General features: G+C 37.7%; 1 long non-coding RNA gene across 1 annotated transcript; it reads right to left on the reverse strand.

The window, feature by feature from the left end:
• Positions 1 to 19,425: 19,425 nt before the first annotated feature.
• On the reverse strand, positions 19,426 to 23,516 carry LOC112720775 (uncharacterized). The gene is made up of 3 exons (XR_003162365.3): positions 22,870 to 23,516; positions 22,563 to 22,742; positions 19,426 to 19,626 (listed from the first exon to the last, which is right to left on the reverse strand). It is a non-coding gene; the product is annotated as an uncharacterized lncRNA (long non-coding RNA).
• Positions 23,517 to 61,866: the final 38,350 nt, after the last annotated feature.

Here is a 61,866-nt window from a genome sequence, read left to right on the forward strand (position 1 = left end):
ACGCTTCTTTATGGCTTACCAAGGGCATAGGAGGTTGTGCTTCCTCTTCTTTAATCTCCATCTCTTGATCAACCTCTGCAAAGTCTTCAACCATGATATGCCTTGGAGGTTGTACACCTTCCTCAACATCAACATCAAACATCTTGGAAGGAGGCTCTATAACTGAACTTTCCATGGAGGTTCAACATCTCTTAAGTCTTCAACCACTTTGATGCCAAGGCATCTTAGCCTAGTTTTACTAGTCTTTTGCCTTTGTTTTTAATAAGTTTTATACACTTTCTTGAGTTACAAGTAAGCCATTTGGGTAGAAATTCATATGTCTTTAGATTCAATCAACCATGAGTAAATTGATGCATTTTCATGAGATTTTGTGTTATAATTGCTTATATATCAAGAATGATAAGAAGTCTCATGATTTTAGCATAGCTTTGATGCATTTGTTGATTGATAACAGGTGACCAAAAGTGCTGGAGGAAGGTTGAAGAAAGGGGATAGCAGAAGGCAGCAAAACCACCCTAGGAAGAGTTGAAAATTATACCCTGGAGAAGCCCAAGTTTGCACCCAAGTTTGCGCCCAAGTTTGCCGCAAACTTGGAAGCAAACGTTGGAGTAACTTGTATCCCAGGGGAGGCCAAGTTTGCGACCAAGTTTGCCTCAAACTTGGAGGCAAACGTTGGCATAAGCACACGTCCCAGGGGTGGCCACGTTTGTATCCAAGTTTGCCTCAAACTTGGAGGCAAACGTTGGCATATAACACGTCCCAAAGGAGGCCATGTTTTCATCCAAGTTTGCCTCAAACTTGGAGGCAAACGTTGGCACATAAGCATATGCACCAGGGAAGCCAACGTTTGCGACCAAGTTTGCCTCAAACTTGGAGGCAAATGTTGGTGAAAAGTGTACACCCAGGGGAAGCCACGTTTGCGTCCAAGTTTGCCTCAAACTTGGAGGCAAACGTTGGTGCCAAATGAGATCTTGGAAGGAGCACATTTGAGTTCAAGTTTGACCCCAAACTTGAACTCAAACGTGAATGACAGACAAAAACCCTTCTGCATAATTTCAGCAATGCAACATTTGAGTTGAAATTTGCCTCAAACTTTGACTCAAACTTAAGGGCTCAGAGTCCAAATTGCAAAAGGGTTTTCTCTCAAAGTCCAAGAGCAACCAACTAAGGCTATCTTCAATCCAATTCCATCAAGGCCAAGGCCCAAATTCAAGGTTCCAAGACCATTAGAAGAAAGTGTATAAATAGAAGTTAGTTTGATTTAGGAGGGACATCAACTTTTATTTTTAGAATTTTCACTTCTGTTAGAATTTGAAATTGTAATTTGGAGAACTTTGATCTTGGATCTGGGAGGGGAATTGAATTCTCTTCCTCTTTAGCTTTCTTGTTTTCTTTACTGCAATTCTTGCTTGAGTCTTGGGTGCTGAGAATTGAGGAAATTTTGTCTCAATCTCACCTTGAGATCTCTCTTTGTTTCTTTCACTGCATCAGTGGAAAATTGAGATTTAAATTCAAGTTTTCTTACTGTTTTGATCTTTAATTTGTTGCAATTGCTTTTTGAATTGGATCAAGAAAGGTAGTGAGATCTATACTTGGTTTTCTAGCCTCTTGACCCCTGAGATCTGAAATTTCCTTTTAATTCTTCTGTTGAATGCTTCTTCAAGCCAATTTACATTTTCTATTTGAGATCTGCTGCAATTCAATTCATCTTTTACTTCCCTGCTTGTTGCAATTTACTTTTCTCTGTTTAATTTCTGTAATTCCAATTCCCAATTCCTTTTATAATTCAAGCAATTTACATTTCTTGCACTTTAAGATTCAGCTTCTTTAATTTTTCTGCACTTTAAATTCTTGTCAATTATCCCTCTCCCTTTAAATTTCATGCAATTTAGCTTCTGTTGGATACAAATCACTCAACTCAGCTCTTGTTCGCTTGACTAAATCAACCACTAAACTAAAATTGCTCAATCCTTCAATCCCTGTGGGATCGACCTCACTCACGTGAGTTATTATTACTTGATGCGACCCGGTACACTTGCCAGTGAGTTTTGTGTTGGATCGTTTTCCACACATCACACTTCTTCCTCTTCAATAATTACTGCTTTGTCCAGTTGTTTTAGTATAAAATCGTACTCTTCCTTGATGATTTTCTTTCCATGACAGCTCCTTTCAACTATTCTTTCATCTGCAAGGGTCTCTTCCACCTTCACCTTTTGGGCCTCCTCTTGCTCTAAGACAAGATCAGACTCCTCCTTGATGTCTTCCTTCACTAATTCTTCAACCACTCCTTCGACTTCAAGGGTTTCTACTACCTTCATCTGTAGGGCCTACTCTAGCTTCTTATGAAGTATGGATTTGCAAAGATGATTCCTTCTTTCTTGTTCCATATCAATAGCATAACTGGGATCATCTTGCTCTTGGATTGATGGATGTGGGTTCTCTTCCGTGGAGGGTGGTGATGGGATGGGGAGATTATTATGTGGTTGAAAAGAAAGCGCACTGAAGCTTGAGAGTTGAATATTGGAGGTAGATGGTTAGTCCATGCGGGATATAAGATTTTGGAGTGTAGAGGTGAAACCAATGATATTAGAGATGAGTGTGTTGTTATCCAATGGAGGTTGGGGTGGATATGAGGGTTCATTTGTTGGGAGAAAGGGCGCATAATGCGGAGGTGGTTCTTTTTTATAAGGATATGGAGATGGTGAATATTGAGGTGGTGGTTCTGGGTGTGGTTCATGTGGTGGTTGGTTAGATGGATATTGGTTAGGGTCATATGGTGGTTTTTGGTAGTAGGGGGCTTGTGAGTATCGTGGTTCAAAGCTATGTGGAGGAGGGGGTTCATAGGTATTTTGTGGTGGGTGTTGATTGTCACGAAGAGGTCCACCATAACCATTGTCTTAGTACGCATCATAGAATGGTTGTTGATAGTGCCTTGGAGGTGGTTGTCGTCAAGAGGGTTGATCAAATCCTTGTGGCTCCTCCCATCTTTGATTGTCCCATCCATGACCCAAGCTTTCATTGTAATCTCCTCTTCCTGTAACATGATTGTAACCAAACTCATAGCCAAAGGGGCGAGAATTCATAGTAGCAATTAAAGACAAAAATTAATAAAAATTAATGAAAATAAACTCCTAAAACTAGAAACACTAACAACAATATAAGATAAAGATTTGAAAAAGGTTTAAATTTTGAAGAGGTTTGATTTTTAAAATTTTAAATTTAAATTTTGAAATTTGAATTTTTGAATTTTGGAATTTAAATATTGAAATTTGAAATTTGATTTTGAAATAAGATAAGATAAGATTTTGAAAAAGATATGATTTTTGAAAAAGATTTGAATTTTGAAATTTAAAACTAAGATAAGATAGGATAAAAATTTTAAAATAAAAATCTGAATTTTTTTTTTGTAATTTTTGAAAAAAATCAATTAAAATAAAGAGAAAAGATATTTTTGAATTTAATGAGAAAAGAGAAAAATAATAAAATGACACCAAACTTAAAATTTTTAGATAAAAAAAAAAGAAAACAACCAAGAACAACTTGAAGGTCAAGATGAACACGAAGAACAACTTGAAAATCAAGAAAGAACAAGGAACATTATTTTCGAAAATTTTAATAACTAAATAAAAACCAATAACCTCTTAATTTACAAAAAAATAAAAACAAATAAAAACAAATAAACAAGCAAAAAGCAAATATTTACAATAACCAATAATAAGGCACACGTTTGCAATTTCCCGGCAACGGTGCCATTTTGAAGAACGAAACTCTCGTGCGATCGAGAATTTTCACAAATAAATTCCCGTTGTAAGTATAGCTTCTAGACCGACAAGAATTCCTTTCTTACAAAAGTTTTGGTTGTCACAAGTAACAAAACCCAATAAAATTTATAACCGAAGTATTCAAACCTCGGGTCGTCTTCTCAAGGAATTGCAGGGAAGTATGATTTATTATTGGTTATGAAAAAAGGTAGAATTTTGGGTTTTTGAAGTAGAGAACAAGTAATTTAATAACAAGAAAAATAAATTAATAATTAATAAAATCTCTTGGCAAGGTATGAGAAATTGAAGTCCTATCCTAGTTATCCTTATCAGGTGTGACGAGAATTGGATTCTACTCCCACTTTAATTAACCCTTGCTAAACAAAGGAAAGTCAAGTGGACTAATTATTTTGATCCTCAAGTCTTAGTCAACTCCTATGGAAAGACTAGAGTTATTGGAGTATAAATAAACCAGCAGAGAATTCTAATTTCAATCAACAGCTGAGTTTGATAACTCAAGTGTTGCTAATTACTTAACCAAAGCCAAAAGGAAAAATAAATCTAAATTAAATTGAAAGAAATCATAAATAAAATAAAACAATCATAAATCTCAAATACCTCAAATAATATTAAATAGAATATTCAAATCTAACATAGAAAGTTTGTAAATCAAATTGAAAGGATAAATAAAAATTAAAGTAATAGAATAATTAAAACTAGAAAATAAATTAAAGGAACATTGAACCTGGAATGAAGAGAAGTAGCAATCCTAATAGAAATTCTAAATCCTAATCCTAATCCAAAATCCTAAGAGAGAGAAGAGAGCCTCTCTCTCTAGAAAACTACATCTAAAAACCTAAAATTGTGAATTATGAGAATGTGTTCAAGTATCCCCCTGAGTCTCTACATGTTTCCTGACTTTATTCTGCGTTTATGGGCCGAAAACTGGGTCAAAACGCGGCCCGAAATCGCCCCCAGCGATTTCTGTTAATTCTGCAGATCGCGCTTGTCACACGTATGTGTCGGTCACGCGTACGCGTCACTGGCCGAATTCCCTTTCCACGCGTGTGCGTCAGGCGCGGGCTTGCGTTGTTGTGCTGATCTGCTTCCACGCGTACGCGTCAAGCACGCGTACGCGTTGCTGTGATTTTCTCCATTTTGCGTGCACGTGTGAGCCATGCGTGCGCGTCACTTCTCGCTGGTTGTCTCCTTTATGCTCCTTCCATTTTTGCAAGCTTCCTCTCCATTCTCTAAGCCATTCTTGCCCTATAAAGCCTGAAACACTTAACGCACAGATAACAGCATCGAATGGTATAAAGGAGAAATTAAAATACACAATTTGAAGCTTTAGGAAGCAAGTTTTCAATCATAGAATAAATCTAGGAAGGAATTGTAAAACCATGCAAATCATATGACTAAGTGGGTGAAAAGCAGATAGAAACCACTCAAATTAGCACAAAATAAATCATAAAATAGTGGTTTATCACTCTTTATTTTAGAACAGCTTTGGCATCTCATTTTTTTTAAAGCTCAGAAATATTGGCACCCTTTGGAACTAGAATCCAGATGATATTATTAATTCTTCTCTTTTAGTTTTTCTTGATTCTTGAACACAGCTTCTTTTTTGTGCTTTGCACCTTTGAGCCTAGCCGTGACTCTAAGCATTTTGTTTTCATGTATTACGACCGGATACATAAATGCCACAAGCACTTAACTAGGGGAACTCTTTGGATTCGAATTTAGCTTTGCTTAAATTCCCAAACAGTGGTGCTCAGAGTTCTTAAGCGTACCCTTTATTACATTGGATCACGACTTTAAATGCTTAGTCTCAAGATTTTCTTGACACCTTCACACCACAAGCATATAGGTAAGGATAGCAACTCATTTGAGCTTTTTAGGCCAATTTTTTACCCTCCTAACCATTGATGCTCAAAGCCTTGGATCCTTATTCTTTCAATTTTTCTCTTTTTCTTTCATTTTATTCTTCTGTTTCTTTTTGCTATTTTTTTTGCTTCAAGAATCAATCCTTTTGATTTTTTAGAGAATCAATAATACTTTTCTAAATTCACCGTTCCTCAAGAGTCAATATGCTAAACTTCAATGTCAATTATGCACAGTTAATTCATGCATTCAGAGGATAAAGATAGGGCCACCACTTTGAGACAAGTAGAACGACTTGTGGTAGAACTCAAGACCTTTTGTATTTTATTACTTCTTAATCAAAATTTTATTTAAGTCCAATGGGAGATACGTGAGACATCTTAAATTTGAACAAAAAAATTGAAATTAACTACTAAACTAGAAAGTCGGAAATTCTAAAAGTGACCATGTAACTTAGAATTGGAAAACAGAAAACAAAGTGCTAAAGAATAGGGATAGGATAGGGGAGATGGAACTCAATCACCTCACTCATGGTGACCGCCGCTCTCTCCGACGAATTTCTGGCGCTTCAACTCCTTTAATTCTTGACCCTGGCTCTCTTGCCTTTTGGTCAGCTTATAAAGAATTCGAGACTGGTCTTTTTGCTCCTCTTTTAGTTGGTCCATAGTGGATTTCAACTGTTCAATGGATGCTGTCAGTTGAGTCCAATATTCACTTGGAGGGATGCTCTGTTCTTGAGGCCACTCAGACATCTTCCTCTTAGAGGGGAAAACTGGCTTCTAAGTTTTGGCTTGCGCTGGTTTCCTAGTGTGCTCCATGCTTTCCTTGGCGATTAGGTCATTTACTGCATTGAATGTGTCTCTGTCAATTAGGATTCTTGCCTCATCACACAAGCAAGATATGAGGTGTAAAAAAGCCAGCCTGGATTGGGATGAGGTCTTGGCTGCGATTTTGTACATCTCACAAGGAATCAACTAATGAACTTCCACTTCATTGCCAAGCATGATGCAGTGGATCATCACAACCCGCCTCATGGTGACCTCAGAGCGGTTGCTAATGGGAAGGATAGAGCGCCCAATAAAATCCAGCCATCCCCTAGCAACTGTGTTGAGATCCATCCTCCTTAGTTGGAGTGGTTGACCCTTTTTGTCATTTTTCCACTGTGCTCTGGGGAGACATATGTCCTTTAGGACTTAGACTAGCCTTGGATCAGCGTGTACTCTTCTATTAAAGGAGTTAGGGTCATCCTTCAGTGGGGATAATTTCAAAATCTCCCTCATTTTATCTAGATTGAAATGCAGGGTCTTTCCTCGAACCATGGTGTGCCATAGGTTGAACTCTGGTCTTTCTTTCTTTTGTTTGTCCATCATCCATAGATTTGCATAAAACTCTCGAATTTTTAGAGCTCCAACCTTAGTTGTAGGGTTGGCTAGAATTTCCCAACCCCTCATTCGAATTTGTTCTTGAATTTTCGGGTATTCATCATCTTTCAGTTCGAACTTGACTTTCCGAATTACTATCTTCCTGCTTACTACATTATAGTAATGTTCCTCATGAAGCTTGGAATAAAACCGGTATGGTTTATAAGTGGCTGTTGAGGGGGGCTCTTTCTTGTTTCTTGGGATGGATCCTCCAACCTTTGGTGCCATGGGAGATGAAAAAGGTGAGAAAGTGGAGCGTCCTCAACACCAAACTTAAGAGTTTTTCTCGTCCTGAGCAAAGAGAGAAGAAAATAGGGGAAGAAGAAGCAGAGGGTGCATAAGATAGAGGAGTGGGGGCGTGAGAGAGAGGAGGGGCAAATGTGTATTAATAGGAGTGGGAGGGTGGAAATTTTGAAATTGAATGTAGAAATAAGATATCAGTGAAAAGATATGATTTGCAAAGATATGGGATGGAAGGCTATAAAAGATTTGAAAAAGATTGGATAAAAAGAGGAGTTGGTTTTAAAAAGATTTGAAATGGGAAGTTATGGATGGAAAAGATATGATGTGAAAAGGATATGGGTTGACAAGATAAGATTGGAAGACGTTTAGTTTAAAAAGATTTGAATTGAAGAGGTTTAATTTTAAAGAGTAGTTTGGAAAAGATATGAAATGGCAAGATATGTTTGAAAAGATAAGGGTGAAAAGATGTTTAATTTTTTTTTTAGAACTGATGGGGCGTTCAATGCCAAGAATGGGCGTTGAACGCCCAGCTCTCCTTCCCCTTCTGGGCACCAGTTCTGGCGTTCAACGCTAGTAAGGGGTACCTCCAGGGTGGTCTGTTTTCACTCCTAAACATTTCTGCTTCTGTTCTAGGTGTTACACATAATCACAAATGTTAAAAAGAAAGGGAAAACTATGGAAATAAATAGAAAATAAAATAATATGCAATCAAACTAAGATAAACAAAAGGAAGAAAATAAAAGTACTATACGTATGGTTGGGTTGCCTCCCAACAAGCGCTTCTTTATTGTCATCAGCTGGACATCACTGTTGTCATGTCATCAGGAGGGTGGAGTCCCCTTGCTCAATTGGATCCCCTAGATAGTGTTTGACTCTTTGGCCATTGACGGTGAATCTTTTACCAGAATATCTGCTCCGAAGTTCTATATGACCATAGGGTGACACTCCAGTGACCACAAAAGGTCCTGTACATCTCGACTTGAGCTTCCCAAAGAAGAGCTTGAGTTTAGAATTAAAAAGTAAAACCTACTGGCCAGGCTGGAACACTGGAAGATATCTTCCGATCATGCCATTTCTTGGATCTTTCCTTGTAGATTTTAGTATTCTCAAACACAGCATGTCGGAATTCATCCAGTTCAGTTAGTTGAAGTAACCTCTTTTCTCCTACAGCCTTGGCATCAAAGTTGAGGAACCTTGTTGCCCAGTAAGCTCTGTGCTCTAATTCTACAGGTAAGTGACATGCTTTACCATAGACTAGCTGATAGGAGGACATCCTGATAGGGGGTTTTGAATGCAGTCCGGTATGCCCAGAGAACATCATCAAGTTTCCTTGCCCAATCCCTTCTAGAGGTGCTCACTGTCTTCTCCAAGATTCTCTTGAGTTCTCTGTTGGAGACCTCAGCCTATCCATTTGTCTGCGAATGGTAGGTGGTTGCCACTTTGTGATGGGCACCATATCGCTGCAAAATTGAGTCAAGTTGTCGGTTATAGAAGTGGTTGCCTCCGTCACTGAACAATGTCTGTGGGACACCAAATCTGCTGAAGATGTACTTCTAAAGGAATTTCAGTACCACTCGGGTGTCATTAGTGGGTGATGCGATTACCTCAACCCATTTAGACACATTGTCCACTGCCACCAGGATATATGCGTTTGAATATGAAGGTGGAAAAGGTCCCATAAAGCCTAATCCCCATACATCAAATACCTCAATTTCTGGGATTCTTTGTTGTTGCATTTTGTGATTATGAGGGAGGTTTTCAGCTTGTTGACACCTGTCACAATTTCGGACAAACTCTTGGGAGTCCTTGAAGAGGGTTGGCCAGTAGAATCCGCTTTGAAGGACCTTGGTTGCTGTTCGCTCTCCTCCAAAATGTCCTCTATATTCAGAATCATGACAATGCCAAAGAATCTGCTGGGTTTCTTCCTCGGAGACACAACGTTGGATTATACCATCCGAGCATCTCTTAAAGAGATAAGGTTCATCCCACAAATAGTACTTAGCATCATGCAGAAGTTTTTGAACTTGCTGTTTGCTGTACTCCTTGGGAATGAACTTCATAGCCTTATAATTTGCAATGTCTGAAAACCATGGTGCTCTTTGGATTACAAAAAGCTACTCATCCGGAAAGGTCTCAGACACCTCAGTAATGAGAGGGGGCGTCCCTGCTTTAGGTTCAATTCGGGATAGATGATCAACCACCTGGTTTTCTGATCCCTTTTTGTCCCTGATCTCTATGTCAAATTCTTGAAGAACTAGTACCCATCTGATTAACCTTGGTTTAGAATCCTGCTTGGTTAGGAGGTACTTGAGAGCAGCAAGGTCAGTGTAAACAATAACCTTAGAACCAATTAAATAGGATCTGAACTTATCAATTGCATAGATAACTGCTAGTAGTTCCTTCTCGGTTGTGGTGTAGTTCATTTGAGCATCATTTAAAACGCGACTAGCATAATAAATGACGTGCATAAGCCTATCATGTCACTGCCCCATAACTACTCCTATGGCATAATCACTGGCATTGCACATCAGCTTGAATGGTAGGGCCCAGTTGGGTGCAGAAATGATAGGTGCAGCGACAAGCTTTGCTTTTAAAGTTTCGAAGGCATGCAGGCAATCCTCATCAAAAACAAAAGGAGTGTTAGTAACTAGAAGATTGTACAGGGGTTTTGCAATTTTGGAAAAGTCTTTGATAAACCTCTTGTAGAATCCTGCATGTCCTAAGAAACTTCTGATTGCTTTAACATTAGTAGGTGGTGGTAATTTTTCAATTACTTCCACCTTAGCTTAATCGACCTCTGTTTCCTTGTTTGAAATCCTATGCTCAAGAACAATTCCTTCAGTTACCATAAAATGGCATTTTTCCCAGTTTAAAACCAAGTTTATTTCTTGGCATCGTTTCAGCACCAGGGCTAGATGGTTAAGGCAAGAGTCAAAGGAATTGCTAAAAACAGAGAAGTCATACATGAATACCTCCAGGAATTTTTTGACCATATCTGAGAAGATGGAGAGAAAACACCTTTGAAAGGTTGCTGGTGCATTCTAGAGGCCAAACACCATCCTCCTGTAGGCGAACACTCCATATGGGCATGTGAACGTTGTCTTTTCTTGGTCTTGAAGATCTACTGCAATTTGATTGTAGCCCGAGTAGCCATCCAGGAAGCAATAGAATGCATGGCCAGCCAGCCTCTCCAGCATCTGGTCTATGAAAGGTAGGGTAAAGTGATCCTGTGATAGTTCTTGTAGAGATCAGCTCATTCTTTTCACTGTGGATCACTGTCATCCCTCCTTTCTTGGGTCTTACTTGTACCGGGTTTATCCAGGGACTATCTGAAATAAGATATAAGATCCCAGCCTCCCACAGTTTTGTAACCTTCTTTTTGACCATTTCCTTCAAAGCTGGATTCAGTTGCCTCTGTGGTTGCACAACCGGTTTAGCATCATCTTCAAGTCTGATTTTGTGCATACATCGAGTTGGACTGATCCCCTTTAAGTCGCTTATGGTCCATCTGAGAGCTGTCTTGTGGGTCTTGAGTACTTGAATCAGTACTTTTTCTTCCTGTTGCTCTAGGACAGAGCTTATGATCACTGGATAGGTGTCACCATCTCCTAAGAACACGTATTTCAAAGATGGTGACAAAGGCTTGAGCTCGATTTTAAGATGTCCATCTTCCACCCTAGGGGTGCTCAGCATCTCTTCCTACTTTTCTGGCGCATCCAGTTCAGGTAGATCATCTTCAAGAATGTTATCCAGCTCCTCCTCGAGTCTTTCAACCTCATGTACCTCTTCAACCAGGAGTTCTATGACATCAATCCTCATGCATTCCTCTGGGGGGTCAGGGTATTGCATGGCCTTGACAGCGTTTAGCACGAACTCATCCTTATCGACTCTTAGTGTCGCTTCTCTTCTTTGAACGTCAATGATGGTTCTCCTTGTAGCCAGAAAAGGTCTTCCTAGAATGATGGACGCATTCTTGTTCGCTTCCATATCTAGTATCACAAAGTCTGTAGGAAATATAAAGGGTCCCACCTTTACGATCATATCCTTAACTACTCCATATGGAAACTTGACGGAGCGGTCGGCAAGCTGAAGGCAAATGTTGGTAGGTTTACTTCTTGGATCCGGAGCTTCTTCATCAATGATAGTGGCATTAGGTTGATGCTTTCTCCAAGATCACATAAGGCTGTCTTTATACAAGTGTCTTCAATTGTGCATGCTATCAAAAAACTTCTAGGGTCTTGCAGCTTCTCTGGTAGTTTCCTCTGGATGACTGCACTGCATTCCTTGGTGAGGAGAATTATCTCTACCTCCTTCCAATCCCTTTTGTGGCTTAGTATGTCCTTGATAAACTTGGCATAGGATGGTATTTGTTCAAGGGCTTCTGCAAACAGGATCTTGATTTCAAGTGTCTTGAAGATGTCTAAAAACCTGGCAAATTGTTTATCCTTTTCTGCCTTCTGGAGCTTCTGAGGATATGGTAGCTCGGCCTTGTACTCAGGGGTCTTGAGTAGTGCAGGGTGATAATCCATGATGCCTGAGGAAGGGTTGTTAGCCTGCGTAGGTAAGATGTTTCCTGAACTTGCGTGTGTATTGCCATCCCTCTTTAGGCATTGAACGCCCTTGTTGCTCCCTTCTAGGCGTTCAACGCTAGGATTAATAGTCTGGGGTGCTGCGCATTCTTCTTCTGGCGTGACATTGCATTGAGATGGAGTAGTCAATGTTCTGCTACTCCGTAGCTCAATTGCCTAGCATTCCTCAACTGCCTGCTTGGATATTCTTTGATTTGTTTGGCGCATTTTTGTTTCAAACTTTGGAGGGAAGCTTGGGTCTCCTGGACTATGTCGTGCTGGCTCCTTGTGAATTCCTGCATACACTCTAATTGTCTTGTCAGAAGGTCTAACCTTTCAGCCATTGCTTTATTTTGAGCTAGGATTATGTCTATGGCAGATTCCTCCTTGGGCTCCCTTATGGCTTTGGGTCTTTCTATTGTACAAATGTTGATTGTTAGCCACTATTTCAATGAGCTCCTGAGCTTCTTCAAGTGTTTTCAACATGTGTAAGGAGCTGCCTGCAAAATGATCTAGGGACATTTGGGCTATATCAAGGAGTCCGTCATAGAAGATATCCAACTTGATCCAAGGGGTGAACATCTCTACGGGGCATTTCCTGAGCATTGACTTGTATCTCCCCCCAAGCATCATAGAGAGACTCGCCCTCCTCTTGTTTGAAAGCTTGAATATCCTTCCGTAGTTTAGTCAACTTTCTTGGGGGAAAATATATGTTCAAGAACTTGTTGGCTACCTTACTCCAAGTGTTCAGGATCTCTTTAGGTTGATCATCCAACCAGTCCTTGGCCTGATCCCTCACAGCAAACGGGAAGAGCAATAGCCTGTAAAAATCAGGATCCACTCCATTGGTCCTTACAGTATCACAGATTTGCAAGAAGTCATACATGAATTTGGTGGGGTATTCCCGGGGGTGTCCACAGAATTGACAGTTTTTCTGCACTAATGTGATCAATTTTGGGTTGAGCTCAAAATTGTGCGCTCCTATGGGAGGCACACTAGTGCTCCTTCCAGAGAAGTCAGGGGTGGGAGTTGTATATGACCCCAAGGTTCTCTTGGCTTGTGCACTTCCCTTTAGATCCATAGTAATTCTAGTATTTCTGAACAGACAAGAAACAAAGAGAAATGGGAGTCTCTTTGTCACAGTCTAAAGAGCTTCCCATTGAGATATCCACAGAGGAATAAAACAAAATAGAGTTTATTATTTTTTTTGAAAATTTAAGAAAAAGATAGAAAATTAACAAGACACCAAACTTAAAATTTGAAAATAAGATAGCAAGAAAAATTCAAAAATTAAAAAGAGACAGATAACAATATTAATTTAAAAAATTTAAAGGAAAAACACTAAAAAAACACCAAACTTAAAAATTTTGAAATCAAATAATACTAATTTCAAAAAAGAATTAGAGACACACTAAAAGATACCAAACTTAAAAAATTTTAAAATCAAATAAGGGAAAACACCTAAAAAATTCGAACAAAAAGAAAGAAAAAAAATGGTAAACCAAGATAGAAATAAAAAATTCAAGAAAGCAGACAAGGTAAATTTTCGAAAATCAAGAGTACAATGATTAAACAAAAACTAAAAACAGGTACCTAATCTAAGCAACAAGACAACCGGTAGTTGTCAATCTCAAACAATCTCTTGTAACGGCGCCAAAAATTTGGTGCGCGAAATTAAAACTCGCACAACTTCACCAGCAGGTACATCGGGTCGTCCAAGTAATACCTCAGGTGAGTGAGGGTCGATATCACGAGGCTTGTTGGATTGAACAAGCAATGGTTATCCTGCAGGTCTTAGTCAGGCGAATAGAGAAAGGGTTGTTGATGTTGAATTCGCATAAAATAGTATTCAAGAAAGTAGTAAACAATTGGTGTAGAAACAATAATGAGAGAACAGTTGAGGTTTCGGAGATATTTACCTTTTCAAATTAATAATTCTTACCAACTATTTTAATAATGAATGATTCATTCTATGACAAACTGTAAGTGATTAAAACCTATTTTCCTAGCAAATTAATCTCCTCCAATCAAACTCAAAACGCCACCAGACAAGGTCAGATCTTTCGGATCAGAGGGTGAAGATTAGAAAACTAGTTTAGCACCACAGAAACCTCAATTATCCTAAAGCTAACCAGATTATATGTCACATATCTAATTAGCCCGGATAGATTGCGATTTAGGAGGAATGTTTTCAAGCTGTAGCTCAAGTGACCTTATTCCGAGTATCACAGGAACTCATGTAGAAAAAGGGACATATCCAGTCTCATTTGGATTAAGAATGAAAACAAACCTTAGAACTGAATCAAACATATATTAAAATAGAATAGTAATGATATTAATCTATAGAGATAAGCAGAGTTCCTAACCTTAACTAGGAGGTTTAGTTACTCATTCTTTACAAAGAAAACAAAAATAAGATCTGTCTGTGAATGTACTCCCCTAAACCTAAGTGATCTCCTCTTTAAAAAGAAAATACTAACCCTAAAAGATGTTTAATTTAAATTTAAAAAGTACAAAGGTAAGACTAGATAGGCTAAGGGGTGCTAAAATCCACTTTGGGGCCCACTTGGTCATGTGCTTCGTATGCCTGGCGTTCAACTTAGGTTTCTGGCATTGAACGCCCAATAGGGAGGAGAGCGTACTGTTTTCTTGCCCCCTGGTTGGTGTTGAACGCCAGCCTTGGGAGTTCAATGCTGGGCTTGCTCCTCTTTGGGCGTTGGACTCCAGATGTGGACGTTCAACGCCAATTTTGGGGAGTGCTTCTGAAAGAGAAGTATAGACTATTATATATTTCTGGAAAGCTATGAAAGTTAGCTTTCTAACACCATTGAGACAGCATCAATTGGACCTTTGTAACTCAAGATATGCTCATTGGAATGCATGGAGGTAAGGATTGACAGCATCTGCTATGCTTTCTTCGTCTCTGAGCAAGATCATGCCAAAATCACCCAAAAATTTTCTAAAATCAAAAAAATAGCACAGAAACTCAAAGTAGCATCCAAAAGATAAATTTTGAACTAAAACATACTAAAACTTAATGAAATATGACTAAAAACACTCCAAAAATGCTATGACAAAAGGGTATAAAATGCTCATGTATCACTGGCCGTGTTCGGGTTTTGCCAAAATAGGAGAAGTTGAGAGAAAATTTTTAAAATATTTAAATTCGACCTCACACTCCTATGTCCAGGCAAAGTCAACATCTTTTCTCATCAAATTAAAAAATGGTTTGGCCTTAATCGCGGAAGCTCCCAAGAACCTTGACAGTGCGGCCAACCGACCTGTAAGTCTTTGAATCTCTTTGAGATTTTGAGGACTCAACATGTCTAAAATTGCATAGCACTTCTCAGGATTAGCTTTTATCCCCCTTTTGGTAACTATGAATCCTAAAATTGTACCTCCCCAAACTCCAAAGGCACACTTTATTGGATTCAACCTCACACTTTGTTAACCATGAAAGCTATTTTTTCTTCGTCAGCTTTATGCATCAGGATTTGGTTATATACACTATAAGCATCTAGGAAGCTTAGTATTCGATATCCCGAGGAGGAGTCAATCATATTGTCTATGTTAGGTAAAGGAAAACAATCTTTTGGGTAGGCTTTGTTTAAATCCGTATAGTCTACGCACTTTTTCCATTTCCCATTAGATTTTTTTTACCATTACCAAATTTGACAACCATGTTGAATAAGTTAACTCACGGATAAACCCAACATCTAATAACCCCTAAACTTGGCTTTTAACCTCGGCTGTCTGGTCGGGCGACATCTTCTGACATCACTATGCAACCGGCTTGAACTCAGGGTTAATAGCCAGTTGATGGGACATGAATGCTGGATCAATTCTGGGCATGTCGGTAGGTTCCCAAACAAATAAATCTACATTACCTCTCAAGAAATTTTAAAGTTCTAATTTCAGGGTATAAGGTAATTCCTTATTATTCATGGTGTACTTTTCTGGCTTGTCCTCGAATTGAAATCTCTCTAACTCTCCATTGGGTTCCAGCCTCGGCTTTTCCTGGATTCGGGAGTCTAGGTCAACAAGGAACACTCCTGTGGATTCTTTAGCTTTATCCCAGAGTGTAAGGATAGCCTTATTGTATTTAACTGTAGACACCCAATCTCCTCGATCCGTTGCAACTTGATTTTCCGTCGTCAAGAACTTCATGACCAAAAATTTTGTTGAGCCATTGAGCGTCTTCCTCCCCAAGATTACATTGTAAGCTGTAGAATCTTGAAGAATGACGAACTCGGCCTGTACTGCCCTTATATTGACATCTTCTCCTATAGTGAAAAGGAGGTCCACCGCCCCATCAAGTTTGATATAGTGATCTCTAAGCCCAACAAAACCTGGGAGATGCGGCTTCAAATGTTGATCCTTCAATCCCAGGGCATCAAATGTGTTTCTAAAGAGAAGGTTTGAATCTGCACGCGTGTCAATGAGGATCCTCTTCATGATGTCATTACCCAACCTGGCAATATTAACCAAGGGCTCATCATCATCCAAAATGGCAATCTAGAAATCCTCTGCCGAAAGTTGTACTGCTGGAATGCTAGTTACTTTGAGAACTTCAGAGGTCATGGCTTTGATGTCCCTTTTTATAGCAATGTTAGATCTCGGTAACCCATTCCTTCCAACAACCACATTGACCACAACCTGAGCTATGTCTTCCGTATTTTCTGGAGGTCTGGAGTTTCTTGGGTTTCTGGTTTCCCAATCTTCGTCCTCGTTACGCTGCCTAGGCAGCCGTACGTGCTGAACGAATTTAGGAAGCTTTCCATCTTGAATTGCTTGTTCTAAAGCATCTTGCAAATCAATGCAATTCTCAGTCTTGTGACCATAGGATTTATGGTAATCACAATACTGAGACTTGTTTAATGAGGCTCTGGGTCAAATCTATCTTGTTTTTGGTAATATACCTCAATGAAAAACTTGCTGATATACCTCAGCAAGTGAGGCCACTAAAGAAGTGTAGGAAGAGAAATTTCTGACTCACGGAGTTGGTGGTTTTGGTAATGAGGTTTGCCCTGAGCTTCCACTTTTTTAGGGATACAGCACTGGGTTCTTCCTTTTTGTGGAGACCACCTTTGAAACATCTTCATCTCGCATGTACTCCAAAGCGATCTAATAAATTTCGTCCATGGGCTTTACATCTTTGGAAGCCAGGTGCCTACGGAAGTCTCCTTCCAGCAATCTAGTAATCAATCATAGGCACACGACCTCTAGGGTTCGAGTGTTTACCTCCAAGAGTGCTTTGTTGAATCAGTCCAGGTAATCTTGGATGCTCTCGCCTACCCTTTGTTCCACCTCCAATAGGGAAATTGGGTGCTTTGCTTGGGTCCTTCTGATGGTAAACTAGGCCAAAAACTTGACGTTGATGCAACAAAGGAGGAGATCGATCCGAAGGAAAGCGTGTTAAACTACGCCATAGCTGGTCCTGACAAAGTGACTGGGAAAGCTTTGCATCAGATTGCGTCTTTGACTTCTTCTAAGTTCATCCTTGCCTCAAAGGCATCAATGTGCTCCTGAGGATCCGTTTTTCCGTCATACCTCAAATCAGTACGCTTGTCAAAACATTTTGGCAATCGTACCGAAAGGACGTGGAAAGCGAATGGGGTTTGACCCATTATCACGTGTTCTCGAGACTCCATGTGCCTTTTAGGGCTAGGACTCCTCTGCGGAGTCCATCTCCTTTTAGACTAGGCACATTGGGATTCTTCCTGTGCCCGAGAATTGCCACGCCATCATGGTGACCTCCTCTCGTCTCTTTGATGCTAGGGTGAGCATGAGTCCTGCCGGTGGTATCGCCCTTGTTCAGGGTTTCTGGGATTGTGCTCTTTGCATTCCATGGCTGGACGACTTCGAGAATGAGACTGTCTAGATAATGAGCGTTCGGCCAACCTTCGTTCAAGTTCCAATTAGTAGCGCTCCAACTCTTGTACCCGATATCGCATTTCCTGCATGGCGTGGTGATAGTCATCTCCAAGGCCAGTGAAATGATGAACTTCTGGGTGACGGATTTCCGGTTTGGGCCTCTTGGATTTTCATAGCCGGGGAGAACTTCTTCTTGACTTGGTGTAATGTCAGTCTCGTGTCCGCCTCCCGATGTTGGCCCTTCAATGGAGTTTTTAAATTGATTGTGGAGTGAATTCGATGTTCAGCCATGATTCTTGGCAAAGTAAGATTTTTCCACAGACGGCGCCAAATGTTTGTACTAGAAGTGAGTGTACGAACTAATGAGGTGAGAAGGTCGGAAATCCTGACTTCAGCATGTACAGAACCAAACCGGGTGAACAACCTACAAAACATTCTTCGATACTAAAGTCAGTAGTGCTTTTTGGTGATATGGAACAAGTGTCTTTACCTACTGGGTATCCTTCCTTTATATCTATTCTATGGAGCTGCCATTTTTTCAGCCTCTAATGCTTTTATCTTGCGTTACTATTGTTAGGATTTGACGGTTTTGACTTTAGTAATACAACCATTATGACGATTTCAACATTATCTCATAACGTCCAATTTTTATTTAATTATTAGTCTGTTATGATCTTATTTGGCCAAAATATTTATATACATAAATTTATAACTAGTTTTAAGAAATCAAATAACTCATCAAACTAAACGAAACAATAATATATAGCAATTAATTAATTTCGATTCAGTAGGGAGAAGGAAACAAACAAGAAGATATTAACCGGAGGCAAGTGATGTGATTGAATTAAGTTGCCATCATTTATTTATTCTCTACCAATTCATATCTGATGACTGATATGGACTATGACCGCCTATCCCATTATCTTCAAAAGCTTTGAAAAGATAATGTTAATGTTTGTCGAGTCTCATTACGTGCTAAGCTTTTATTTATTTATTTATTTATTTATTTATTATTATTATTATTATTGATTTGTCCGTGTAGGGGTGGCCGAGCTATAGCAATTCCGAGTAATGTATCGTTGAGGAGAGAGAGTTATACATCGGCCTGAATTAAACACCGCGGCGGGAATACCTGCAAAAGATACTTCGACACTCAAGTCAATAAGGAGGTTTAATGAATATGTTAAGCTAATATAAAACTGAAAGCAGAACTTGATCCTTAGCCGAGGTTGTATACTCGGCTTTATAGATGATGTTTTGCCCGTTGTGCGAATAGGTCCGAGATTCTGGGTCAGTTATTGAGTCTGTTTAAGGTGATCAAGTTGTGTTGACCACGTCTCTTTTTTCAAATTACCGGGCCCGACTTTATTGTTTTAGTCTGAGCTTTTTGGTGGCCGAGGTATAGGTTACATATCATAGCCCCCAAGCTTTCCTTGGTTTGGATAGAACAAAGGCGAGCTTTTAGTGGTCATATCGTATACTGTAACATCCCTTCCAGCAAAATACCTTGCTTAAGTCAGGGTATTTCTACTAGAAAGAACATTACGTAACCTTTTCTAGTATTAACTACTTAATTATCGAGCCTTTGTATCGATATCGCGATTCAGTTTTAAGAAAAATGCCAGAAAATTTTGTTTTTATTCATTAAAGACATGTATCGAGGATAAACATTGCAAATAATAATAACAATCACATAAGTATTATTAATAGTAATTCTTATACATAAGAAGTCATATAAACCCAAGTACAATACCTATCCCTCTGTTAAAATAAAATATCAAGGGATAATGGCAAGGGGACTCTATGAAAGCAATTAAAACCATAAAGAAAGCCTACTAATCGCTCGCAGCTTCAAATTGCGTCTTCAAACCTGTGTCACTGAAAGGGTGGAAAATTTGGGGGTGAGAACCAAACTACATGTTCTCAGTAGAGGTCGAGAATGCCGTGAAAGTAAAGAATAAAGCGCAAATAGTTAATTTCATTTAGAGACATTGAAAAGAAAACTACTTTCATTCGCAGTACTCATCGCTCGCCTTATATAAACTTCTTTTGAAAACCAATGGCTCAACATTCAAAAATCTAAAACCTTCTTTAGAAGCATCAATTAATTATCCAAAATCCTAAACCCATATTTTCCTTTATATACGTCTTAAAAGTTTTCCTAGACTGTATGAATGACTAATTTGTTCCAAGCATAGGTTCATTAAGTCTATGCTGAACTAGCTTAATCTTTCACACTTTACTAAACCTCAAACACAAACCAATCACGGCCTTAGGCCCAAGCAATTCAATCAACACCCAATTCACTACAACCCAGCCAATCAGATACAAACACAAGTAAAGAGATTCAAACACAATCAAGAGCAATTACATCAAGTATAGCAATTAGCAGTTAAACAAAATTATTCACATAGGCAAACCAATTACAATATACACACCCAAACAATGTCACATAGATGCATATGATGAATGTCTAGTCCTAGTACATGCCATGAGCTCATGTGTCGGTTGGGTGCCTGCAATCCCGACATTTATCCGGTCACGAGTAATCCCGATTTTCCGAATACGATTTTCCGTTCCTAAATAAATGCGCATATGATAATAGCCGCTCATTTGAGACAGCCTCTGCTTACTGCAGGAAAATATATATATATATATACTCTGCTCTGCTCTGGGGAAGCGGAAAATGGCTGTAGGTAACTTAGTTTCCCTACAGAGGCTCTGGGTTGCATTAAGCAACTAATATATATTAAATATAGCTCTGGGTTGCATCAAGCAATATATATATATATATATATATATATATATATATATATATATATATATATATATCTCTTTACTCTGCTCTGGTTTCTCTTTTCTCTGCATCTCTTTACTCTACTCTAGTTGTTCTGTTCTCTATATCTCTTTACTTTTCTCTGAATACTCTTTCATATGTATCTATATTACTCTTTTTCTCTTTATCTCTTTACTCTTTTGTAATTGTAAATATGCAAGCGGGACAAAATCCACGTCCTTGCTAACAACTTTATAAACTAAATATATTTTCTCAAAAGAATCAGTAAAGTTATTATCGTTAAACAAGTCTCAAGTATTCATTTTGATTAAGTCCTTTTACTTTTATAAAAATTTCGACATAATCTCCTTTAAAAATAGGACTTAGCCACCCTTACGGGTTCCATCTTTCTCAACATTTCATCCGCCTCTTTCAGCAGTTTCCACAACAATATATATTCTAAAAAAAAACATTTGATAATAGTATAGAAAATCTATTTCTTAAATTCCATATCCAAAATAATTACCAACACAACTTGGCAGCCTGATTTCCATTTTATTTTTTAAAAATATCAAATGAATTCGGAATCACGCAAACTTTATATCCATACGACCGTCTCGGATTAAGCTTTCTATTAAACTAAAAATCATAATTTTTTGCTGACTCTAGGTTCAGGAATATAAGCAAAACCGTGACTATTCTGCAGTGTTTTAAAACCAGAAGACAGCAGCAGCATACAACATTCGAAATTTCATATAAAATCCAAATTAAATCCAACTACCTTCAAAATTAATATGGTTAAACATAACTTATCCAAATTTCTTTCTAAATTGGTTCCAGGGTCATACCATTTTTAATGAAGAAGTAACATAGCTTCGAAGTTAGGTAATTCTCTGCAGAATTCTGTTTTACAAATCATTGAACACAACCTCTTCCAAGTCCCATAACTCACTTATTAAAACATGGAAAACCCTGAAATTTAAATCACATATGCTCAACATACTTAATTTTCACCTCCAATTAGTTTCATCTCAATATCTATCCAGGATCAAAAGTTATAAACTCTCAAAATTACTAATTTAAGAAAACAGAATCTGACTTTTTCTGCATAATGCATCATCTTTCAAAAATTCATATCTTTAAAACTACAAGTTCAATTGTTCTGAAATTTTACGGTATTAAAATAATAGGAATAAAGTTTTATTTAAAATTAGTTCCATTTCAAAATTCAAACTGAAAAATTTACAATAGAAGAAACAAGTTGCTGCTGTGTTAAACGTTCTGCAGAAAAACCAGATTTGACATCCATAATTCAAAAATTTACCATAAATCATAAACTTAATGAAAAAGTCTCAAATTCACCAGTACAACTCCCTATATTCCCAAGCTTAATCCAGACTTAGTCCCACGCAAATCCATTCATCATAGAATTAGTTATAGATTTTCAAAGTTTCTAATTTCATTTAAGATAGTGCAGAAAATCAGATTCACGATTTAACCTTGAAAAATCATAACTAATGTTCCAGTTAATACGAAACCTTCAAAATTGAATCTCAACAATCACACTTAATATAATTTACTTAACATTTAAATTCTCATCATTTCAGTCACTATAGAGCCACTGATTCACTTTCAAAGTTGCCGTTTAATTTCAAGAGAACCTGATTTTCAGTAAACCATTTTGTATTCAAAATCCAACCCTTCAATACCCCTCAAAACCAATTCCAAATCAACCACCAACCAAGTTCATTAACATTACAATATACCAAATAACAACTTAGCGACCACAAATCCAACATTACCCATTAAAATTCAGAAATTCTCAACAATTAGTCATCAAACAATTCTCAATCCACATAATCAATCAATATCACTAATCAACAATTCCAAATCACAATCTCAACCATTCCAATCACAATTTCAGCCACAATTCAATATTCACATAATCAATCAATTACTCACAGCTATTAAATCTATTTGCAGTTACTCAATAAACCTTGTAGGCATTCTTAAATTAAAATTGTTTTAAACCCCCTACCTCAATTAGTCGAAACCGTCGAATTTAAATGTGGCGATCCCCTTCTTTTTCCAGTTTACAATAGCTAGTTCGGCCGGAACAGTATCAGTAACCTCAGTTCTTCTGGGGAAGCAACAACAATGACATCGGTGGTTCCGGATAAGGACAGCAATACCGAACAAAGACAGTAATGATTGGCAGCTAAGGAAGATAAAGAAAACGAGGCATGTTATAGTCAAGGCAATAGCAAACCAAATAATGGCAACAGAACACAACTCAATGCTACCAGGGAAAAGCAGAATAGAACAGCAACGGCAGAGTAACCTACGATGAACATGAAGCATGGAGGCGATGGAAACAATGGCGGCGGACCTTCGGTGGCGGCGACGCGGTGATAACAGAGATCAGACACGACAGAGCGGGTGGCACAGGCAGCCTCTTCTTTCTCCCCTGCGAGCTTCCTTCCTCACGCATCTCTTCTCCCTCGCGACAGTAATGACATCGCAACAGCAGCAGTGTGACAGGCTCGGTGGAGGCACAACGATGGTGACGCGAAAGTGCAGCTTCGACAGTGATGAAGGCGCGACAGAGACACAGCGGCGCTACCCTTCGCGCACAAGCTCTCCTCGTGTTTGTCCTCTCTCTCGCGAGCGTTCAGCTCCTCAACGGCTTCAAATCTGACGGCGATGTGACCTTGCTTCAGCGGCGGTGATGGCAAGGCGAGTTAGCAATGGCTGCACGGTGATGGGCATGAATAACGGCGCAGGCGAGGTGCTGCGGCGGCGAGCTGGACGGCGCAGAGTGCAGCTCCCTCTTCTCTGATTCCAAGCTCTCTATTCTCCCTTTCCATTTCTTTGTTTCTTTCTTTTGTTTGGGTGTTGGTGTTTTGGAAGAAAGGTGGGGTGGGGCTGCGTTCTGAGGCTGGGGAAAAGGGAAAAATTATGATTAGGGTTTCTGATTTCCAATTTGGAATTTAGGGTTAGAAATTAGGATTTTATAAAAGTATAAGGATAGATATGAATAGATATTTTGATAAAATTAAAGGGTAAAATCAAATATACTTTCTTAAAATATTTATCAACATATTACTAAGTTAAATTAATTATTTTTAATTTAAATTATAAAATAAGCATATTAATCACATTTGTATTAAATATAGTTTAAACTCAATATTAATTATTTAAATTAAATGATATAATTTTTTTTTTATTATTTTTTTATCACCGAAACTTTAATTTCAATTTACAAAATATCTAATTATAATAAAATTACTTAAACTTAAAGTATTTATAAAAAATCAATTTAATCATCCCTAATAAATTAATCTCTAAAGCTCAAACTAATAAAATAAACCATAATTTAATCATAATACAATTTTTTTAAATTAAATTATATAACACTTCCATTACTGAATTCTAATTTGAAATTATATAAAATAACCAATTATAAAAATTTACACAAAAATATTAATTAACTTAACTCCAAATATTAATAAAACTAATTTAATTACTCTTAATTGATTGATTTATAAAATAAGATATCAAATTAATAAAATAAATCGTAACTTTTTTAAAATAAAAGTTACTTAAATTAAATTGTACAATTCTTTCTTATTTTTCAATTACTAAAATTATACAAAATATTCTATTATAATAAAATTACTTAAAAATATTAATTGATTCAAAATAAAACTATCTTCGAATCTATTTAATTATTTCTAATAAAATAATTTCTAAAATTACAAAATTTAAACTTAACAAGATAAAATCACAATTTATTTATATTTAGATTTTCAAAAATGCGGGATGTTACATATACCTCGGCCATGAATTTGTTGTTGTGTCTATACCTTGTAGCCCCCAAACTCGGCTTGGTTCTGTGCAAAGATTTGAAACATTTTCTGCATTTAATTCCTGCCTTGTTCTTTGCGCCTTAAATGACTAATTAATTTGATATGTGTTGCGTGCTTCTAGGTTCCCCTGACCGTGTGATTGAGAGAAGTGTGAACGTGGTTTTCTTCAATGGTTAAGATTAAAAAACGTTTCATATGTAACTGCTTAGCCATTTGTTGTAATAACTGTGCCTGCAACCTTTGTTTTTTTTTGTTGAATAATTTTGCTTTCCTGAAAACTTTGTGTGTCTGGTCACAGAATGTCTAAAAAAAGTGAGTGTTAATTTTTTATCTCTTTTGTTACTCCCTACTTTTTTTTGTTTCTTCTGGTTGATGGAGAAAGAAAAGGTTGTGGTTGATGCGAATGATCCTTGTAGTTGGGTTAACCCAAGGGTTAGAAGTTATGTTTCTCAGTTTAATGATGATGAGTCTGTTAAACTTCTTGGCTCGGGTCTCTGGGTTAGGGAGGGAAGTGGTATTAATATAGAGATATTACCTTGTGGGAAGGGTGACCATGTTTGTGGCCGCTTGTCTGATTGGTCTTTCTTCTATATGTATAGTTGTTTGTTTACTGATTTGGGTGTTAGACTTCCTTTTACCGAGTTTGAGTGTGGTGTGTTGTATTGGTTGAACTGTGCTCCTACCCAACTTCATCCGAATTCATGGGTTTTGTGAGGGATTTTCAAGTTTTAATGGAGTTGCTAGGGCAGCCTCCTTCTCTTAGGCTCTTCTTTTCTCTCTTTCAAGCTAAGGGGGTTGGACGCAGGTTATGGGTTAATTTGAGTAGTCATCCCCGTCGTGCAATTTTCGGCTTGTATAAGTCGTCCTTCAAAGATTTCAAAACCATGTTTGTTAAGGTCAGGAGTGTTCTACAAGAGTTTCTTTTTTATCTAAATGAACATCTTGTGGAAAGGTTTCCCTTATTTTGGTGTCCCAAACCCTACCAGGTGTTAGATGTAGATGATAGGTTGCATGATGATAACATTGTCATGGAATTTCTTTTTGAGGCATTGGGCTCAAAGGGATTATTATCAATCGCTGAATTGTTGAAGTGAGACACTGATAGGCATGCTGTATTGGATTATATAGGTAATCCGATTTTCCTATGTTATTGCTTACATTTGTCTTGGTTTTGATTTTGTGTTGTATTTTTTACGTAGCCGAGAAAGCCCCCACGACCACTACTGCTGGGTTGAAGTCTTTCTTCAATCAGTAAAGAAAGAATGAGATGGAGGGTTCAACGACCAATGCGGAGAAGGTAGTAGGAGCTGCTGTGGCACAACCTGTGCAAAAGCCGAAACGAAAAAGGGGCCAGGTAAAGGAAAAAATTGATGAGGGTTTTGAGGGTAAATGGGACTCTTCCTTGAACCTTGAGATGGTCGAGTCTGCTTACGAGTCCCAGAAGAGGCTTCATAGGTATGTTGAGGATGAACATGCTAGGTCATTGTGGGGGCAGCTCTTCCCCTTCGCGACTTTGGCTGATGAGCTCTGTCGGTTTCCTGATGATGTGAGGATGATAAATAAGGTTGGCCGCGCTGGAACAAACCGATTTCTTCAGGTTGGTATAATTGCTTTTGAGTTTTTGGTTTTGATTCTGGTTCCTCTTCTGATGTTGCTATTTGTTTAGGTGATTGGTGCCCAAATTGTGGCTATTAGGAGGGCTCAAGAGCTTGCTTTTGACAAGGAGCAAAAAAAAAGCTCAGGACATTGCCGAGCTTTCTTCGGCCATACAGAAGAAGGAGAACTATTAACGAGCTCTCTTCCTCTTTGAGGCAGAAAGAATCAGAGTTTGCCGAGGAGAAACGTCTTCAGCTGTCCTCTGCTGAACAAGCAAAGAATGTAAAAGTTAAAAATGAATGATTGGAGTTTAGAATCAAAGAAGCCTTTGTGCAAGGTTTTGATCGGGCTATATCCCAGGTTAGGGTGTTGTTCCCTGAATCTGATGTGTCAAAACTTGATGCGACTAAGGTTGTTGTGAATAATCATCTTATGGACGATGAGGCTGCGGTGGAAAATGAGAGCGAAGAATCAAGCATTGGCGACAAAGTGGAGTAGATCGTTTGTGTTTATGTTTTGTTTTGTAAACTTGTGTATGGCCTTTTGCCAAGGATATTTGCTTGACCGTTTTGCTTTTTGGATATTTCCTTGACTGTTTTGCTTTTTGGATATTTCCGAGTATGATGCTCGGGATTATGTTTGTTGATCTCCGAGTATGAAGCTCTGTTTATTTTGACTAGTAGTATTTGGATGTTTGTTTTTGAAATATAAGATATGTTAGTTACCAGAATTATGATAACTTAGATATTTAGATTGATGGAAATAGTAACGATTGTTGTACAATGACTTGTGGTGTTCGGCCTCGTTAAAACCCACCTCGAGTAAAACCCATGTTTTTTGGGAAAAAACCTTCGAAGCGGAAAAAAGAGTACCATCATCTGCTGATTACAGTAGATGCTATGATTGGTATTTCCTTAGGGAGGACACATTCCATGTTCCTGGAATTGGATCTCCCTTAAGTGTTTCTAGCTTGTAAGCCCCCTTGCCGAGGTTTTTGATTACTCGGAATGGCCCTTCCCAATTTGATGCTAACTTCTCATGTGCTGGAGGTTTCCGCGATTCCTCTGTTCACCGCAGTACGAGGTCTCCTTCATTGAAAGTTCTTCAAAGGACTTTTTTATTGTGTCTTTCTTCTATAAATTTTTTCATCGCTCGTTGTCTTATTGCTGAAGTATCTCTTTCTTCCTCTACAAGGTCTAGTTCGGCCATTCTAGCTTGTAGGTTATTTTGTTGGTTGTATAGCTCGGTCCTTAATGTGGGGATGCCGACTTCTACTGGGATTAGTGCTTCTACTTCATATACTAGTTTGAAAGGAGTTTCTCCTGTAACAAACTGGATTGTTGTATTGTAACTCCACAGGATTTCCGAAATAAGGTCGGCCCACTCGCCTTTTGCATCGCGAGCTTTTTCCTTAAACCCTGCAAGATTACTCTGTTAGCGGACTCAACCTGTCCATTAGTTTGTGAATGTTCAACCGAGCTGAAATGGTGTTTAATGTTGAAATTTGTTAGGAAAGAAGCGAGTTTATGATCTGTAAATTGTCTCCCATTATCAGAGACTATTTCTCTAGGGATGCCATACCTACATATGATATTTTTTTACAGGAAAGATCTCACCTTGTTTGCTGTTATGTGTGCTAGTGGCTGTGCTTCTATCCACTTAGAGAAGTAGTTTATTGATACTAAAAGAAATTTTACCTGTCCTGGTGATGAGCGGATATTTTAAAAGCTTTTTGACATCATTTTCATATAGTTTTTAGTAGTTTTTATTTAGTTTTTATTAAGTTTTTATAGGTTTTAGTGTTAAATTCACGTTTTTGGATTCTACTATGAGTTTTTGTATTTTTAGGTAATTTCAGGTATTTTCTGGCTGAAATTGAGGAGTTGGGGCAGAAGTTTGATTTAGAGACAGAGAAAACACTGCAAATGCTATCCAGATCTGACCTGCCTGCATTCGGAAGAGCTTTTCTGGAGTTACAGAAGTCCAAATGGAGCGTTCTCAATGGCTATGGAAAGCTGACTTCCAGAGCTTTCCAAAACTGGCATCCAACGCCAGCTTCCTACCCTTTTCTGGTGTCCAGCCCCCAAAGAGCAGAGCTCAGCGTCCAAAGGCCTAGAGATGACTCCCTAGCTGGCATTCCACATACAGAAGACCTCATAGCATGTGGATCTCATCAAGCTCAGCCCAAACACTTACCAACTGGGCCCTAGAAGTAGATTTTAGTACTAAAAAGACTGTTGCATCCTTACTAGTCATTAGTTTAGTATTTAAGTGATTATGTTTATGTAATTCGGACCTTTCATCAGAACTTTTACTTCACTTTTCTCATTATACACGTTTATTACTGTATTTTACCTTAGTATGAGTTTCTAAACCTCCTAGGTTGAGGGGAGGAGCCCTGCTGAGTCCTATGAATTAATAAAAGTACTATTTCTTCTTCTTCGATCCGTATTTGATCTATCTCTAAGATGTATATCCGATCTTCATCGTGATGAACAGGATGATCTGACAAATTATCTCTGTTATTCACACTAAGATGAACATGCCTGAAAAACACCCATGTCTATTTGGATTCGTGTGAGTACCTGGAAGAAAAGTACGAGCCAACAGCTATGTTTATACATCTCTCAGACGGTTAATCCACAATTTTAATGGGGACTTCTCGAGACACCAGTTCAGCCGATCTCCGGGGAGATTAAGGTCTCCGTGGTATAGGCTAGATCCAAGGAAGCAGCATTCTCTGATCCGAAAGATTCGACCTTATCTGTGGCATTTTGAATAGGATCGCCAAGAGGATGACTTACTAGAGCTTTACCCTACAGCAGATTGAATGACCAAGGGCCCTGGCGTTCATTCTGTAACAGAGGAGATCAATGACCATGGGCAATAACTTTGATCACTTACAGCCTGCCATAGAAGAAGATCATTCACAAGCAAAGAAGATAATAGTACCAGAGTTACTTCCGAAAGACAAAGAAACTCCAACTCTCAACTCTATTCCCATTATTGCTTTCCAAGTAGAATAACAAGTACTTATACAAAATTCTAAACATAATCACATCTACAACCTTCTGATTCCACCTGACTAAGACGTGCAAGACAACCATAAGCTTGCTTCAAGCCACAATCCTCGTGGGATCGACCCTGACTCGCTCAGGTATTACTTGAGTGACCCAGTGCACTTGCTGGTACTGCTACTGTTGTATGAAATAGTGTGGGTTTTGCGTACACGCACACCAAGTTTTTGGCGCCATTGCCGAGGATTGTTGAGTTTGGACAAACTGTCGGATTGTCTTACTCCATAGATCAGGTAATTTTTATTTTCGTTAAGTCCTTGATTTTGATTTTCTTCTTCTTCCTAATTTTTGAAAATTCTAAAAATCTTTTCAAAATATTTTTAGTTTCTTTGTTCAATTTTTGTTCTTGGTTTGAGTCTTTGAATCTTTTAATTTTTTATTTTATTTTATTTTATTTTCTAAAATTTTCGAAAATTCATTAAAAGCTTTTTCAAAAATATTTTTGTTTTCTTTGTTTAATCCTTGCATTTTTTTAATGTGTCTATGTTCTTGGTAATTTCATGTTCTTTGGGTCTTTCTTTCTAAAAATTTTCAAAAATAATTTTTCTTTGGTTTAATCTTGTGTCAAGTATTTAAGTTTGGTGTTTTCTTTTTATTTTTCTTGCAATTTTCAAAAATTTTATTTTGGTTTTCAAAAAGATTTTTAAGTTTGCTGTTCTTTTTATGTTCCTGTGTCCTTTGAGTCTTCTTCTTTGCATTCTTGTTAACATTCAAAGTTTTCTTGAGTCTTGTATGTATTTTTATCTTAAAATTTTTAAGTTTGGTATCCCCTTATATTTTCCTCCAAATTTTCGAAAATTTGGGTGCACTAGATCTAAAAATTTTAAGTCTTGTGTCTTTTTTTGTATTTTTCTCTTTCATCATAAAATTCAAAAATAAAAATATCTTTTCTAACTAATTTTCACCTTAATTTTCGAAATTTTTCAAAAAAAATTCAGATTTTGATTTTAAAATTTTATCTTATCATATCTTAGTTGTCAAGTTTTCCAAAATCAAATCTTTTCAAAAATACAAAAATCTTATCTTTTTCATATCTTTTTCACAAGTTTTCAAAAATCAAAATTTTCAAAATTCAAAAATCATATCTTTTTCAAAACTTATCATATCTTTTTTAAAATTTAAAAATCTTATCTTATCTTTTTCAAATTTCAAATTTTCAAAATCATATCTTTTTCAAAATCAAATTTCAAAATCTTATCTTTTTAAAATCAATTTCAAATCTTTTTAATTTCATATCTTATCTTTCTCTAATTTCAATTTTAAAATTCAAGTCTTTTCTTATCTTATCTTTTATTTTTATTTTTATCTTTTCTTATTTAATATCTTATCTTCTCTCTCATCTTTTTCAAGACCACCTAATTAACTCACTTCTCTCTCAACTTTCGAAAATCTCTTCTTCTTTTCCTTCCTCTATTTTTGAAAATTTAACAATTAAAATTCAAATCTTTTTAAATTAATTTAACTTAATTTTCACAAAAATTAATTAATTAATTAATTAAAAAATAAAAATATTTTAATTCTTATTCACCCCTTTTACTTCTATCTTTTCTTCTACTCATTCTATTTTCTTCCTTCTTCATCTTCTACCTTTCTTAATCATGAACGCAAGTGGGAATGAAGAGTTCAAGAGAACTCTGGGATATTATACAACTCCCACTGCTGACTTCTATGGAAGAAGTATCATCATACCTCAAATTAAAGCTAGTAGCTTTGAATTAAACCCTCTACTTATTACTCTGTTGCAGCAGAACTGCTAGTATTCTGGACTTCCTCAGGAAGAACCTACAGAATTCCTTGCAGATTTCTTAAGAATTGCTAACACAGTACACGGAGAGGGAGTAGACCAAGAGGTCTACAGGTTACTGCTTTTTTCTTTTACTTTAAAGGATCAAGCAAAAAGGTGGTTGGATAACCAGTCTAAAGATAGTTTAAAAACTTGGAAACAGTTAGTTGACAAGTTTTTAAATCATTACTTTTCCCCTAGAAAGATGACTCAGTTGAGACTGGACATCCAAGGATTCAAATAAGGAGATAGTAAGTCTCTTTATGATGCCTAGGGAAGGTATAAGAGGATGCTAAAGAAATGTCCTACTGAAATATTTTCAGAATGGGTTCAGTTAGACATCTTCTACTATGGGCTTTCAGACATGGCTAGAATAGCCTTGGACCACTCTGCTGGTGGTTCTATACACATGAAAAAGACCATAGGAGAGGCTCAAGAGCTTATTGAGACAGTTGCCACTAATAAGTAACTGTACTAATCTCCTGAGACCTCTACAAAAGGAGAGGTTAAGGTAGTAGCTGCTGAATCTAACCCTCTAGAGCAGGATGGCCCATTGACTCAGCAACTACACACCCTTGCCCAGCAAATACTGAAACTACAAGAGGCTCTGTGAGAAACTCAGGCTTCTAATAGGAATATAGAAGCCCAGTTGAGTCAAATAAGGCATCAGTTAACTAAGCAGATAACAGATGAATGTCAGGCTGTCCAACTGAGGAGTGGAAAAACCTTAAACACCCAACCTCAGTATAATAAAAATGAAAAGCCCATAGAGGATAACCCTACTGGCGTTGAACGCCAAGAAAAGGGAGAGAATAGGCGTCCAAATGCTCAAGGGGACAACAGCATGGGCGTTCAATGCCCATGCAAGGGAGGTCAATTGTTCATTGATGACAACCCTTCTAAGCAAGCTAGTAACCCCTCTTCCAACTCACATGGCATTCGGCCTCCTTCAACCAAGGTTGATGAGTACAAGGCTAAAATGCCATTTCCTCAGAAACTCTGTCAAGAGAAAAGGATAAACAGTTTGCCCGCTTTGCGGAGTATCTCAAAACATTAGAGATAAAGATCCCTTTCGTAGAAGCTCTTGAACAGATACCTTCTTATGTAAAGTTTATGAAGGACATTCTAAGTCATAAGAAGGATTGAAAAGAGACACAAATAGTCCTCCTCATTGAGGAATGCAGTGCAATCATTCATAGCAGTTTGCCAGAGAAGCTTAAAGATCTTGGAAGCTTTATGATACCATGCACTCTAGGTGATGCTTGTACAAGGATAGCTCTATGTGACCTTGGAGCAACCATCAACCTACTACCAACTTCACTAATATAGAAGCTCTGCTTGACTAATGAAGTCAAACCAACCCGCATGTGCCTTCAACTTGCTGATGGGCCTATTAAGATACTGATAAACCACTATTTTATGGTTTATCTTATGCTCAATTGAGTAGATTTTATCAATCTTTCATACACTTATCCATACAAAATGCATGGTTTTACATTTTCCTTCCTGGTTCTGTGCTTTGATTGAAAACATGTTTCCTGAGCCTTTAAATTACTATGTTTAATCATCTCTTATTACCATTCGATGCCTTGATATGTGTGTTAAGTGATTTCAGGATTTATAGGGCAGGAATGACTTGGAGGATGGAAAGTAAGCATGCAAAAATGGAAGGAATACAAGAAGTTGAAGAAATTACTAAGCTGTCCAGCCTGACCTCTTTGCACTCAAACGGTCATAACTTGAGCTAAAAAGGTCCAAATGATGCGGTTCCAGTTGCGTTGGAAAGCTAACGTCCGGGGCTTTGATTTGATATATAATTTTCCATAGTGCCCGTACATCTAGAAGACACGAACGCGTGCTCCGCGCGGACGCGTCGCAGTGACGAAAATCAACGTGGCAGATTTCACCCCCAGCGATTTCTGGGCTGTTTCTGGCCCAGTTTTTGGCCCAGAAAACACAGATTAGAGGCTATAAAGTGGGAGAATCCATTCATTCATCAAGGAAGCTTTAATATTCATAATTTTAGGATTAGATGTAGTTTTAGAGAGAGAGGTTCTCTCCTCTCTCTTAGGATTAGGATTTAAGATTTCTATTATGTTTAGGCTACTTCTTTTCAATTTCAGGTTCAATGTTCCTTTTATTTATTTTTCCAATTTAATTTATGAATCCTCATGTTAGATTTGATTTCTTTATTTAATATAATTTGAGGTATTTCAGATTTAAGATTTCTTTCTTATATTTATGTTACTGTTGCTTCCCATCTGAAGGCATTTTTATTCAAGTAGATTTTCTCCCTTTTTGCTTTGGTTAAGTAATTGGAGACACTTGAGTTATCAAACTCCTTGTGATTGATGATTGTTATCTTTGCTAATTAATTTGAATTCCAATAACTCTAGTCTTTTCTTAGGAAATGACTAGGATCTGAGGAATTAAATTGATTCATCCACTTAACTTACCTTCATAGTTAGAGGTTAATAAGGTGGGAGCAAAATCTAATTCTCATCACAATTGATAAGGATAACTAGGATAGGACATCAAATTCTTACACCTTGCCAAGAGATTTTATTATTATTAATTTATTTTTCTTGCCATTTAAATTACTTATTCCTTATTTTAAAAACCCAAAAATATACAATTTCATAACCAATAATAAATCATACTTCTCTGCAATTCCTTAAGAGACGACCCGAAATTTAAGTACTTCGGTTATAAATTTTATTGGGTTTTGTTACTTGTGACAACCAAAACTTTTGTAAGAAAGAAATTCTTGTCGGTCTAGAAGCTATACTTACAACGGGAATTTAATTGTGAAAATTCTAGATCACGCGAGAGTTTTGTTCTTCAGATACCATCAGGAGTAATAGAGGACATGATTGTCAAGGTTGGAACTTTTGCCTTTCCCACTGACTTTGTGGTATTGGACATAGAGGGGGCACAAAGTGTATCTCTCATCCTAGGAAGACCTTTTCTAGTCACAGGACGAACCTTCATTGATGTTGAAAAAGGGAAAGTAACCCTAAGAGTCAATGAGGAGAAGTTCGTACTGAATGCTGTGAAGGCTATGCAGCATCCAGACATTCCTGAGGAATTCCTGAGCATTGACTTCATTGATTCCCTGGTGGAAGAAGTCAATATGGCCGAAATCTCCAAGGATAGACTTGATGATATCCTCAATGATACTCAGCCTAATTCAGAGGAACTTCTAGAAACCTCTGAGGAAAAGGAGAAGCCTCCTAAACTTGAGCTTAAGCCATTAATCCCCTTCTTGAAATATGCATTTCTAAGAGAGGGAGAGACCTATCTTGTGATCATAAGCTCTACACTAGAGCCACAGGAAGAAGAAGCACTAATCCAAGTGCTTTAAACACATAGGACCGCCCTTGGGTGGACTATAAGTGACCTTAAGGGTATTAGCCCTGCCCGATGCATGCATAAAATCCTGCTGGAGGATAATGCCAAATCAGTGGTACAATTACAGAGGCGATTGAATCCAGCCATGAAGGAAGTAACACAGAAGGAAGTCACTAAACTCTATGAGGCTGGGATTATTTATCCCATTTCTGACAGCCCATGGGTGAGCCCTGTCCAGGTTATTCCTAAGAAGGGAAGAATGACAGTGGTTCACAATGAAAAAATGAACTGATCCTGAAAAGGACAGTTACATGGTGGCGTATGTGCATTGATTACAAAAAACTCAATGACGCCACTAGGAAAGATCACTTTCCTTTACCCTTCATTGACCAAATGCTAGAAAGACTAGCAGATCATGCTTTTTATTATTTCCTAGATGGATATTCTGGGTACAATCAAATAGCAGTAGATCCACAAGATCCAGAGAAGACGGCATTCACATGTCCTTCGGGCGTATTCGCCTATAGACGAATGCCATTTGGCTTATGTAATGCACCTGGAACCTTTCAGAGATGTATGTTATCCATCTTCTCTGACATAGTAGAGAAGTTCTTTGAAGTATTCATGGATGACTTCTCTGTTTATGGAGACTCATTTGACTCCTGTCTTGATCATCTGACCCTAGTCCTAAAAAGATGCCAAGAAACAAACCTAGTTCTAAACTAGGAGAAATGCCACTTCATGGTGACTGAAGGCATTATTCTTGGGCATCGAATCTCAAACAAAGGGATAGAAATGGATCAAGCTAAGGTGGAAGTGATCGAACGCTTGCCTCCACCTACTAGTGTTAAGTCTATCAAAAGCTTCCTAGGACATGCGAGATTCTACAAGCGGTTCATAAAAGATTTTTCTAAAATCCCCCAAACACTTATGCAATCTCTTGGCCACTGATGTTCCATTCGTCTTTGACCAAGAATGCCTGCATGCCTTTGAAACTCTAAAGGCCAAGCTTGTCAGTGCTCCTATCATCTCTGCATCCAACTGGGACTTGCCATTTGAGCTAAGTGTGATGCAAGTGATCATGCAATTGGCGCAGTCCTAGGTCAGAGACATGACAAGCTTTTGCATGTCATTTACTATGCTAGTCGTGTACTAAATAATGCATAGAAAAACTATACTACTACAGAAAAGGAGCTACTTGTAGTGGTCTATGCCATTGACAAGTTTAGATCCTACAAGGTCATTATTTATACTGACCATGCTACTCTAAAGTATCTACTCATTAAGCAGGATTCTAAACCCAGACTTATAAGATGGGTATTACTCCTGCAAGAGTTTGATATAGAAATTAGAGACAGAAAAGAGACAGAAAATCAAGTGGCTGATCACTTGTCCCGGATTGAGCCAGTAACAGGGACTTCTTCTCCCTCCACTGATATATCTGAATCCTTTCCAAATGAGCAACTCTATGCCATCCAGACAGTACCTTGATTTGCAGACATTGCAAACTACAAGGCTATACGGTTCATTTCCAAAGAGTTTACTAAGCAGCAAGCCCGGAAACTCATGCAAGATGCAAAATATTACCTATGGGATGAGCCATATCTCTTTAAAAGATGCTCGGATGGAATAATTCGACGCTGTGTGTCTGAAGAAGAGGCACAGAGAATTCTATGGCATTGCCATAGCTCTGACTATGGAGGACACTTTGGAAGTGAGCGGACAGCCACTAAGGTACTCCAAAGTGGCTTTTACTGGCCGACTCTCTTCAAGGACTCTAGAGAGTGAGTCCGTAACTATGATAGTTGCCAGAGGGCTGGCAACCTTACTTATGGTCACAGAATACCTCAACAAGGAATCTTACATCTTGAGTTGTTTGACTATGGGGCATAGATTTCATGGGACCATTTCCGCCCTCATACTCAAACACCTACATCCTTGTGGCAGTAGATTACGTGTCTAAATGGGTTGAAGCAATAAAAACACCCACTAATGACACTAAAGTAGTAATGAAGTTCCTCCAAAAGAATATTTTCAGCAGGTTTGGTGTCCTCAGGACACTAATCAGTGATGGAGGAACTCATTTCTGCAACAGACAGCTGGATTCTGTCTTAAGCCAATACGGAGTTCACCATAAAATAGTAACACCGTATCATCCCCAAACTAATGGGCAAGCTAAAGTCTCAAATAGAGAACTAAAGTGAATCCTTGAGAGAACAGTAAGTGCCTCTAGAAAGGATTGGGCTATAAAGCTTGATGATGCTCTGTGGGCATACAGAACAGCTTTCAAAACCCCATTGGAACATCACCATATCAGTTAGTATATAAGAAGTCCTGTCATTTGCCAGTGGAACTAGAACACAAAGCCTATTGGGCTACTAGATTCCTCAACCTTGATGCTAAAGCAATAGGTGAGAAACGGCTGCTCCAACTGAATGAGTTGGATGAATTCTAGTTAGATGCATTTGAAAATGTAAAAAATCTATAAGGAAAAGGCAAAGAGGTGGCATGACAGGAAGTTAGCTACCAGAGTCTTTGAACCAGGACAGAAGGTCCTGCTTTTCAACTCAAGACTCAAATTGTTCCCTGGGAAACTCAAATCCCGTTGGACAGGACTATTTGTGATTACTAAGGTATCACCTTACGGACATATAGAACTTCAAGGTAAAGAAACCAGGTTCACTGTCAATGGACAGAGGGTTAAGCATTACCTTGAAGGAGATATAGAGCCAAGAGGCTCAACACTGCTACTAAGTTAAGTATAGTGAAGTCCAGCTAAAGACATTAAAGAAGCGCTTGTTGGGAAGCAACCCAACTTTACTCAACCATTTATTTTCTTTTTGTTTTTCCTTTCAGTTGTTAGAGTCATGATCATATGCATCAGCCAAGAGACAAAATTCACAGCAGTGAAAACAGAACACTCTGAAAAGAGTGTTAAAGTTGAACGCCAATGAGGAAGCCCTCCTGGGCATTCAACGCCCCGAGAGAGGAGCATTGCTGGCGTTGAACGCCAGCCAGGGAGTAGCCCCTGGGCGTTCAAACGCCAGTGCATAGAAGCAAGGAATCTAGAATTCCCCAGTCTCTCAGGACCAAGAGGTTCCACAGAAGCTCCACCCACCCCACCTTCTTCCCCAGTCTCTAGAAAAGCTGAGTCACAATCTGAAAAGGTTCACCCAGTTAAAGTGTCTGTGGTATGAATGTATTCAGTGGTAATACTTGAAAATAAAGTGTTTAGGGTCACGGCCAAGACTCTGAAAGTTGTGTTCAAGAATCAAAATAAACTTAACCAGGAAAGTCAATAATATCATCTGGACTCTAATTTCCTAAAGATGCCAATATCTTTGAGTTTCAATAGATAGTGAGATGCCAAAACTATTCAAAAGCAAAAAGCTACTAAGTCCCGCTCATATAATCTTTAACAAAGCTTTATTTGAAACTTAGAAATTTATTGTATCTTAATTTTCTTTTTATCCTACTGTATTTTTAGTTGCTTGGAGACAAGCAACAGTTTAATTTGCTGTTGTGATGAGCGGATATTTTATACGCTTTTTGACATCATTTTCATATAGTTTTTATTTAGTTTTTATTAAGTTTTTGTAGGTTTTAGTGTTAAATTCATATTTTTAGATTCTACTATGACTTTTTGTATTTTTGGGCAATTTCAGGTATTTTCTGGCTAAAATTGAGGAGCTGGAGCAGAAGTCTGATTCAGAGACAGAGAAAGTACTGCAGATGCTGTCCAGATCTAACCTGCCTATATTCGGAAGAGCTTTTCTGGAGCTACAAAAGTCTAAATGGATCGGCCTCAATGGCTATGGAAAGCTGACTTCTAGAGCTTTCCAACAATGTATAATAGTCTATATGTTGTTTCAGATTAGAGGGCCCAAAACTGGCGTCCAATGCCAGCTTCTTGTCCTTTTTCTGGTGTCCAGCGCTCAAAGAGCAGAGCCCAGCATCCAAAGGCACAGAGATGAATCCCTAGCTGGCATTCCACATCCAGAAGATCTCATAGCACATGGATCTCATCAAGCTCAGCCCAAACACTTACCAAGTGGGCCCTAGAAGTGGATTTTAGTACTAAAAAGACTGTTGCATCCTTACTAGTCATTAGTTTAGTATTTAAGGGATTATGTTTATGTAATTCGGACCTTCCATCAGAACTTTTACTTCACTTTTCTCATTATACACGTTTATCATTGTATTTTACCTCAGTATGAGTTTCTAAACCTCCTTGGTTGAGGGGAGGGACCCTGCTGAGTCCTATGAATTAATAAAAGTACTATTTCTTCTTCTTTGATCTGTGTTTGATCTATCTCTAAGATGTATATCTGATCTTCATCGTGATGAACAGGATAATCTGACAAATTATCTCTGTTCATCACACTAAGATGAATGTGCCTGACAAACACCCGTGTCTATTTGGGTTCCTGTAAGTACCTGGAAGAAAAGTACGAGCCAACAGCTATGTTTATACATCTCTCAGACGGTTAATCCACGATTTCAATGGGGACTTCTCGAGACACCAGTTCAGCCGATCTCTGAGGAGATTAAGGTCTTTGTGGTATAGGCTAGATCCAAGGAAGCAGCGTTCTCTGATCCAAAAGATTCGATCTTGTCTGTGGCGTTTTGAGTAGGATCGCCAAGAGGATGACTTGCTAAAGCTTCACCCTCCATTGGATTGAATGACCAAGGGCCCTGGCGTTCATTCTGTAGCAGAGGAGATCAATGACCATGAACAATGGCTTTGATCACTTACAGCCTGCCATAAAAGAAGATCATTCACAAGCAAAGAAGATAATAGTACCAGAGTTACTTCAGAAAGACAAAGCAACTCCAACTCTCAACTCTATTCCCATTATTGCTTTCCAAGTAGAATAACAAGTACTTATACAAAATTCTAAACATAATCACATCTACAACCTCCTGATTCCGCCTGACTAAGACTTGCAAGACAACTGTAAGCTTTCTTCAAGCCACAATCCTTGTGGGATTGACCCTGACTCGCTCAGGTATTACTTGGACGACCCAGTGCACTTGTTGGTACTGCTGCTGTTGTATGAAATAGTGTGGGTTTTGCGTACACGCGCACCACCTGGCACTTTCGGGAAGGGTCTGAGAATATCTAGTCCCCATCTATCGAAAGACCAACTTACCTATAAGGTGTGGAGCTTTTCGGCTGGAATTTCTGAGACTGTGGCGTGCTTTTGACAATTATGGCATGCTTTGACTTTTGAAATACAGTCTCTTTTGATTTTTGGCCAGTAATACCCTGTCCGTAATATTTTGGCAGCCAGTGCTCGGCCTCTAATGTGGTTCCCACAGACCCCTTCATGCGTTTCTGCCATGTCTTCTTCGGCCTCATCTTTGTTGATGCATCTGAGGAGTGGTTGTGAGTATCCTCGCCTGTATAGGGTGCTTCCTATTACAGTGTAAAAGCTTTCTCTTCTTTGGAAGAGCGGTAAGTTTGATTCCTCCTTTGGCACGGTACCTGCATTGATGTATTCGAGGAAGGGTGTTCTTTAATCCTGTGCCTGTGTGATACTGCTGGTGTGTGTGCTGTCTATCTAGTAGTGGATAATTTGGATAATACATCAACCCTAGTATTTTGTTCTCGGTTGACATGAATAATATTAAACTCATTGAACTTTGAAATAAGATCCTTTGTTATGAGCCAATATTTCTCCAACAAAGAATCTTTTACCTGGTAGTCGCCTTTGATTTGATGTACTACTAGAAAGGAGTCGCAATAAATTGTTATCCAAGGTATTTTGAGTTATTGGGTGAGCTTTAGTCCTGCCAGTAGAGCCTCATATTCTACCTGGTTATTGCTTGCAGTAAAGCAGAACTGTAGTGATTGCTCAACTATTACTTTGTCTCCTTCCTTTAGTAGTACCCTTGCTCCGCTTCCTTCTCTGTTTGATGCTCCATCTACGTGTATACTCCAACTTCTTTCTACGGGTTGTGTCTCGACAGTCATTTCCGAGATGAAGTCGGCCAATATTTGAGATTTTAGTATTTTTCTTGAATGGTATTGAATGTCGAACTCGGAGAGCTCGATGGACCACTTGATTAATCGTCCAGCAAGCTCGGGTTTGGTTAATATTTGCCTCAGAGGTTAGTCAGTTCATACTATTATTGTGTGACTCTGAAAATAGTGCCTTAGTCTCCTTGCTGTGGTGACTAGTGCTAGCGCTAGGTATTCTATTTTCGGGTATCTTGTCTTCATTGGCTGTAAAACCCTACTGATGAAGTATACTGGCCTTTGGATTTTCCCTGTTTCCACAACTAGAACCAAGCTTATAGCATGGTTAGATACGGATAAGTATAAATGCAATGGTTTACCTGTTTCTGGTCTCTAGAGTATTGGAGGTGATGTTAAGAGCTGCTTAAGCTCCACAAAAGATTCTTCACATTCCTTGTTCTTAGAGATTGTTTGGAAGAAGTGATATGACCGTTTTACCACTGTAGGTATGAAACATGACAGAGCGGCTACTCTTCCTACAAGTTGTTGAACCTCTTTTATTGTTTTCGGGCTTGCCATGTTCAATATTGCATCACATTTTTCTGGGTTTGCTTCAATCCCTCGTGACGTCAACATGAAGCCGATGAATTTTCCTCCTTGGACTCCGAAGGCGCACTTTTCTGGATTGAGCCTCATGTTGTATGCTCGGACTTGATTGAAAACTTCCAACAAGTCGTCACAATATGAACCTCGTGCAGGTGTCTTTGCTACCATGTCATCCAAGTAAATTTTCATATTCCGACCTAATTGTTGTCGGAATACCTTGTCCGTTAGTCTTTAGTATGTTGCACTTGCATTCTTTAGACCAAAGGGCATTACCTTACAACAAAAATTTCCATGTTCCGTAATGAAGGTTGTTTTGCTTTGGTCTTCTGGGTGCATTAGGATCTGGTTGTAGCCAGAGTATGCATCCATAAAGCTTAAGGTTTTGAAACCGGAAGTATTATCTACTAATTTGTCAATGCAAGGTAATGGATAAGCATCTTTGGGACAAACTTTATTCGAATATGTAAAGTCGACGCACATGCGCCATTTACCTGAGCTTTTCCTTACCATTACGACATTGGAGAGCCATGTGGTAAAGTGGATTTCCTTAATGAAACCTGTGTTGAGGAGCTTCTTGGTTTCCTCTAATGCTGCTTGTTTTTTTCTTCCCCTATGTTTCTTTTCTTCTGTGCCATAGGTCAGACTGCATTGTCAATAGCTAGTTTGTGGCAGATGACCTCTGGATCTATTCCAGGCATGTCGTCAGGAGTCCATGCGAATAGATCAGTGTTGCTTCGAAGTATCGATATTAGTTTTAATCGTTCTTCCCCTTCCAGAGCCTCTCCGATGTGTGTGAATTGCTTCTCATTCTCGGTTAATGTTACCCGCTGGAGGTTGTCGAATGGTTGAGGTCGTTCATTGAAATCATCCTTTGGATCAAGCTCGGATAATGTCAAGATCTCGGCCGTATTATGGATGGCTAGCTTGCACCTGTGGCCGAGTTGTCTATTTTGTCGAGTTTTGCTTTAGGCTGGCATTATAGCACTACCGAGCTTCTTGGTGATCCGCATACACTGTTGCTATCCTGTTTTCCTGTACAGAGAACTTAACACACAAATGTAAAGTAGACACTACTGTCCTGACAGCATTCAGAGCAGGTCTTCCGATGATGATATTATAAGGGCTATAACAGTCTACTATCAGGTATTGGATATCAATTGATTTTGACACAGGGTCCTCCCCCATTGTTGTCTTTAACCATATATGTCCCATGATAGGGACCCTCTCTCGGGAGAAACCGACCAGCTCTCTAGAGGAGGGTTGCATTATTTTTTCTGATAATTTTATTTTTTTGAAAGTAGAATAAAATAAAACGTCGTCGCTGCTACCTGGATCTAGTAGTGTTTTCCTTACCAAAAGATTTCCAGCTTGGATGGAGATTACCACCGGATCGTCGAGATTAGGGCTTGTCGATTTGAAGTCTGATTGATTGAATGTTATTGTGACGTCTGGATCTTTTTCTCTTCTGAGGTGTGGTATTCCTTCAATTGCCAGCATTGCCCGATAACTTCGTTTTCTGGCCGAAGTTGTTTCACCCCCACCCGCGTAGCCTCCTGAAATGTAGTTGATAATGCCTCTTGGTAGGTTGGGTGATGTCCTTTTCCCTTTGTCCTTGTCTGTCGATGCTCATGGATGCTCATCTCGGTCTGAGCTAATTTCTTTGGTTTTATGCCCTTCGACGTATTTGTCTAGGAGCCCCTGGCAGGCTAGCCTTTCAAGTAGGTCCTTGGCTACTATGCACTCGTCCGCAGTGTGTCCGAACTTTTAATGAAAAGCGCAATGCTTGCTTCTATCTACGAACCTTTGATCTTGATAACTTCCCGCTGGGGCAGGGGGTTTTACTATTTTGGCATTGAGGATCTCCTTGATGATGTTCTCCCTCTTTGTGTTGAATTTAGTGTAGGTATTGAATTTTGGTGTGAGCTTGAAAGGCTTCTTTGGTTCCTTGTTACTCGGTGGTCTGGAAATGTTTTCCTCATCCTTTCTGTGTGGTTGTTTATCTATTTTCTGGGCTTCACAAATCTCTTCAATCTCTATTTGACATGCGGCCCTTTCTCGAAACTCTTCCAGCATCTTTGGTTTAGTTACCACGATCATCTCCCGAAACTTGCCAGGTCTGAGGCCGGTTTTAAGGGCGTGTAGGTGGACTGCCGGGTCTAAGTCCAGAATCTCCATTGTTGCCTCAGTGAACCAAGTCATGTAGTCCTTTAGGCTTTCGTACTGTCCTTGTCTAATTGTGCCTAGGTAGTCTGATCCGTGCACATATATTCTTGATGCGGTAAAGTAATCGATGAAAGATCTCGCCAGCTCCTCAAAAGAAGAAATTGAACCTGCAGACAACTTTGAAAACCAGAGTAATACAGCACTGATAAACCACTATTTTATGGTTTATCTTGTGCAAATTTGAGTGGTTTTTATCAACTCTCTACTTACTTATTCATATAATCTGCATGGTTTTACAATTCCTTCCTAAATCTATGGTATAGTTGAAAACATGTTTCCTGGGCACTTAAACTGTCAAATTTAATTATCCTTTATTATCATTCGATGCCGTGATCTGTGCATTAAGTGTTTTCAGGCTTTATAGGGTAGGAATGGCTTAGAGGATGGAAAGGAAACATGCAAAAGTGAAAGGAACGCAAAAAATGAAGTTTTGAGAAGCTAGCAGCGACACGCACGCATGGGCGACGCGTACGTGTGCCTAGCGCAGAAGACAAGCGATGTGTACGTGTGACTGACGCGTACGCGTGACAAGGAATTTTACCAAATGACGCGTATGCGTGACCTACGCGTATGCGTGACATGCGCCACGTGCAGAAATTGCAGAAAGCGCTGGAAGCGATTTCTGGGCTCCTTTTTGGCCCAGTTCCAAGCCCGAAAAATACATAATAGAAGCTACAGAATGAGGAAATCAAAAATTAATTCAATCATTCATTCATACAACTTTGATATACACAATTTTAGGTTTTAGATGTAGTTTTTTAGAGAGAGAGGGGCTCTCTCCTCTCTCTAGGTTTTAGAATCTTAGGTTTAGCTATTTTTAAATTCAGATTTCTACTTAGTTTAATTTAGTTTCTCTTCTACTCTTAATTATTCTAGTGCTCTAGTTTATTTAATTGCTTTGTTGATTACTTTATGTTGTCACTTTGGTTCATGAATTCTCTTGTTAGATTTGATTTCTCTATTTAATGCAATTTGAGGTATTTCATATTTATGATTGCTTTCTTTATTTGTTATCATTGATGCTTACAATTGGTTGTTTAGATTTAATATTCCTTGCTAGTTTCCTATGTTTTTATGTTATGCCTTCCAAGTGTTTGATAAAATGCTTGGGAGGGTTTTAAGTTAGATTTTTATGTTCTTAGCTTTGGTAGAGTAATTGGAGACTCTTGAGTTATCAAACTCCTTTGTTGATTGATAATTGAAAGTTGCTAGTTGATTTGGATCACTCTAAAGCTAGTCTTTCCTTAGGTGTTGACTAGGACTTGAGGAATCAAATTGATTTATCCACTTGACTTTCCTTCATAGTTAGAGGTTAACTAAGTAGGAGCAATCAATAATTCTCATCACAATTGATAAGGGTAACTAGGATAGGACTTCTAATTCTCATACCTTGCCAAGAGTTTTCTTAATTGTTAGTTTATTTTCTTGCCATTTTATTTCCTTGTTCAACATTTAAAAACCCAAAAAGATACTTTTCCATAACCAATAATAACTACACCTCCCTGTAATTCCTTGAGAGACGATTCGAGCTTTAAATACTTCGGTTTATATTTTTATTGGGTTTGCTTAAGTGACAACCAAATTTTTGTAAGAAAGGACTCTTTGTTGGTTTAGAAACTATACTTACAACGCGACTAATTTTGTGAAATTCTTTACTAGCAAAAATCTGTTCATCAAGCACCGTCAAGATAAGTAGGAAAAGCTTGATAGAGCACAGGTTCATTGTTAGCACCGTTAAAAAATATCATGGATTGGAATTTCTTAATATGGGCGCGGGAATCACCAAACCCCTTGTATAGCTCAAGGGCAGTAGGAAGCACAAAAGAGAGTAAGAAGCTAGGAGCTCTGCTTGCGTGGATTGTGGAATCCCATTATTGGCCATGCTTGAGGATCGAGAATCCTCCAAAAGAGAGTAAGAAGCTAGGCAAAGAAAATAGTGGGGTTAGATAAATTCCGGTCCCACGGTGGGCGCCAAGTGATTCGTCCGTGTAGGAGTGGCTGAGCTATAACAATTCCAAGCAATGTATCGTTGAGGAGAGAGAGCTATATGTCGGCCTGGACTGAACACCACGGCGGGAATACTTGCAAAAGATACTCTGACGCTCAAGTCAATAAGGAGGTTTAATGAATATGTAAGCTAATATAAAACTGAAAGCAGAACCTGATCCTTAGCCGGGGTTGTATACTCGGCTTTATAGATGATGTTTTGCCCGTTATGCGGATAGGTCTGAGATTCTGGGTCGGTTATTGAGTTCCGTTTAAGGTGATCAAGTTGTGTTGACCACGTCTCTTTTTTCAAATTATCGGGTCTGACTTTATTGTTTTAGTCTGAGCTTTTTGGTGGCCGAGGTATAGGTTACATATCAATTATTATTATTATTATTATTATTATTATTATTGTATATATATATATATATACTCTTTTGCAATGTACGACTGCGAACGTACCAAGTCGATTCCTAACTTAATTTAAGTTAAATTTGTTAACAGCACAAGAAGATGAATTTACGATGAACTCGTAAACCAAGTTTGAAGTTATATGTTAGTAGGGTTGGTAATGGGTAGGGTAGGGTATGGTTTGGACTCTACCCTAATCCTACTCGCGGGTTGAAAATTTTATTAAAACTTTATCCTATTCTATTTGCAGGTTGAGAATCTCTCAATCCTAATCCTACCCGCACCTTAAAGTTCTAAACCCTACCATACCCTATCCTACCCGCAAATATATCAAAATTTTTCAAAGTAAATATAAAATTCAATCATTTTGAATTTCATACATATTAATAAAATAAAAAATAAAAAATTAATGTTCTAAATAAACAAATTAACTAATTAGTTTAGTGGTTGCTCACTTATTGTAAGTTATAACATGAGGGAGGTTATGGGTTCAACTCTCACCTCCTTCACTATATACCTAATTTTTATAAAATATATGTTATATATGGGGTGCCGGTAGCGTAGGGTAGGATACACCCTAAACCCGTACCCTACCCTACCTACAGGTATACCCAGACCGATCTCTACCCTACTCGCAGCGGGTCGGATAGCCTATCCTATCTGAATGGGTTGGACCTGGTTGGGTACCCGCAGATAGAGTATGAATATCTCATTTACTAAAACTTATTTGATTGTATACTTATTTTAACTATTTTATAAGTTTTAACTTATTATTAGGGGTGAGCACGGGTAGCGGGTATCTGATTACCCGTCTGAATCCGAACCGAACCAATTAAATTGGTAATTGGTTCTGAAACCAACGGGTAATCAGGTCCAACCGAAATCAAACCAATGGTTTTTGTTAGTGATTGGTTCGGGTATCGGTTTTGGGAGTACGGAACCCGAACCAACCCGCGAACCCGATCATATATTAATTAAATAAAAAATAAAAATATATATGATTTTTTCATTAGACAATGATTATTCATTATTTATTATGTTTGGATTTTAATGAGTTTAGTTTCTAATTTATTTGGTGTTTAACATGTTTGGATTGTTTTTATTGATGTTACATGTTTATTGTACTTGTTGAATTTTTAAGATAAAAATTTGGTTTTTTTTTATGAATTTCAAAATCATCGGGTACCCAATTACCCGAACCGAACTAATCCGTTCTTAATCGGTTTGGTTTGGTTCGGGTGCATATACAAAAAAATGCAAATCCGAACTAATTATATTTTGATCGATTCGGTTCTAATTTTACCATAAACCCGAACCAAACCGACCCGTGCTCAACCCTACTTATTATATATAATTATATCTATAATAAACTAAAATACCAGGTATAATATATATGCATATACAAAATAATAAAGAAATACTTTTGAGATATACAATTTATATAGTATTGTTATATATATATATATATATATATATATATATATATATATATATATATATATATATATATATATATATATATATATATATGTATATATAGGGTTAGTTACTAATTCGATACTTGAAACATTTAGCTGTTGATGTTGATGAGAATTGTTCATTGCTCCCACTTGGTTATCCTCTAACTATGAAGGGAGGTCAAGTGGATGAATCAATATGAATCCTCAAGTCCTAGTCAACTCTCAAGGAAAGACTAGAGTTAGTGGAATTCAAGTCAATTAGCAACTCAATTATCAATCAACAAATGAGTTTGATAACTCAAGCATCTCCAATTAATCAATCAAAGCTAAGAATATAAAAAGCTAAATTTAAAATCATAAATCTGAAATACCTCAAATTGCATTAAATAAAGAAATCAAATCTAACATGGAGTTCATAAACCAAATTAGGAAAATAAACAAACTAAAGTAATAGAATAAATAAAAGTAGAAGAGAAACTAAATTAAAGGAACATTGAACCTGGAATGGAGAAGAAGTAAACCTGACCTAAGAAAAATCATAAATCCTAAAACCAAGAGAGAGGAGAGAGCCTCTCTCTCTCTAGAAACTACATCTAAAACCTAAAATTGTGAATTATGAGAAGTTGTATGAATTGAGTTGATTCCCCACTCTGTAGCCTCTAATCTATTTTTCTGGGCTAAAAACTAGGTCAAAAACAGCTCAGAAATCGCCCCCAATAATTTCTGATATGTCCAGCACGTCGCTCTGTCACGCGTACGCGTCGTCCACGCGTGCACATCACTTAGCAGTATGGCAAATATGGCAAATTATATATAATTTTGAAGCCCCAGATGTTAGCTTTTCAACGCAAATGGAACCGCTTCATTTGGACCTATGTAGCTCAAGTTATGGTCGATTTAGTACGAAGAGGTCAGGTTGGACAGCTTTAGCAATTCCTTCAATTTCTTGTATTCCTTCCACTTTTGCATGCTTCTTTTTCATCCTCTAAGCCATTCCTGCTCTATAAACCTTGAAAACACTTAACACACATATCAAGGCATCGAATGGTAATAAGAGAGGATTAAACATAGAAAAATTAAGGCCAAAGAAGCATGTTTTCAACCATAGCACAAAACCAGGAAGAAAAATGTAAAACATGCTATTTCTATGAATAAGTATGAGTTTAGTGGATAAAATCCACTCAATTAAGTACAAAATATACCACAAAATAGTGGTGCATCAAATCTCCCCACACTTAAACATTAGCATGTCCTCATGCTAAGCTCAAGAGAAGCTATAAGAGTGAAGAGGAATGGTAGAAAGTATGTGATGCAACCTATAAATGCAACTATATGCTAAGATGTTTCTGTCTACTTGGTTAAAAGTAAATAAGCTCTTCAAGACAAACATAAATCAGATTTCACTAATTCAAATTATACAATAAAAGACAAGTAAACTTGTAAGAAGATAGCTCATGAAAGCAGGGAACATAGAATCAAGCATTGAACCCTCACAGGAAGTGTATATGCACTCTAATCTCTCAAGTGTCTAGGGTCAATCACTCTACTCTTCTCTAATCATGCTTTCTAAAACTTTGTTCTTCATCTAACCAATCAACAAGTATTTAGTATACTAATGCAAACATCATGAGGTCTTTTCAAGGTTGTAATGGGGCTAAGGTAAGGGTGAGGATATATGTATGGCCAAGTGAGCTAAAATATGAATCTTTGACTAGCCTAAGTTCACCTAAACACACACACACTCTATGTAATTTCAAAATCATGCATAGCTACCCAGAGTTCCCACTTTTGCATCACATACTCATGTACCAAATTATCTTTAATTTGACCACATATGCATTGATTATTAAACTTAGCATTGGGGTAATTTTGTCCCCTTATTTAATTACTTATTTATTTATTTTTTTGAATATTTTTTATTTTTTATTTTTTTATTTTTTTATTTTTTTATTAAATATAAAAGTAAACATAACTTATCAATGCACATGGATTTTTAATTTTTTCTGGTTTCACATGAGTAGGTACCCAAATTTCTAATATTTTATCATTTAAACACTGTACACTTTCATTAACCCAAGTTTCCACAGTTCTCCACACTTGATTGATACACAATCTCTATCTTAAGCTAACCAAAGATTCAATTGGGGTAATTAATTTATTTTTCTGCTCAAGACTAGTGATGTGGTAAGATATAAAACAAAGGGGGATTAAAAGGCTCGAGGTGGCTAACAAAGGTGATTGAAAGGGTAGGCTATTTGAGATACGTGAGCTAATGACAAATGATGGACTCAATCATATGCAAGCATGTAAATACACTAAACAATGGACATATAGAATGGAACAAAGTAAAGTCTGCAATCATAGTGAAGAAACACACAAGAATAAAATATTATGGTTAAATGGTGTAACCATGTAATCAAGCTCAAAAACTCACGGTTTGTGTGTTCTTTAGCTCAAAAACCATGTTCCAATTTACAATCTTCAAACAAGCTTAACAAAAAAGTTTTTTAATTTAAATTAGTCAAATGCTATAAAATAGGGTCTTGAAAAAGAACTTATCACTCAAACTAAGTAGTGGTAGAATATGCACAAAATCAACAAATATGCAATCAAACATGCAAATGCAACAATGAACTACAAAGAAAGTTAAACAATGGTGTTGAAAAGAAGGTAACTAACCCACGGAAGTCGGTATCGACCTCCCCACACTTAAAGATTGCACCGTCATCGGTGCATGCTAAGATGTGCAAGTTGATGGGCTGTTACAACTGATGCTTTTTTCCAAAGATTGTGCAGATGGACTTGTCTGTTGCCCCATATAGAAGTTCTTTTCCTTTCCTTTCCCGGTGGCCATCTTGAAAGAAGAGGAAAAGAAGAAAAGTAACCCAGAAACAAAGATAGAAAACAAATAAAATATGGGTGTTAATGCCAAATAATAAGGGTCTCAATTACATGGTAGCTACAACATGCAAGTGAGAAAACAGTAGAAGCAAATGGCATATCAATAGTGCAAAAGTTGCAACAATGGAGAAAAGGCAGTATAAATTCATGTCAATGCAAAAGGAACACAAGTATCATAAAAATTGGCATTTGACAAATAAATAATATCACCCAATAATATAAAACAAGTCACTAATCACCAAATTAATACCAGAAAAGATACAACAGTTGAATAAGAACATGTGACACCAATGTAAAAAGAATAACTTTAGAAAAGAAAATAAAAATATGCGCAAAATTAAAATGCAATGAATGAAAGTATGCAAATAAATTAAGTAAAATAGAATGAAAGTGAAGAAGGATGAGAAGTTAAAAAGATGAAGAAGAAGAAAGAAAGAAAGGAGGAGGAAAGAAGGAGAAATGATAGAAGAAAGAAGTAAGAATTTAAGAACAGGGCGTGACGCGTACGCGTGCATCACGCATACGCATGAAAACTGAGTTGGTCGTTCGACGAGTAAGCGTCGCCTACGCGTACGCGTGGAAGGTCTGAAAGTGAAATGGCGCACACGCGTCAGGGACGCGTACGTGTGGGTGATTTTGTGCCTCTAGCACAGTTCCATCGCAAGGACAGCACAACTCTCGGGTCAGAACGCTTTTACGCCGATTTTCATGCCCACGCGTACGCGTCGCTGACGCTTACGCGTGGGTTGAACTTTCTACAGGGGATGCGTACGCGTGTAGTACGCGTACGCGTGATGTGGCTTGTGCGCTACGCACCCCTCTCGCGCGTCTCTCGCGCAACTCTCTGTTCCATTGCGCATACACATACTACGCGTGCGCGCCATAGACGCTTCCGCGTTGATCCCCTATTTTTTTATGCAGTATGCAGAATGCAAAAATGCAGAATGTATGAATGAACACTGATAAAAAATAAAATAAAATAAAACTAAGAATAAAAATGAAAGATCATACCATGGTGGGTTGTCTCCCACCTAGCACTTTTGGTTAAAGTCCTTAAGTTGGACATTTGGTGAGCTCCTTGTCATGGAGGCTTGTGCTTGAACTCATCCAGGAATCCCCACCAGTGTTTGTAATTCCAGTAGCCTCCGGGATCCCACACTAGTTGCATAAAGCCTTCAAGCAAGTTAAAGCAAGTGACAAAGCCCCAAGAGTGTTGATTGCTGGAATGAATTCTGGGGTCCCAAACCTTGCTTTTGCATTCGTCTTTTTGTTGACCATCATTTTTCTACTTGGGTGGTGAGCAATCGGAATTCTCACTGAGACATCTAAACAACCACCTAGACCCATTCAATTGAAAATGATACCAACCCTTGTACTTCAATTTGGAGCATGCAACCATATTGAACCTTGCATGACAATTCTTCCCACTAACCATCTCCCTCTTACTCTTATAGCTACAAAGAGCTCTAAGTTGCCCATCCGTCTCAAGCAAAGCATATTCAAGTGGGCTAATTAAGCTTAGAGATGAAAGATTTACCCACTTAAATGAAGGAATGGATGGCGATGGCTTTGGGGGAGAGGTCTCTAACAACCTTGGCAAGGTGATTTCCAGCTCCATTCCCTTGAGCTCTTCCTTGACAACTTCCATCTCTTTGCAAGCTTCTTCAATTTCAACCTCTTCCTCCTGGTAGCTTTCTTCCAATTCAATCTCTTCTTCATTACTTACCAAGGGCATGGGAGGTTGTGCTTCTTCTTCTTTAATCTCCATGTCTTCAACCACGTCTTCTTCTGTGATGATTCCGGCTTTCTCCACTTGCTCTAATACACAATCCAGCTCCTCCTTATTTGTAAGATCCGGTTAATTAACGGCTAATTAACCCATAAATGAGAATTTATTCTAGAAAGCCAAAAATGTTATTTTTATAGCTTAATATGATAGAGGAAATTGAGACGAGAATTTTGGTACCAATTTTATAGAAATCGGACCAAGATTGGACCGAACGGGCCAAACCGGGCCAATCGGACCCAAAGTGGGCCCTTGGCCCAACTAAACTAAACCAAAACCCTAGTTTTCAGCACTCTCTCTCCTCATTTGAGACACTAAACACGCTGAAATGGAGGCCATGGAGGGAAGAACACTCTCTCAAGTTCTATCTCTCACTTGATCTTCAAACCACCATAACTTTTGATCTAGAGCTCCGATTGCCGCTCCATTTGTGGCCACGCGTTCACCGCGAAGAGCTCTACAAAACCCATACAATTAATCTTGAGGTAAGCCACGTTTTACTGTTCGAAATTCCAGCCCTTGATTTCGAGTTTCATGAGTAAAAATGTTGAGATTTTGGGTTCTTTGATGTTATAGGACCCAACTCTCTTGAAGGAGAAGGTTAATCTTGTCTCTTTGGACCTTGGGTGTGGTAAGATTCTCAACCCTAGTGTAATTTGTTATTCTATGAGGTTTGGGCATTGAGATGTTGTGTATGGGTATGATGATTGTGGCTTAGGTTGTGTATATGTGAATATTGGAGCTTGATTGGTGATTTTAGAAAGCTTGGAAGAGGGTTTTGTGTGATAAAATCTGTTCTTGGAGGTGTTGAGACCTTGAGAGCTTGAGGAAAAGTGGTTTGGAAGTGCTCCGGTTGAGCTTGGAAAATCGGCTAAGGTATGGTTTCGGTTTCTCGTATCTAATATGTAATGTGGTAGGAAATACTTAGGCTAGAGGCCCTAAGATAGGCATTGAATTGATGATGTTGTGGAATGGTTGAGATATATGATGTGATCATATGTGTGATTATGAATATTGATGCCTTGATTGTGTGATATGTGAGAAAATGCATCTTGTGATATATGCTTGATGAATGATTGAGGTTGAATTGATGGGTGGTACCATATTGTTGGTGAGTATGATGATTATGTATAATGATGGTTGATTGAAAATTGATATTGTTAGAAATTGGGATGAGAAGGATGTATGACATAATATTGTGTTTATCCTTTGGCCTTTTGATTGAGAAGTGTTAAAATGGTTGGAGGTAGTTTTGAGAATTTTGGTAAAATTTCAATGCGTGAGTTGAGGATGGCTTGTTGTTGAATTTGGTACACTTTGATTGATTTCAAAGAAAAGGGATGAAATTGGCATGTTTTAATTGATTTTGAAAAGAGTTGAAAGTGGCTTGTTTTGAAAATGGCACTTTGTGGTTTTGAATAAAAATATGGTTTTTGGGCATACTTTGACGGGACATAACTTGGACTACGGATCTTTGATTTGTGCCAATTCCATTTAGAAATGAAATTGGATCCGGGATGTCCATGCCGTTCGAAGAACGGGTGAAAAATGATTTAAAATGAGAGAGTTATGACCGTCGGAAGATTGGGGGTTGAATATGTGAATTTTGCAGTTTTTAACTTAGAAAATTTTTAGCAGAATGACCCCTCGCGCGTAGGCGCACTTGGCGCGTATGCGCCGTTCTTCGAGAAAGCATCATTCACGCGTGCGCGTGGAGTGCGCGTACGCGTGGCCCTGTTTTCATCACAAAGTTGATTTTTGAGTTTTAAAAGCCAAACTTCATACTTCTAAGCCTCTAATCTCACCACTTATGTCTTAAATCATTATGATATGCCTAGCATAAGGAAAAGGGCTAGTGAATGTGGTAACTTGCGAGTGAATCAAGGGAAAAATGAATGATCCATGAGGATCAAAGATGATTATGTGAGATGTGGAGGATGGCGGTGGAAGTGCTTGTTATGCCATGGGCCGAATGGCCGTAATTGTTAATGAATTGGCTGGTTATGGATTTAACCGTGAGCCGGATGGCTGGATTATGCCGTGTGGCGGCGGAGCCATGTTTATGGCTAAGTATAAATGCATATATGCTGTTGAATGAATTGTGAATGTTGGCACTTCCACTATTGGAGATGAGGGTTTCCCTGGGTAGTAGCAATGGCTAGCCACCATGTGCTCTAGGTTGAGACTCGAAGCTCTGTTAACCCAATGTCGTAAGTGTGGCCGGGCACTGTGAAAGGCCCGGATGAGCTCGCCCCCATAAATATTCACCAGTGATGGTGATGGATAAATATTCACCAGTGAGGGTGATGGATATGGATCATGATTATGATCAAGTTTATGATGAGTATAACTCGAGTTGGGGATGAACGACAGAGGGACAGTCCAATGGCTAGCTACCAGGACTTGTCGGGTTGGCTCTATAACCGACAGATGATATCATCAGCCACTAGGGACAGGCATGCATCATAAGCATACTACATGAATTGTTTGAGATTGCCTATTTGACTGCATATTACTTGCTAATTGCCTAAATGCCTTATCTATTCCTATTTGTAAATCTCTTGTCTGATATAACTGTGTTTGCTATATTATACTCCTGCTGGTGGTTGGGAGGTCTGAAGGAATTGGAAAGGGAAGTATTAGTTAGACTGAAGAATCTTTAGTCAGTTGCCACTTACGGTTTAGCTTGTTTATAAGCTTTGATATTATCTAAAGGAAGTTCTAGGATTGCCTTCGGCTTTCCTCTATTATTATGTATTATATATGTGGAAGCTGTTACCGTGCTGGGGACCTCTGGTTCTCACCCATGCGGATTTTGTGGTTTTCAGATGCAGGACGCGAGGCTTCTCGTTGAGGCATGCTGGAGACTTCTGGATTAGCGAAGATCCTTTGTTCTCGGGACTCTGTTTTGGGTTATATATCTTGTTTAGATATTTTTATCTCCATTAAATAATACAAACTGTGACGACTCCTTCTAGAGGGGATTTTTGGAGAATAGGTTTTCTGTATTTGTGTCCCTTTGGGTTTCCTTTGGGGTTTCCTTATTTTATCATATGTATATATTGCTATGCTCGGACCGGTTCTCTTCGCAGCCGGGTTTTGAGTCTTGATATTCTTGTTTTTGACACTCTTTATATATATGATCTCGCGTTAGCTTATCCCGGTTCGTTACATTGTCGATCGGAGTGTTGCCCGTTCGAGTCGCGGTTTTTGTTTACCCCCTTTTTCTACAAAGGCTCCTAGTTATAATCAATTATTCATACTACTATACGTACTAAATTTTTGTTTTAGAGGTCGTAATACCTTGCCATCTCTGAATTATGACTTAAGCATAAGACTTTGTATGGTAGGGTGTTAAATTATTGACTTCCACCTCTTGACAACTTCCTTCAAGGGTCTCTCCTACCTCCACCTTTAGGGCCTCCTCTAGCTTCTTGTGAAGTATGAATTTGCGAAACCGATCCCTCCTCTCTTGTTTTGGGTCAGTAGCATCATTGGGATCATGTTGCTCTTGGATTGATGAATGTTGGTGCTCTTCCATGGAGGGCAGTGATGGGATGGAGAGATCATTATGTGGTTGAAAAGGAGGTGCACTAGATCTTGAGGGTTGATTGTTGGGAGTATTCAATGATCCAATCTGTGAGGCGAGAGCTTATAAAGCAGAGGTCAGACCGTTTAAGGTAGAGTTAAGTGTGTTCTCCATGGTCTTTTGTCCTTGTGTAAGAGATTGAAGCATCTCGTCATAGGAAGATGAAGGGGGTAATTGTTTTGGAATTGGGGTGGTTCTATGTATGGTTCATATGGTGGTTGGTAGGGTGGAGAAGGATTAGGGTCATATGGGGTGTTTGGTGGTAAGGGGCTTGTGAGTATGGTGGTTCAAAATTATGGTGAGGAGGTGGTTCATAAGCATATGGTGGGGCTTGTTGCTAACTACAAGGGGTCCACCATATTCATCATCTTGGTACGCACCCTGGAATGGCTCTTGACCATAGTAATTTGGTGGAGGTTGGTTGTCACGAAGAGGTCTACCATAACTATTGTCTTGGTATGCATCATAGAATGGTTGTTGGTTATAGCACATTGGAGGGGGTTGTTGCCAAGAGGATTGATCAAATCCTTGTGGCTCCTCCCATCTTTGATTGTTCCAACCTTGATGCATGTTCCCATATAGCTTCCATTCCCTACAACAACATTGGAACCAAACTCATAGTGACAGGGGTGAGAATTCATAGTAGCTAATAAAAATTAAAAACAAAAACAAATAAACAAGCAAAAGCAAATATTTACAATAACCAATAATAAGGCACACGTTTGCAATTCCCCAGCAACGGCGCCATTTTGACGAACGGATTTTCGTTGGTAAAGAATTTTACAAATAAATTCTCGTTGCAAGTATAGTTTCTAAACCAACAAAGAATCCTTTCGTACAAAAACTTGTTTGTCACTAAAGCAAACCCAATAAAAATAATAACCGAAGTATTTAAACCTTGGGTCGTCTCTCAAGAAATTGCAGGGAGGTGTATTTTATTATTGGTTATGAAAAAGTGTATTTTTGGGGTTTTTAAATAAGGACCAGAAAAATAAATTGCAAGAAAGTAAATTAATAATTAAGAAAACTCTTAGCAAGGTATGAAAACTGGACGTCCTATCCTAGTTATCCTTATCAATTATGATGAGAATTGTTCATTGCTCCCACTTGGTTATCCTCTAACTATGAAGGGAGGTCAAGTGGATGAATCAATATGAATCCTCAAGTCCTAGTCAACTCCCAAGGAAAGACTAGAGTTAGTGAAATTCAAGTCAATTAGCAACTCTCAATTATCAATCAACAAAGGAGTTTGATAACTCAAGCGTCTCCAATTAATCAATCAAAACTAAGAATGTAAAAAGCTAAATTTAAAATCATAAATCTGAAATACCTCAAATTGCATTAAATAAAGAAATTAAATCTAACATGGAGTTCATAAACCAAATTAGAAAAATAAACAAACTAAAGTAATAGAATAAATAAAAGTAGAAGAGAAACTAAATTAAAGGAACATTGAACCTGGAATGGAGAAGAAGTAAACCTGACCTAAGAGAAATCCTAAATCCTAAAACCTAGAGAGAGGAGAGAGCCTCTCTCTCTAGAAACTATATCTAAAACCTAAAATTGTGAATTATGAGAAGTTGTATGAATTGAGTTGATTCCCCCACTATGTAGCCTCTAATATGTGTTTTCTGGGCCAAAAACTGGTTCAAAAATAGTCCAGAAATCGCTGGGGACGATTTCTGATACGTCCAGCACGTCGCTCTGTCACGCGTACGCGTTGTCCACGCGTACACGTGGATTGAACTTTCGCCAGGTCACGCATGCGCCTCGCCTAACAGCGTTGCAACTATGGCAAATTATATATCATTTCGAAGCCCCGGATGTTAGCTTTCCAACGCAACTGAAACCGCCTCATTTGGACCTCTGTAGCTCAAGTTATGGTCAATTTAGTACAAAGAGGTCAGGCTGGACAGCTTTAGCAATTCCTTCAATTTCTTGTATTTCTTCTACTTTTGCATGCATCCTTTTCATCCTCTAAGCCATTTCTACCCTATAAACCTTGAAAACACTTAACACACATATCAAGGCATCGAATGTTAATAAGAGAGGATTAAACATAGCAAAATTAAGGCCAAAGAAGCATGTTTTCAATCATAGCAAAAAATCAGGAAGGAAAATATAAAACATGCGATTTCTATGAACAAGTGTGAGTTTGATGGATAAAATCCACTCAATTAAATACAAAATGTATCACGAAATAGTGGTGCATCACTAGGTTGTTACATGAAAAGTTACCATCAGATTTGTATTTTTCACAGAAAACCTGATGGTAACAAATGACGTGTAATATATTTAAATTGGCTCACCTTTAGCATTGGATTTTACGATAGTAATTTTTAACGATAATCCATTTTAATAATGTACCATTTCATTTGATGAAACAACGTTATCGTCAGATTTTTCCGTTTGAAAATCCGATGGTAATTTGAATACTTAGAGTTCTAGGTGAACCCCTTGCCCCTATTCTTCAAAACTCTTCTATCTCTCTTCTCTCTCTCTCTCTTTCCTCTCCTCCTCTCCTCCCATACTCACACTTGTAACCACCGTCACTGCCGCTCCAACCTTCACGGTCGTTGCTGCACTTATTGTTGCCTTTCTCATCGTCATATGTGTCATTGTGAGTAAATTCGGTCACTATTGTAACTACACCCCCCCCCCCGGCAGCTACCCTCTGTTGATACCACTTTCACCCATTACGTCTCCTTCAGGTAAGAACCCCTAACCTAACATTGAGTTTTTATTTTATTTTTATTTTATATTATTTATTGAAAACCCTAACCCTTGTTAGCCACCGGACTTACTACCGCCGCCACCCCTGTTCCATCACCATCACCGTGATTGAACCACTACCACTACATCTATGTTATTTTTATATATACATTTCTACAAATTTAATTAATTTATTTCTTCAATGGTATTAATTAAAATTATTTTTAAATGTGTGTGTATTCTCTTATTTTGATTACATTGCAATTATATTTTATTTCATCTGATAAAATTTTATTTACTTTAGAATATGTTATTTTAAGATTTTTAATAAAATTTAAGGTAATAACTATTGTTTATGTTTAATATGTTAATTTTAATCAAAATTTAAAATAATTTTTATGTATATTTATGTTTTGAATTTTTACATAGTCATTACAGTTGTGATTTTGTTTCATTTAATAAAAATTTAGTTATTTTAGATTATGCTATTTTATGGGGTTATAATAAAATTTAAGGTAATTAAGATTATTTAGGTTCAATGTTACTTTATATAATTTAGTGAAGTTATTAACTTAATTTTTTTTTAATTTTTTTTATGTAGTTTTAGTTATGGGTTGTTCATGCAGTTATATTTAATTTTGTGGGTTTATTTGTGCAGTACTCAAATTAGTTCTCCATCTCTGAAGATATTAAATTGTTTAAATTTTATATTGGATTTAATTTTTTTAGGATAGAGTTTTAGGATGAAAGTGAGAGAATGTTATCTAATGGTGCCTTCTTAAAATTCTTGTTTGCTAAAAAATTATAGAATAATAAAGGAATGCATACTATAATGGCTAGAATTTGGTATTTGTTTGAATGCATCCTTGTTTTATTTATGCTTGCAATTATTTACTTTATGAAAATTGAGATTTTTAAATTTGGTGGAGTCCTCTGAATTAAGGAAAAATTCTACTGAGTTTTGATTAACATTGCTTAAAGACATTTGTTGAATTACGTATATGTTGTTGAATTTGTTTGGTTTATAAAAATTGAAAGTTATATTTGATCGATGTGTCTAATTATAGTTAAAATTTTACCAATTCTTTTTTAAAAATTAATAATTTAAGTGATGTTATTGGTTGAATTCTAAGTTGTTTGTGACAAAATAATTTTGAGTCATCATTTTATGGATGTATGATAAGGATAACAGTAAACGGGGAGATTAAGAGCCTGTTTGGGAAGTTTCAAAAGTAACTTTTTTGAACTTTTGAGTTATGAAAAGTAGTAGTATTAATGTCTAGTGCAATTTTCAAAACCAAATCAGCTTTCTAAAAAGCTATTTAAAAGCTTATAGAGAATTTAAAAAAAATGACTTCTCTTATAATTCTACTATTTTTTTATCACATTTCTATAAAATAAGTACTTTTAGAACTAAAAATTCAAACATAAAATAACTTATTTATAAGCTACTTTTAATATAACCATTTATTGTTTAAGCTATTTTTTCAAAAGTAACTTAATTAAGTTGTTTATCCAAACTGGGCCTAAAACATGAGTTCTTTAAGGGTGTTGATCAATTTGTTGCATATGTGTTCAACATAGAACCTTTTAAGTCTCAACGGGTATCTAGGTGTCCATGCTATAAGTGTCAACTAACTAAACGGTTAGGAGCTTCAAATATAATCCTTCACCCGTATTGTAACAAGTTCAAGGATGGGTATTGGTGTAAATTGAATACAGAGAAGTTGATGAGTAGGAAATCAATTGGTCTACACCAATTGCCAATAAGTTTGAGGGTCGGTCAAAGAGGGTGAACTTGGTTAGAGAAGTGAACATAGAAGAGGTGAATTTGGAGGGTAACCAAGAACGATACAATGAGATGGTATTTGATGCAGTCAGTGTTAATTTTATGAAAAAAGTTGAAGAAGAGTCTAACCCATAGCAAAGAGATTTTATGATTTGTTAGAATCTGTTGCACAACCACTATTTGAGGGGTATATTCACTCTAAATTATGTGCCTGTGTTAGAATGATGAGTATTAAGTCTACGTCAGATCACACCAAGCATTATTGTCAAACTCGTGAGTTAACTTGTAAACTCGTAGGTTGTGGAATCAAGTTAACTCGAATACAAACTCGGTCTTGAGTAAACTCGACTCAAACTCGTGAGCCCAGGTGCGAGTTAACGAGTCTGAATTGTTGCCCAGTTTTGGCTAAAAATGACATCATTTAGCCCAAGAAAAAGAGAGGAAAGCGTTTTCCCTAGGGTTTTTATCTAGAACACTGACTCATTTCCCCTCTCACTCTATGCATTGTTTTTAAGTCTCTTTAGTCACAAATATCATGCTTTCTATGTTCTTCTATCGTCTATCATTCACCATCGTGCTGCTATCTGACATGCTATTATTGTTCGCCTGCTTCTCCTAGCATTGTTCTGCCTCCATTCTTTATCACAACTGCCTACTTGACCATCATTCACTTCAACTACGTTGTTCGGTCGCTACATTCAAGCTTCTAATTTGTAGCAGCTGCCACTGCCACTATCTAGTAAGTCTACAAGTTGGTGAAGCACTAGAAAGTTTGTTACAGGTATTTTTTTTTTAAATATTATTGCTTTTAGCTTTATTGGGTTAGGCTATTGAAGATTTGCAGATTTAGATTTTACAAGTATTACAACTTATAATTTATTATAGTATTAAATGTTAATAGTATTAAATATTAGTATTAGTAATTGGATTATTTGATTTTGTTTATTTAGGGATAGAATGATTGAGAATGTTGGTTCAAGACATCATTATGAATTGCTAGTATTTCTTCTATTTCTATGTTGTACTTACTTAAGGATTTGAATTGCTATTTATTATAATTTGTACTTCTATTTTAGTTTATTATGTGTTTTGCGGTTGAAATTATTAATTTGAATGTCTAAATTTGATATATATATATATATATATATATATATATAAGTGAAGGCCTACTACCTACTTTTTTCATTATTCGGATTTCGTACTTTTCTAGTCTCTGACCGAACTCGATTTCTTTCAACAGATCTTGGTTCGAGTGCTCTTTCTTCTTTTGAGTGAGGTCTTAGGACCAATGACCAGTACTGCAACTGAAAGCCAGGGTATCTTACCTTTGATGGGGCTTTCACTTTATGTCTTGCAGTAAGAAGCTAGCAGAAGAGCGCCCAGACAACTTCCTAGGCGTCGGGGAGATCGGATATATATATATATTAAAAGAATTTATAACATGTAAACTCATACGAATTTATGAGTTGAGTCCACGAGTCAAGTCTAAGTTAGCTCCACGAGTTTGCTTAGACTTGCGAGTTTGACAACCTTGCACACAAGAGTCTTTTGATAAATGGGCCACCCTTCATAATGAATTAGTACCATTCAAAACTACTGGCATCCCTCAGAGTCATTATGAGATAAAGAAACTAGTTTTAAAACTAAATCTAAATTTGATGAAAATTGATTGTTGCATGAATGGTTGCATGTTGTATTACAAGAGAGATGTAGACCTCACTGCTTGCAAATTTTTCACGATACACTGATATATCAAGCAGAGAGAGAAAGGATTAGTAAATAGAGGTTACAGAAAATTCTAGTCAAAAGGATGCACTACTTGCCCTAAATCCCTAGGCTAAAAAGATTGTATGCCTCGATGAGTTTGGCCTCTCAAATGACATGGCATAGTAACAACAAAAGACCATAACTTAGACTGCCGACACAGTAGGACCAGGAAGATGACAACAACGATGACGATTATTAGGATCCACAATGATTAGGTTTTCTTTTAATTTGTTTAACAATAATTATCATTTTTCTCTTTGTTATTTTATATTATAATTGACTATTTTAATTAAAAATAATATTTTATTTTCATCAATTCAAATTTGAATATTAATTCTTGACATATTTATTATGATATATCAGGTTATAACTAGTATTCTATATAGCCTATTTAAATAATAATAAAAAATTAAAATTTATGACTACGGTCAAATTTATCATCGAGTAAATTTTTCAATATGAATTAATTTATTT

The sequence above is a fragment of the Arachis hypogaea genome, chromosome 11 (assembly GCF_003086295.3).
Source record: "Arachis hypogaea cultivar Tifrunner chromosome 11, arahy.Tifrunner.gnm2.J5K5, whole genome shotgun sequence".
NCBI lineage: Eukaryota > Viridiplantae > Streptophyta > Magnoliopsida > Fabales > Fabaceae > Arachis > Arachis hypogaea.